This window comes from Nelumbo nucifera, chromosome 2, assembly GCF_055504915.1.
Source record: "Nelumbo nucifera cultivar China Antique chromosome 2, China Antique-T2T, whole genome shotgun sequence".
NCBI classification, from domain to species: Eukaryota; Viridiplantae; Streptophyta; class Magnoliopsida; order Proteales; family Nelumbonaceae; genus Nelumbo; species Nelumbo nucifera.
Window position 1 is genome coordinate 67,996,058 of NC_142650.1, and position 72,089 is coordinate 68,068,146.

General features: G+C 37.8%; 3 protein-coding genes and 1 non-coding gene across 6 annotated transcripts in view; 2 read left to right on the forward strand and 2 right to left on the reverse strand.

The window, feature by feature from the left end:
- Positions 1–4,467: 4,467 nt before the first annotated feature.
- Positions 4,468–4,539, reverse strand: TRNAW-CCA (transfer RNA tryptophan (anticodon CCA)). The gene has a single exon. It is a non-coding gene; the product is annotated as a tRNA-Trp (tRNA).
- A 20,920-nt stretch (positions 4,540–25,459) lies between these two features.
- Positions 25,460–27,256, reverse strand: LOC104601433 (RING-H2 finger protein ATL70-like). The gene has a single exon (XM_010264754.2). It carries the CDS (start codon positions 26,819–26,821, stop codon positions 26,312–26,314), a length of 510 nt encoding a protein of 169 aa, XP_010263056.1. The 5' UTR covers positions 26,822–27,256; the 3' UTR covers positions 25,460–26,311.
- Positions 27,257–43,502: 16,246 nt separating this feature from the next.
- LOC104601434 (uncharacterized) lies at positions 43,503–57,908 on the forward strand. Of its 2 annotated transcripts, none has more exons than XM_088899125.1 (4): positions 43,503–43,808; positions 44,227–44,328; positions 45,256–45,416; positions 57,649–57,908. In XM_088899125.1, exons 1-4 carry the CDS (start codon positions 43,715–43,717, stop codon positions 57,664–57,666), a joined length of 375 nt encoding a protein of 124 aa, XP_088755251.1. In that variant the 5' UTR covers positions 43,503–43,714; the 3' UTR covers positions 57,667–57,908. The 2 variants fall into 2 exon arrangements, with proteins under 2 accessions (XP_088755251.1, XP_010263057.1); XM_010264755.3 differs by having other exon boundaries at positions 43,505–43,808; positions 57,667–57,908.
- Positions 57,909–70,495: 12,587 nt separating this feature from the next.
- Positions 70,496–72,089, forward strand: part of LOC104601435 (uncharacterized) — a 4,391-nt gene continuing 2,797 nt past the window's right edge. The window contains exons 1-3 of one of the 2 annotated variants that reach the window (XM_088897090.1): positions 70,496–70,665; positions 70,755–70,798; positions 71,260–72,089. The exon at positions 71,260–72,089 is cut by the window's right edge and continues 2,797 nt beyond it. The gene's annotated coding sequence lies outside the window, so the exon portion shown is untranslated. The other variant, XM_088897092.1, reaches the window with a different exon arrangement.

A 72,089-nucleotide genomic window follows, 5' to 3' on the forward strand; every position in this document is an offset into this window, starting at 1 on the left:
TAAAACTTGAAATAAAACAATTTTGCATTTGTTGATCGGGATCCATTTGTTTTTAATACCTGCAATTTGTGTCTATGGTTTTAATACTTGCATTTTTATATGTATTTTAATACCTGTTGATGTTTCTTTTGTTGTTTTTGTTCTTTATTCGGTTAGTTTGGTGTGTAGTTTGTTTTTCTCTGTTAATTTCTCTTTAGTTCAATTCGTGTGTAGTGTTGCTGTGGTTGCTTTTGGTCCGCCTTGTATCTTGTTTTGCTTATCTGTTTTATTGAATCAGTTTTTCTACCCAAAAAAGAAAAAAAATAATAATTTGTCTACTGGCTACCGCCGGTCCGACACATGTTGCCAGGTCTCTCTGGTCTGTATTTTATGACACTTTTTTCCTTCTTGTTTTCAGTTTTTAGACTCAGATTGTTGCTCAGCAATCGGATGCTGAAAGCCATACTCATATTATTGCCACTTTTAGGGTTTGATTGTTCTACTATTTCCTATGAATATACTTCTTTTGCATTTTTCTTTCAATTGGATGATGTAAGATCCCTTTTAAAATTTAAACTTTCTTCCTCTTGAGAATTGAATCAAATTGGGTTTTAATCCAATAATTGGATTATTTAATCAAATGGAATTCGAACTAGATCCATCAGAATCAAATCGAATTCAGATATTTTTCTTAATGAATTGAAATCAGATATACCGTATCCCAATTCTATCCAAATTGGATTCGATCCATTTACACCCTCATCGTAAATGGTGGACCTGGCTGTGTTTGGTTGCAATGCAAATAAATTTGCACTGTTGAAAAATTATTGCAGTGCAAATGATCTGAGTGTAAATTCTGACCTATTTTTGTTTTAAGTTTTAGCTTATTTTATTTGATTGCAATTTAAATAAAGTAAATTTAGACATGAAATGGAATAAAGTAAAACCCAAAACAAAATTAGATGAAAATTTGCATTTTTCTCAGTTCATGAATACAAATACCGTTCACATTTTAAATTCTAAAGTCTGAATTTGACAAGTCTATTAAAAATTCTTGTTGTATAATCTATTAAATTCTAAATTGTGCTAAGACTAGACCATGCTTCACTCATACCAATAGGGATTTGCAAGTGATAATTTCATTATTTCATATGGAATCATAACCAATAAGGATTTGCTTCACTCATACCATGCTCTAAACTCTAAACCCCTAAACCCTTAAACCCTATACTTTAAACTCTGACATTTAGTTGGATGCATGTCCTCGAACTGGGTAGGAGCCAAAAATGTTTCTCTAAGGTGCAATTAGCTTGAATCCAACCCAAAAGATTTAGGTTGGGTTGGGTTAGAATTAGGGTTGAGGCACTGAGCAGGTCCGAAAAGAAAGATAATTTTAGCAAAATGAAGTCAGGGTTAAGGATTCAACAACTCAGCTTAGGTTAGGGTTAGCTTGAACTCAACCTAACCCAGTCCAGACTTGCACTCCTATTTCTTAATTATCATGGTATTTGTAACCATTGTGTTTCACATGCAAGCATACCATTTCACCAAGAATCTGAAAACACCATCTCTGCAACCAAACACAACCTTAATGTCATTTGATAAAACATTTTTTATTTTAAATTTTAAAGTTTATCTTTCACCTTCAGTTAATTGTATTGTTGCTAGTTCCTACTAGGCTAGAGCCAAGCTAGGTTTCTGAAACATACTTTATTTGGGCCACGTTGGGTTGTGGTTTTTGTAAAACGGGTTGGCAATGAACCAAACCCAATTTTTGGGATAGAGATGCTGAGACATCATGGAAATCTTATTAATATATTTACTCTATTTGTTTGAAGTGTAATTTTATTTGCATCAATACAAACGTATGAGACTGGTAATGAGAAAAATGCAAATTCTGGTTCACTTGGTATTTGTGCTTTGCTTTTGCTTTGTTTCATGTTTTGTTTCACTTCATCTACAATGCAAACAAACATAATAAGTCAAAATCTGAAAAAAAAAATCAAAATATGCAGCCAAAGCATTTGCACTTTCATACTTCTGCTCCAAAGCAAATGAAAATGCAAATTTGCAATGCAAACAGACCGAATCAAGTATTATTGAAATGTTTAAAGAATTGTAGTGAACTTTAACAAGTTTTGTTTTGAACTTGTCAGAAGAAAGGCTATAAGAGGCTGATTAAGAGGTTTCTGCAATCGATTTAGAGCTTCAACTATTAATGGAGTCAAGTGTGGCTCCATCAAAAGGAACACCAATGAATGGATATCATTGGTGTGCATTAGATGATTTGGAAGGTCCAGCTAGTATTATAGAAAGGATTGAATATTTAAGGCTCAGTTTGGAAAGGAGTACAAATTGAACTCCTTACTTCTTTATAGAAACTCAGAAGTTTCTATTCTTTACTTCCTTATTAGTGGAAAGTTTAATGGTGTAGCCCATGATTTGGCCCAACTAACTAGACACCAATCAAGCCCATTATCTTGGTTTACTTAACTCCTTACTTGTATTTGAGAGAAATAATCCGTTCAGATCTCTCCGTTTCTTTGATAATTTCTGGTGTATGAAACAAAATTTTGGCACCCACAAATGAGGGCCTGTCCTGTGTGATTGAGATTCGAATCCGGCGAACACTTTGGACTTGGATTTACAGTTTGACATGAATTCAATGGTTATAAAGTTCAAGGGAAGCGATTATAATTACCAAATTTTAAGGGAGATTTTAGCAACAATCTAAACCTTTAGAGGGTATGTTTCAACAATTTATTTTAAAATTTTTGGTATGTTACGCTTTCGGATATGCAACCAACAGGCTGTTCCCACAGCCGTTTTATTTTGTAGAGGTGTGGGAACAGTTTGGTGGTAGCAGATCCCGAGTAATGGATTTTTTTTGGGGTAAAATATAAAAATCTACTTTGTGGTTTCTGACCTTCATAAAAACTCTCCCTAAGGTTTTACTTTCATAAGAAATTCCCTTATAGTATTGAAAAACCTGCAGTTACTTCCCTTTTATTATTGTCTTGGATGAAAACGTTGGCCTAATGCATTAACTGTTTTCAAAAGCACCCATTTTATTCTTATGTTATCAATTAGAGGGAAATTTATTAAAATGCCCCCAAAAGAGCTTTAAGCAGATTGACAAGAATAACGTAATTTTATTCTAACTCAGTTTTTATTCTTTCCAAACTGAACCTCTATAAAAATGTTAGGTCTACTGAAATCTAGAAGGGCAAATCTAACATTTTGAATTATACTGAAAATGTCCTAAGAAGTTATAAGGGTAATTTCATAACTTTGAAGTCTTCATGAGTATGGATGTCAATTTTTCCCATCCCCGATGGGTACCCAACTTCTCTGACCCCATCAGGTCAGGGATGGAGATTAATAGGAATCCCCCCAACTTCTCTGACCCCATCAGGTCAGGGATGGAGATTAATAGGAATCCCCGACCAGAGTCGAGGTCAAACACTTGCTGTTTGATAAACTATTTTTTTTCTAAAAAAAATGTTTTCTTAGATCATGCCTAAAAATCAGGAAAGGTATGATATGAGAAAACACCATTTTTGGTATTTTCCTGTTTTTTCTACCATTCCTAGAAAAAGTATGCTGATGTGGCATTGAAAAACACCTATGTGGCTAAACATCAAATAGAAAACCTTAAAAAACAACGTGCTTGTGCATAGGGGTGTAAACGGATTGAATTCGAATAGGATCAAGCAATATCTGAATTCGATTTGATATTCGACGGATTTTGAAAATTATTATCCAAATTCAAATCCAATTAAATATTTGATTAAATTCGAATTCGATTAATGACTTATTTTAGGTAATTAATAAATATAAAATAAATATTTTATTTTTATAAAGTTTATAAATATATAAATTATTCATATAATTTAATTATTATATAATATATATAAATTATATTAGACGTTTAAATATTTTATATTATATATAAAAATTAAATAATCGGTTGAATTCGGATATTTATCGAATCAAATCAGGTCATATCCGAATTTGACCAATTAGATATTCGAATTATCCGAATCCGATTTGATTATGTCAAATCTCGAATTTGAAATCAAATTTTTGAATACCGTTCACACCCTACTTGTGCAGCAACGTCTATAAGAAACAACATCGATCCTAGACACCGCCTTAGAGTTTATGGGTGAGGTGAAACCTCAATAAAACCATGGTTTTCAAAATTGGACCAGACAGGTGACTAGTTCCATTTTTCTCCAAAACCAAAATTTTTCCAAAAAATTAACATTGATTTGATTAACAGACAGCTAACCGGGACAGTTGAATCGTTCAAACCGTTCAACGATTTTGACTGTTTTTTATTTTTTTTTTTTACAACGAACTGTTCGTTTGATTCGGACGGTCGGACCGTTTGACCCAGGAATCGGACCCCTGACCAGTTCAGTGTCCGATTTGATTTTAAAAACCTTGACCAAAACGAAAGGAAAAAAAACACAAACCCAGGATTGAACCCGACGTGAATCGAACACGCAACCTTCTGATCTGGAGTCAGACGCGCTACCATTGCGCCACGGATCCCTGACTTGACAATGAGGTCAATATATTATACCCGTTAAAAGCGGAGCTATAGGCCAAGAATATGTCTAACCAGAGATTTTTAATTAGTTTACAATGGATCCTCGTGGGGAACTTGTCCCGTCGTATTCCCAGAAAACGGTGCCACATCAGAAATTCATTTTCTAAGAAAATACCTATTGTTTGATAAATCATTTTTTTCTGAAAAATGTTTTGTTGGACCATGCCTTAAAAATCAAGAAAGGTAACACCCTTTTGGTATTTTCCTGTTTTTTCTACTAGTGCTAACAAAAATACGTTGATGTGGCATTGAAAAATGTTTACATGGCTAAACAGCAATGCTGCGTTTGGAAGGAGTGTAAATACCGGTTCAATGCATTATTGCATCTCGGTTCACAATTGCATGCGTTTGGAGGCATCGTAAAAAGACCCTTAAGATCGATGTAAAATTGCAAATATGTCAGGATTTACATCGATCTTGCAGTGAAAAACAACTTCAGTTTTTTGGAAGTAAAACTGTACGCCCTTCCTTCATCGAGGGAAATAGGCGAGGAGTTTACCTCATCCACCACTAGCACGATGCTGTCGACCGTCGTACTTGGGGCTTTTTTTCTCACTTCGTTGTTTGCAGTTTGCTGTTCGCAGTCGACCTCCGGTGGCGACGATTCTTCGCTGTTCGCGTCCACCACCACCAGTCGACCAACGAGGGAAATAGGTGAAAAACAGCTTCGCTGTTCGCAGTTCGCAGTTCGCAGTTCGCTCCCTCAGTCCCGCTTTTGTTTCCCACAGCAGCTTATAGCTAGAAGAAGACTACGCGTAACCTAACAAGGATTCTTCGTTTCTCGGGCTCGGGGCTTCGACCGTCGTGCACGTGCGCTCTCTCTCTCTCTCATTTTGAGTGGAGGAGAAGGGTTTCGGTTTTCTGGATTTGGAGTCTCGACCGCTCCCTGCCTCTCTTTCTCCTTCCTCTCCACGATAACAAAACCCATCTCCACTACTTCTGTCAGCATCCTTTTAGCGTAACAAAACCAAGCTCCCCGCCTCCTTTTCTGGATTTTTGAGAGACGTCACTAGCACTTTTGAATGTACGACAAGTGTTCCGACAGACTAGTATTTTTGAAGGAAACGGTAATTTTTTGTAAAATAAAAGAGATATTAATTTGTATCCTTATAAAATATCCAAACAATCACAAATTAATACCCTTGTTTTACGCCAATAATTGCCGAACAAAAAGAGGGTAAATTAAAGGTAAAATTCGATTCACAATTCCATGACATAAAGGAGAATTTGGCCCAACCTCATGACAGTGAAACACGTGGATGTGATTCAGCATAAGCGACAACTCGACGTAATCAGATTGGCACGTGGACATGACTCAACATGGATGACAACTCAGCATAAATCATCTCACTATAAAGTGAGCTGGGGTACGCAAAGTACCTCGAACTAAAGTCACTTCGGGCTAAGATTACCCTGGTACCGGATCGTGACCAGGATAATAGAACCAAGTTCGTTACAAATCAAGCCCGAACAAATAAATCACCTCGGTCCAAGGGCACTTTGGCATCCATGTCAGGGCGGACCTGAGGAGCACGAGCTCGATAAGCTCGTTACCAATTAGCTCGCTATCGAACAACCCGGTATCCTACAGGCAGCTCGCCTACCATTCAGACCTTCGCATGGCAACCTCGAGGAACACACCTCCGTACTCTGTATCCCACAGGACCGTACTTTATAACGGTAGCATTAGTTCACCAACTCACCATTCTGGTGGGAAAGGACAGTATTACCGTTTGGCGGCGTTTCATCCACCTAACACGCAACAAGTCCCATCACAGTAGGGATCCAGTGACCGTTTCACCAACCCACCTGGGCCACAATATATAAAGACTCCCCCCCCCCCCAGGGGCGAAGGTATGTTCTATTATTATTGTTGTGTGTGTAATCTTCACTTTCTAGCTCTCTCACCGTCATCATCTTCAAACTCTACTACCACTGTGTTCTAACTTAGCCATCGAAGTATCCTCGCCGGGTGAGCCACCCCGGGATCTCTGACTCATTTCTTTTAAGAACCTAGTTCTCATCGTTGCTGGTAGCCAGGTCATATCCAATAGGGAGCAGCCGGATTATGCTACATCAATTGGCGCCATCTGTGGGAAATTGTTACAAAAAGCCTTTTTATCTCTATTTCAAAAACCTAAAAACTCAAAACCAAACCCATGGCTTCTTCTAGCAACGCCGGACAACACAGAGAAGTAAACGTCTCCGGGGTGCAACCTCAGTTCCCAACTGTTTGTATAGGCCAGTTCACCATACTGCTCCCCGCGGGTGGGATCCTAGCACCTGCTGTACCTCAACCAATTGAGCCTGTGAATGCCCCACTTCCCCCTATAATGGGTGCAACCTCCGTTGAACCATCCATAGTTCCCCCTGGACTAGGACAAAACCAACTAAGCGACCTGGTATACTACGTACGGGCTATTCAAGCCCAAATGTAGCAGGTCCAGCAGTTCCAACAATACCAACAACAAGTTCTGCACCACATGTACCAGCAACAGTTCCCACCGCTACAGCAGAACCAACAACCTACTCCACCTCAGTGTCCAATCACCCCGAGCAAGCATCGCCGCCAAAGCAGCCATCCTGGTCGGGGAGAGATCTCTCAGGTCTCATCTCGCGGTAGGAGAGAAAGACAAGTCCCTCCCATTTCTCAACAAGTAAGCAGGTCAAGAGATACTCAGCCCACTAGAATCAGTCCACCTCGACCTTCACGACCTGAAGGCACTCTCGTAGGAAACCAGTTCAAGGTCTTAGCTGAGGACTCCAGGCAAGACATTTTAGTCCGTAGTAGCCGGCAGTCTGAATCATTTCTGACCAAAGCACCATCTGACAGTGCGGAGGTCAGCAGCACCGCTGCGGAACCAGTCGAGCAGCGGCAAAGGAGGCATGCTGGAGCACCCCGAGCGGTAAATCCCGGCCAGCTCGCACGATCTAGCTGACCTGAGCAGCCTAAAGATAAAATGGAGGTAAGCTCGGGAGTCACAAAAACCGCTCCCCTCCTCTCTGTATCTTCTCCACTATCCCCCAACCTCCTGGCCTCCCCGATGCCAACAAACTTCAAGGTCCCCCCCTGGACAAGTATGACGGGTCTTTCGACCCAAATGACCACGTAGACTCTTTTTCAATCCCAAATGCATCTTGCTGGGGCTGATGAAGCCTGCATGTGCGTTGCCTTCTCCACAACCTTCAAAGGGGTAGTCCGCACTTGGTATAGAAACATTGCACCCGGGATAGTTAAAAGTTGGGCGCAGCTCGCACAGTTGTTCACCTCGCACTTCATCACTAGTAAGAAGTGCCCGAAGTCACAATAAAACCTTCTCAGTATAGTCCGGAGGGAAGGAGAGTCGATCCAAAGCTATATCAAACGCTTCAACGACACTTGCCTACTAATCCCAGACATAGACCTGGGCGTGAGACTCGCGACAGCAAAAAAGGGAATCATTCAAAGAGAATTCAAGGGGCATGTGGTGGTGAACAAACCCAAAGACATCACAGAGTTTCTTAAGCTCGCCAATCAGTTCATCGGGACCGAGGAAGAGATGAACCAACGGATTGAAGCCCCAACAGAAAAGAGAAAGAGGGAGGACCACAACTCGAACAACGGTGGCGGCAAGAGAAAGAAAAGCAAGTCCCCCACCAAGGGAGGAAACAGGTCAGATTTTCATCCCCGAGCTCCCCTGGTTGAAAGAATGAGCTTCACACCCCTCAATGCGAAGCTAGGAGAAATTCTCATGGCAATCAAGGACACTTCCTTTGTGAAGTGGCCACCTCGGTTGAGAAGCGATCTGACCCTTAGAAATAAAAATGTATATTGTCATTTTCATAGAGACCACGGTCATAGCACCGAAAACTGTAAAAACCTCCGTGACGAGATTGAAGAGCTCATCCGTCGCGGGTACCTGAGAAACTTTGTGCAAAGAAATAATAAAGGCCAGATAGATCAGCGAGGGGAGCAAAAGAAAGATGCCCTCGAGTCTAGCAACAGGCCGAGTGAACAGAGGCAACTGCCTGAAGAAAGACCAATTTGCGGGATAATCAATACGATCACCGGCGGGTCAGTTGTTGTGGGTTGTTCCACAACAGCAAGAAAAACTTCAGTCCGCGAACTAGAACGCGAAGAGCAGAACCCTCCAAAGAGGCTGCGACCTTAGGACACTATATTCTTCACCGAGGACAACGCGCGCGGGATTCAGTACCCCCACGACGATGCGCTGGTCACAAGAATGAAGATCAACGACTTCGAAGTCAGGCGCATCCTGGTAGATTCGGGGAGTTCGGCCAATATTCTGTTCAAAGGCACCTTCAACAAACTACAGCTTCGGGAAAGTGACCTCCAGCCTGCAAGTACTCCTCTAGTGGGCTTCAGCGGAGAAGAAGTCAGGCCCCTCGGGTGAATTTCTTTACCCGTGGAGGTCGGTACATGGCCCAACATTGCGAGGTTTGAGCATACCTTCCTACTAGTCGTGACGCCTTCCCCATACAATGCCATTGTGGGACGGCCCGTCACTCATGCGCTTCACGCGGTGGTATCTACTTACTACCTGGCCATGAAGTTCCCCATGGACTTCGGGGTGGGAGTAGCTCGGGGCGACCAGCTCGAGTCCCGGAAGTGTTACGTTGCCGCTCTCAAAGGGAAAGCCAAGCTGGCAAACGACCTCAAATTAGAGCGACCTGTGGAGTATTTCGAGGAGCGAGCTATGCCAACCGAAGGAACGATCCACATCCCGACCTCGGTGGAAGATCCTGCCAGGACTCTCCAGATTGGAGCCATAATCGAAGAGCCTCTCCGCTCTCAACTAGTAAATTTTTTACTTAAAAATTTAGATGTGTTTGCATGGTCTGCGGCAGAAATGCCCAGTATAGATGCTAAGGTTATAACTCACAGGTTGAACACTGATCCTTTAGTCAGGGCAGTTAGACAGAAAAAACGCAACCTAGCCCCGGAGCGCTGGAGGATAGTCAATGAGGAGGTCGGGAAACTCCTTGCAGCCGATTTCATCAAGGAGGTCCACTACCCGAGCTGGGTGGCTAACCCCGTTCTAGTAAAAAAGGCAAACGGTAAATGGCGCATGTGTGTCGATTACACCGACCTGAATCGAGCTTGCCCGAAGGATTGTTTCCCTCTCCCTAAGATCAATTGTATAGTGGACGCAACCTCCGGGCACAAGTTGCTGAGTTTTCTAGACGCATACTCGGGCTATAACCAGATCAAGATGGACCCCGCCGACGAGGAAAAAACAACATTCATAACCGAGCTAGGACTGTACTGTTACAAAGTTATGCCCTTCGGGCTAAAAAATGCCGGGGCAACCTTTGAAAGACTTGTCAACAAACTTTTTGAGCCGTTGATTGGCGATAAGGTTGAATACTATGTAGACGACATGGTCGTTAAAACCCAATTCTCAGACTATTTAATAAGTGACTTGCAATGTATTTTTTAAATCCTACGCAAATATAGTACGAAGTTGAACCCTAGTAAGTATGTCTTTGGTGTCACCTCGGGCAAATTCCTGGGTTACATGGTTAACCGGCGGGGCATCAAAGCAAACCCCGAAAAAATCAAGGCTATCTTAGAAATGAAGCCACCTCGCAAGTTGAAATAGGTTCAAAGGCTGAATGGCCACATGGTTGCCTTAAACCGCTTCATGTCCAAGTCGGCAGATCGCTGCCTGCCCTTTTTTAAGGCAATCAAGAAAATTAAAGACTTCGAATGGACTAAAGAGTGACAGCTTGCCTTCGACGAGCTAAAGAAGTACCTAGTTAGTATCCCGGTTCTGACCCGACCCGAGGAGGTCAATGTTTTAAAGTTGTACCTCTCTGCGAGTGATGAGGTGGTCGGTACTGATAAAAGAAGTAGATCGGGTCCAATGACCTATCTATTATGTGAGTAAAGTTTTCCAAGATGCAGAAACTAGGTACCCAGAGATTGAGAAGTTGGCGTACGCACTAGTCACGACAGTTCGGAAGCTTCGCCCATATTTCCAAGCCCACACTATCGTAGTCCTCACAAACAAACCTCTGAGGCAAGTCTTACTCAAGCCCGAGGTATCTGGCTGACTGGCGAAGTGGGCCATCGAACTTAGTGAATACGACCTCTAGTACAAGCCTCGGACGGCGATTAAGGCCCAAGCCTTAGCCGACTTTGTAGGAGAATGTACCTTCACCACCGCAGCCCCTGAACTGACGGAGCTCGAACACAAAGAGGTGGCTTCAACCAGTACGGCACTGGTCCCAGTTAAAGCAAGGCCAACTTGGGACGAGGAGCCCTGGATCCTCCATGTATACGGCTCATCCAGTCAACAAGGAAGCGGAGCCGGCGCTGTTCTGCACAGACCAAGAGGGGTGAAACTGGAGTATGCACTTCGGTTCGAGTTCGCGGCATCTAATAACGAAGCAGAGTATGAAGCACTACTAGTCGGGCTCACATTGGCGAGGGAGGTACAAGCGAAGCACATCATCATCTGCAGTGATTCCCAGCTCGTGGTCAACCAGGTCACCGGCGATTACAAAGCTCACGACCCCACCATGGATGCTTATTTAGCCAAGGTCAGAGAAGCTTTACAAAGCTTCCAGTCATACATCATCAAGTAGATTCCAAGATCCGAGAACGCTGAGGCCGATGCCCTGTCCTGGTTAGCCAACACGAGCAGCAACACCATGAGGACCATGCACATAGAGAACCTGCCTCGGCCCAGCATTCTCGTGGGGGCAGAAGAGATCGCTCCCGTTGCACAAACAGAGCTGAGCTGGATTGACCCACTCGTGAGCTACCTACTTCACAGAACCCGACCTACAGATCACAACGTAGCCAGAAGGGTAGAACGACAGGCAGCCAAATACGTCATGATAGACAGACGATTGTACCGAAGATCCTACACGCTCCCCTACTTGCGCTGTTTGCGACCTTCAAAAGCTGAGCTCGTCCTCCACGACACCCATGAAGGCCTATGTGGCGGACACTTGGGGGGTAGGGCTCTCGCCCAGAAAGTGCTACGGCAAGGATACTACTAGCCCACGATGAAGGCGGATGCATTCGAGCTCGTCAAGAAATGCGGCAAATGTCAGAGGCATGTCAACATCCATCACCAACCTGCTGCCGATCTGAAGTACCTCACCAGCCCATGGCCCTTCGCATAGTGGGGAATCGACATCCTTGGACCATTCCCGCCAGCGGTAGGACAGAGGAAATTCTTAGTAGTAGCAGTGGATTACTTTACAAATTGGGTAGAAGCGGAACCCCTAGCAACAATCACAACTCGAACCGTGCAGAACTTCTTTTGGAAGAACATAGTATGCTGCTTCGAACTGCCTTTAGTGCTCATTTCTGACAATGGTAAGCAGTTCGAATATATCAAGTTCCAGAACTGGTGTGCTGAGATGGGGATACAACAAAACTTCACTTCGGTAGCACACCCCCAGGCGAACGGGCAGACAGAAGTCACGAACATAGCCATACTCCGCGGACTGAAAGCTCGTTTATGCTGAGCTAAGGGGCTATGGATAGAAGAGCTGCCCAACGTACTATGGGCTTACCGAACTGCCGTCAAGACCGCTACAGGAGAAACCCCCTTCAACCTCACCTATGGCGTGGAAGCGGTAATCCCAGCCGAGATCGAGGTACCTACATTACGCCTGGAAGCCTACGACAGCGAAGGAAACAGTGACGAGCTCCGCACCAACCTCGACCTGATAGAAGAAGTACGGGATCTCTTGTACATCTGGACCGCAACCTACTAGCAAAGAGTAGCCCGGTATTATAAGCCCAAGTCAGGAAGCGACACTTCCGTGTAGGGGACCTGGTTCTCCGGAAAGTTATGGTACCTGAGCCTGGCGTAGGTAAGCTCGGACCAAACTGGGAAGGTCCCTACCGAGTAAAGCAGATACTCGGGGAAGGTACGTACGAGCTCAAAACTCTAGAAGAAAAGCAAGTACCTCGGGCATGGAACATCAGCAATCTAAGGCGATACTACCTCTAATTATGAACTAAAAAGGCACCAGCCTCAGAAACAAGTAAGGAAGCTCTAACTCTTAGATTGTGATTTCTAGCTCGCAGTCTACTATGAGAGTACTAACTTAGCCATTGGAGTGACCTCACCAGGTTAGCCACCCCAAGTCCTTTGACATTTAGTTCGTTACAGGTCTCCAAGGAGCAACTAAGTTCAGGAGCGGACTACGGGTCCCTCCAAAAGCCTAAGGGCCACAAGAAGACCCAGTTGCCACTTCAGCGTGGGCGAAGTTCAGAAGCGGACTATGGGTCCCTCCCAAAGCCTAAGGGCCACAAGAAGACCCAGTTGCCACTTCGGCGTGGGCAAAGTTCAGGAGCAGACTACGGGTTTCTCCCAAAGCCTAAGGGCCATAAGAAGACCCAGTTTCCACTTCAGCGTGGGCGAAGTTCAGGAGCGGACTACGGGTCCCTCCCAAAGCCTAAGGAACACAAGAAGACCCAGTTGCCACTTTGGTGTGGGCGAAGTTCAGTAGCAAACTACGGGTCCCTCCCAAAGCCTAAGGGCCAAAAAATGCCGAACTGACAAGGACCTAGGCATTGCTTAAGACCTCGTTACCTCGCTAGCAAAAGCAAGCTACTTCTAACACCCAAGGTAAAGACAGCTCAGGTATAAACCCTACGAGGTTTATTCCACCCCGGTTACCCTTACTCGTCACCGAGCTTGGTAACTCAATAGTTCGGGGTAACCTACCCAGTCTGGAGTAACACAATTTATACTTTCGGTTATCCTTACTCATTGCCAGATCGGTAGCTCGACAGTTCGGGTAACCTATACATTAAATTGCCCAGCTCAGAGCTCACTCACACTTAGAATTATTTTACACTCAGGACTACTCAAAAAACTGTATATTTCATTAGTAAAAAAGTTCATGAATTTTACTAAAACCCTAGCGCAACGGCCCGGGAGAGTACATCCACAGTTCAAAAAAGAAAAAGAAAGAACAAGAAGCCATCACACAGAAGGGTCCACCACTTCGACCTCGGTGTCACTCTCCTCCCCTAAGGAGTCGGGCTCCTCATCCGCTGCCTTGTCCACCCCGGAGTCTAAGCCTGTCATCGTAATCTCACCAAGGTCGAGATCGGGGAACTTCTACCGAATCAGGTACCGACACAGCTTGAACCCAAAGCGATAGGAGCTCGAGCCGTATTCGACCTGCAGGGCCTCGAACTCCAGGGACTCTTTGAAGCTCTTGACGGCCTTCTTCCTTTCATCTGCTATGGCGGTTTCGAAGATTTCGGTGCGCTCCCTGACCACGGCCTCGAGGTTCGTGACCTCTCGCTGAAGCCATTCCTTCTCGTCTGTCAGTGCGGAGATCTGCCCTTCTTGGGACAAGATCACATGCTTCTAGGCCTCAGCCCCCTTCTTGGCTCTAAGTATCTCGCCCCGAGTCAAGTTCAGCTCGTAGTGGAGCTTCTGCACCTCCGCCTTGGCGTCACGAGCTTCCTTTATACGGGTCACCGTTTGACAGGCCATCGCGTGATCAGTAGTGTTAGCCTACCAAAAGAAAACTGAGGTCAATAAAAAAAAAGGGAGAGGAAGGAAGGAAGAAGAAAAGAGCAGTGTACTTACCACCATACACTAGCTGCCAACTAGTCCCAAAAGCCGGCCCGGAGACATCTCTGCCCATTTCGCGATCTCGTTAGGGAAGATGGCACCCTGACTCTTGCGCATGGCTTGAACATGGTCCATGATACTCTCTTTTACGCTCGGAAAATAACCCTCTAGTGCAGTATTCGCCTCCACGGGTGCGGACGAACTCTCTTGCTCTTGAGGACAAACTCCCTCGTGATGGACCTCGTTCGTAACCGCCTCGGGAGCAGCAGGTCGGACCTCTTCCGGGGGAGGCACAATGGAGACCGGCTCCACGATTAAGACTTCAGGAGAAGAACCGGTCTCCTAGCGCGGCCTCTTTGCGGCCCTCTTCCTCCCCTTCTAGGAGCTCCTCAAGAGACTTTCTGCATTGACCGGCATGGTAACTGCAAAAATGAAAAGCAAGATTAGCCATGAACTAATCATAATCTTAAGAAAGCAAAGACCCAAGGCGACCTACCAGGACTCAAACCGACTTGCATGAGCTTGTCTTCGGCAAGGCAGTATGCACAGAGGAAGCCGACCTCCGCCCAAGACTTGAGCATCTTCCTTGTCTTCAAGTCCAGTCTAACACCAGAATCCTGAATCGCTGGCCTCCAGTGGGTTGAGAAGGGCCACCCCTCGGGGTTACGAACCATGAAGTAATCCCATTTCCAGGACGAGATCCTATTGGGGACTTCGTGTAGTAGCTTATAGCCCGAGCGAGGAGACAGGTAATAGGTTCTCATATGCTCGAGAAGAGCACAAGAAGAGTTTTTCTTAATGGACAAAATAGAAGAAAAAATCTCGAGATCGAGGGGAAGACAGTACTTGTAAAAAAGTGAGATGGACGTTGCGGATGGAGTTCGGGTGTAACTGGTCTATGGCAATGTTGAAAGACTTCAGGACCTCTACAATTAAAGGGTGCAAGGGAAGACGAAGACCAGCCATGAGTTGCTCTTCGAAAATCACGATCCTGTTGTGATCATGCTCCCAAGGGAAGTTACCTGAGGGGAGACTGTAGGAAAACTCTCTCGGGAGGTTGTACTGGCGAACTAAGACCTGAAGCCGGTCCAAAGTCATTGTTGAAGGGCCAAATTTGTCCGACACCCGACCTTGATGAGAAGTAGATGCCAGACTACCCGAGGCCTCTCACGCCTTCCGGGGTGCCTATAGGCCACGGATTGCCTCTAAGCCCAGAGTAGCCTCGTCTTGGTTACCGACCTGGGCCGAGGTACCCTCCTCGGCCTCATCAAGAAGACTATCAAAACTAGAAGAAGACATGGAACTGAACAAAACTGAAAAGAAAAGTGAAAGGAGACTCACCAAGGAGAGACGACCAAATTAGAGGGAAGTGGCGAACTAGAAAACCCAAGCTAAAAAAGCTAAGTGCGACCTCAGATCGAAGTCTAGTAAGCTTGTGGCGAAGGAAATGAGTCTCGGGTCTCCCTATTTATAGCCACTGTATCGAAGAAGCAACGGTCGAGATCAAAGCAATCCGACGGCTTCTAAGAAAACCGGCTGTACGACCCTCGAGATCGAAAATGGTTTAGCGCATTTTTTGGCATCCGCGGAGCCCATAGATCGCTTGACATTCGCGCGTACAAATGATGCAAATTAAGGCATGAAGCAGAATAAAGTAAAACCCAAAACAAGATTAAACAGAAATTTGCATTTTTTTTTCATTTGCACTCCCTTGCATTTGTATTAGTGCAAATAAAATTGCATTGCAACCAAACACAGCTTAAGGCTCAATTTGGAAAGAGTACAAATACAAATATGTACATACAAATATGTACATACAAATACATACAAAATACAAAGTTTTTCACTCTACATATTTGCATTTGTACCCTTCCAAATTGTGCCTAAAATACTCTAACTGATAGGAATGTAGCAAACTAGATCATTTAATGTTTAGGATCTGTTTGTTTGCATTGTAAATCTGAACCAAATGCAAATTTTACACTTGGCTTTTTTTACATCCATTTGTTTTTATGTATTCACTATTACCTGATGCAAAATTTGCATTTTTTTGGTCATCACTTACACTTGTCGATAATGCTAATTTTGCATTTAAAAAACTAATGGAAAACTACTCCACCTTCCTCCTTTGGGATTCAATCATCATATAGTTGGGATAAGGCATGGATGACGATAATGATGATTCCCAAGGCTGTATTTGTTTGTGATTCATTCGTCACACTAAAGCAAACATATGGTGTGATTTGCACAATGAATGAAAGCAATTTGCAACTTGTCACCCTATTTGCATTTAAAATGGGTACAAAATTTCTTCCCAAAAATTGAATACAAACTTTGCACATTACTTCAAAATGGTCATAATTTTTTTGGGTTGATGCAAATACTATAAAGGACAAAAAAAGTTGTGCACTTTTTTGCTATTTTGTTCCCTCGTTTTCTTGCATTAAAAACAAACAACAGCAAGTTTGTAATGAGGTTTGTACCCATCACAACCAAATAGGATAAATACATATATGAGCAAAACTGAGTCAACTTTGCACTGTACTCTTTTGACCCCATTTTCATTCACATGGAGGCATATTGTTTTTGCACTCAAAACAAATGCAACTCAAACAAATAATCTTTCTCATTCCTCAATACTCTTTCATATAAGGTGACCACATCATTTCACGTGCCATTTTACCTCTAAAAACAAACAAGAAGAAGTCAAATACTAAACAAAAATTCATAAATGGAATAAAGAAAAAGGCCATTTGATTCAAGAATTGAGAAAATGTAACAAAACTCATTTTATAGATACTATTAAGAAGAAAAAAAATATTCTTCTAAAGCTAAATGAAGTTCAAAAACATTTTTTGGATGAAGTATGTAATTTTCCCATGATAAATTTGGAAGCAGCCTTATAGAAGCAACTAGAAAATATTCTAAATGGAGAAGAGATATTTTGGGATCAAAAAGCGAGAAATGATTGGATCAAATTTGGTAATAGAAATAATAAATTCTTCCACGCCATGATGACTATTAGAAGGAATAAAAATACAATTTTAAGCTCAATTTGGGAAGTGTACAAATACAAATATTGCATTCCACATATTTGTATTTGTGCTCTTTACAAACTGAGCCTTAGGAGTTAAAGATGATAATGGCAATTGGATCCGTGACTCGACAGGGGTATGAAATTTGTTTTGTGAGAAATTTAAGGAGAGATTCATGATTGAGGGGACAATTGGAATTGATGAGTTCATTAGTGATATTAAGCCATGTATTTTTGAGGATCAAAATAATTTTATCATTGGTAAGAGGCTCTTAGGTCCATTAAGGATTTTAAATACCTCACCCTAAAAATGTCTTATTTAAAAAATGGTCTGTTATTAGAGGATCAATTTGCAATGTTGTGAAAGTCTTCTTTCACTCTAGAAAAATGAATGAAACTCTAAATAAGACATTCATTACCTTGATTATGAAAACAAAAGAAATCATGATTCAATTAATAATTATAGACTAATTATCTTATGCAATGTGATCTCTAAAATCATCTCAAAAAATCTAATTAAGAAAATTAAACTCCTTTTGGATTCTATTATTTCTCTATTTCAAAGTGCTTTTATTCTTAATAGACAAATTATTGATAATATCTTTGTTGTGCAAGAGATGATTCACTTTTTGAAAAAGAAAAGAGTTTGCTTAGGGATTATGGCATGTAAAATTAACATAGGAAAAGCTTATGGTAAATTAGAATGAGATTTCATAGAAAGAGTTCTTCATAAGTTTGGATTCCACAAGAATTGGATTTAGTGGGTTATAGCATGCATTAAAATAGTTTCTTACAAAATTTTAATCAATGGTTCTCCATTGAGAACTATTCACTCTTCCAAGGGAATCAAATAGGGCAACCTGCTTTTCCCATATATTTTTGTTTTGTGTGTTGAAGCCCTCATTAAAAAACTTGATTGGGAAGTCCTTGCATTCTAATTCTAAAATGCACTATTGATTATTTGACTTTTAGTAAATCCGTTATCCTGACTTTTTTAAAAATTAAGGAAATTCTTAATAAATTTTCAAATGCTTCTAGAAAATGCCCTAACTTTGCTAAATCAACTCTTAAGTTCTCAAAGAACATTTCTCATAGGCTTTAGAAAATAATGTCCAAGATGGTGAGAATTTCTATTGAAACTAAATCCCAATTTTATCTTGGTGCTCCCCTCATTTCTATCGAGTTAGAAAAAAAAAAACTCTTAAAGAGCTTAAGGAAAAAAAATTAACAATAAGCTAGCTAGATGAAAAAAAAAAAAAAGACTATCTATGGCTGATAAAATTAGTCTATTAAATTCGATCACAAGTATGATACCTCAATTTATTATGAGATTTTTCAAGGTGTTTGTTGCCCAGATAGCCTAAGCTAGGAGGGGGTGAATTGGGTAATAGAAACTTTTTCTCCTTTTTGAATCCTTTTTAGAATGATAAATGTAAGAACAATGAAGTGAAGGCTATGTGTGTGTGTGTATTATGAAAATGCAATGGATATTAGTGAAATCAAATAAACAAGAACAAACAAGTAAAAATTGCAAGAAAGTAAAGTGCATAAGGATTTTTATAGAGGTTTGGCCAACCCCAACTTATGCCCTCTCCTCAAGCAACCTCCTAAAAATTCCACTAACCATCCATTTGGCTTCTTAGTTGTCAATCAAACCTTTACGACCTGGTGCTATCCTAACATGTAATGGTGTTCCCTTTTCTGAACACCTTAAACATAACAAATTTAACAATCAAAGCATAATATACAAGTAAGCCGATCAATGAGCTGATAATAGCAAATACAAAATAAACTAAAATCAAAGTAAGAGAATGCATGACACTAACGAGATCAAACATAATAAGATATTCAAAATTCTCAATGAGGAACAAATAAGCCAAGATGGCTATTTAGTTTTCTCACTCTAATTGATTTAGCTCAGAGATCTATTATTTGTAAAAGACTCTTGCTCACAATAATGTTCTCTCTTTAGTAGATTTTCACAAATCAAGTTCTTATTTTTCTTTGACGAAAAAACCACTAATTTATAGTGGTGAGAACATTTGACCGTTAGATATCCATTGGGGAGGATTTAATCTATTCTTTGTAATGTTTAGATCAAGTAGATCCATTGGTGAGGATTTAATATATTCTTTATGATGTTTAGATTAAGTACCCAATGAGTAGAAGGCATATCATAAGAGTAAATAGCCATTATGCAATCCAACAACCAAAATTTTCTGTATGTAGTCGATTGTTTCAAATTGGTAGTCAACTAGCACTCATAAGAAAGTATTTTTTTCTCCAGTAGTCAACCACTCCATTCTAGTAGTTGACTATCAAGTTACATCAACTCTTAATTTCTTGTAGTTGACTCATGAATAGTGTTTTTACAAACACTGGCCTTAGTTGTCATGGTTAATTAACTCATAATTTTCTTTAGTCTACTACTCATTGTTCATAATCTTAAAAACTTAAATATTTCCATTCCAGTGGTCCAAAACTTGTTTCTTTAGGCTTCCAAACTAAGATTAATGAATTTTTAAGTCCAATAACACCTTAGAACCAAACCTAGTGCTAACAGTTGGTCTCTAAGGTTTTATTCCACTTAGATTGGTCAAGCTCAAGCTTATAGTGTTCATCATCTCATGCTTATGATTTACAATAAGTCCTAAATATGACACAACATATACCACTTGGACTTGGATGCTTCTTTCTCTTTAGCTTCTAGTAGCAGACCTCATCTTCTTTGGAGAGAAACAAAAAAGTTTAACAACTACCTAACTCTTCATTCATGCTTTGCTTCTTCAGAGTGTTTGTTAAACTATTTTACCTTAATGAAATCAGATGTAAACTTGACATTAGTCATTAGTACTCTTAATAAATTTGTTACAATCAAAACACATAGGGCCAACATTCTCTCCCTTTTTGATGATGATAAATCATTAATGAAAAAATAATAACAACTAAAGAGTATAATGATAATTCCTCCTGTCAATATGCTACCACAAATTGTTGATGCATAACAAACATATAAATATTAAAAAAGATATAATGAATTAAACACAATCATTAATAATAGTTCCTCCTGGGCAAAATAAGCATTTAATCACAATAACTAAAACTCCCCCTAAAGCATGTAAGGGGATAACCATTCATAATCAATCATAAATCTTCTTCCCTTTATTAAGGAGACATCATTCCATAACTCCCCCCCCCCCCCCCCCCCCCCCCCCAATTTGATGACTCAAATTTCATTTTTCAAACCAAGCACCAAATTCTCCCCCTTTTGGCATAAATAAAAAGAAAAGGGAATAGGGAAAACAAGTAAATATAAATAGTAGATAGCCATGCTATCATCAAAACACATTGACCAAAACTTATAGAAGCATAAATGTATAGATCAACCACTAAGCATAAAACTATATAGATCATTGAACCTTATAAATATGCCATCAAAATGTAGATAATATAGAGTTAATCTCATAAACTAAAGAGGAAATACTTCAAACATTGAGTTTAGAAAGGAAGAGTGATATTAAGTTACAGACTTGTGACTTAAGGTTAAAAAAGCTCTAGGCATAGCCCTTTTAGAGTGGAGGTCTGGAGCAGTATTGGTCCATGAAGTTGTCAATTGTGCCTATCAAATCTTTCATCCTTCCTTCTAAGGCTTTTAACTTACCATCGACTTGTGAAAATCGAGCATCTAAGACAAGGACTCTACTCTTGCATTTAAGAAGCTATTGGAGATTGAGTCAAAGTAGTGGCAAAATAACTAAGTCATGCCAAAGGATGATGGGACACTGGGTGAGAAGTTTCAGCTTCTACCATAGGAGTGTCTCCATGTTCTTCCTCGTGGTGATGGTCTTCTTCTTCTAGATTCTCTTGTTCTTCTTCCATATCTACTAGAGCTTCTTGGTATTCCATATTCCTTTAGTGAAAATTTTGGTTTCCTTTTTTATCCTAACCCTACACCTCTTGAAACTACTTTTGTCACGTGCCTCTCATGATAACATAGGGACTTTAAAGTCTTTAAATTTGGGCCTATATGATTTATCCAATTTGTCATCCTTAAATACTTCTTATAGGACATCCACATAACTAGCACCCTTAAGATTAGACCATTGGTCCTTTCTATACAAGGAAGGTCGTGCAGAATTTGTTAGTAGGATTTTACGTAATCTGATTGTAGACAATTTTATATCTATTCCCTTAACATAGGAGGTGAAATCACTTCCAGATGGATAAAAGGTGAAGGTTGAGTAGAATTTTCTAACCAACCCTAGATAGACATCTTGGTGAATACTGACAAAGTTTTCTCACCCTAAGGCATTCAATGGAATTTGGATATTAAACCCTATTAAAGCCAATACCTCTAGGTCAGTTGTTCTACCTTTTATGATTATCTTCTCAACAATGAAAAAAATGTACTTTACTTCATCTTCCTTGTATCAAAAGTTTAGGTTAACTCATTCTTGTGCATGTCTTGTTATAGCATTTGATGTCCTAGATCTTTTTTTCTACTACTAGATGAGGCCATTTATCAGAATTTGTTTTGAGTGATGGAAGAATGGACTGTGATCATGCAAGAGGGTTTCTAGTTATTGTAGAGTGAGAGAAACTTTCAGAAGTCAGGTTAAAGAATGACTTGACATTCTTATTACCTTGCAAAGCAGCAGATTACTAACCTCAAGTAGCTAACTACTTTACCTAGCACACTACCTCGGTTTAAGATAGTCGACTATAGTTTTTCGATAGACAACTACTTGAGATAGTAATTGCTAGTAGTCAACTATACCAATCTCAAATAGCCAATTGCTTTCAATAGGCAATGTTCAAGTAGTTTTGTTTTCACTTTTCTAAGCTCAAATCAAAGCATAAGGACTCAACAATTTTACCATCATTGGTTCAATTTGAATATTGGACCAATGTATTTCAAACCTCAATGTTGTTGCCCATTTTATCTTGGGTCCATTATGGTTAGTTCTATCCTTTAGAGCCCATCTAACACTTGGATCCTTAGGATTTCTTCTAAAATAGCAATAATAACTTGAATAACCTGATTTGCATTAATAAGTACAAGGAGGCTTTACTTTATAATTTGAGACTTTTATAAATTTCCTTTTATGTGATTTACTATTATGAAAATAGGCATAACCAATTAGATTCATATCATTCTTTTTCCTTTGATCTCCCTACAAATTGTTAGGGCCTTTAGCACTACTATTAACCTTAACAATTTAATAGAGCCTTTTGTCCTTTCATTTTTCCTTTCTTATTTCCTTATTGTCATTTGTTAAGTAGAGAGTGAGGAAGTGAAAGTATTAATTTGACTCTTTAAATTTCTAGCTTGAATAGTACTTGTCTTAACTAATTTCTAGCTTTTATAAATTTCCTTTTATGTGATTTACTATTATGAAAATAGGCATAACCAATTAGATTCATATCATTCTTTTTCCTTTGATCTCCCTACAAATTGTTAGGGCCTTTAGCACTACTATTAACCTTAACAATTTAATAGAGCCTTTTGTCCTTTCATTTTTCCTTTCTTATTTCCTTATTGTCATTTGTTAAGTAGAGAGTGAGGAAGTGAAAGTATTAATTTGACTCTTTAAATTTCTAGCTTGAATAGTACTTGTCTTAACTATTTTCTTAAGCTCTTTATTTTTCAAAATTTGCCTCTTAATTGCTTTATATAATTCTTCTAATATATCTAAAAGTTCCTCTTTAGTAAATCTAGAACCAAAAAGGATAGCATCTTGGCTTACCTCATCTCCCTCCTCTTCTTTCACTATTAGGAACACGTTGGCTTGTTCATCATCTGAGATTCTCCTCCATTAGAGCTCATATCATCCTATGTAGCCCTCAATGCCTCTCTTCTTCCTTCCTTCAAACATTTTTCTTAGTTCAGAGTATTCTGATCTATTGTGCCATTCCTTCTTGCATTTAAAGTAAATAGGTTCTTCGGGAGCTTTTTTTTCTTTTTTTTGTAGTGCCTATTTTGCTCTTTAGGCTGTTTTTGGTTGCAATGCAAATAAATTTGCACTGATGCAAAACTATGGCAGTGCAAATGGCTTGAGTGTAATTTCTAACCTATTTTTATTCCAAATTTTAGCTTTTTTTTGTTTAATTGCAATAAAAATGAAATAAATTAAGACATGAAGTAGAATAAGTTGAAATCAAAAACAAAATTAAATGTGAATTTGCATTTTCTTCATTTGCACTCCCATGCATTTATACTAGTGCAAAAAAAATTGCATTACAACCAAACACAACCTTAGGAATTTCAGGAGTCTTCTTCCCCATCGAGCCACCCCTGTCTTGTGTAGCTCTTGCCTCTTCTTGTGCTTACCAAAAAAGAAGAGCCTTAGGGTTGGTGCAACCTATACTACCATGTTCTACAACTTATGTCTTAATAAATTCGATTCTACCAAGGTAGTTCTCTTCTAACAACAATAGTCCTTTCCCTATTTGCTCACTTCAATGGTAGATATCTGTGTGTGTGTGTTGTGTTTCTCTCTTATACAAATAGCCCTTTCTATTACTTCAGCTTTCCTCTTCTATAATTGAAGGTGATTCTTTTGATTCACCAAGGCAGCATCAAACCATCCTAGCTAATTGCAGGAGTTCACTTATTCACCTTCCCTCTTGCTTAGTTAGATATGTCCCTACATATGCAAATAACGCTTCTCATTTTGTTGCTAAGAATGCATTTTTCATTGCATCAACAATGGATGAGACCGATTTTGCCAAAACACTACTCAGAAAAGTTTATGATTTGAGTTGAATGCATTTTCTACAAGATTTTCTCAAAAAAAGAAGGGAAAATCATAGGGAGGTACCCTAAACTTTGGAGGTAGTGACAATTAAGGGCCTCACCATTTATTTGCAACAATGCAATTCCTTGTACTTCCAAAAATCAACACTCAAGTCCAACCGTTAGCATTTCATTAGTTATTTGGAGCACGTGATGTCATGTGTACCTTGAAACATTTAAAAATCTCAAAACTACCCTTTGCATATTTCATGAGATTGTGAATCAACCATATCCATTTCTATTATTTTGCAATTTTATTATCTCAGCTACTCAAATAGTGAAAGGGCATTTTGGTAAATTTAACATTCATCAGAACCTCCATTATGGATTATGGATTTGGACTTTGAGTGTTGATTTTTGAAATTCCAGGGTACCTTAATTTGTTGCAAGTGAAATCCCTTAATTAGTGTCATCACCCCTAAAGTGTAGGGTGTAAAAAACAAAAAACTTGAGATATGAGATAGGCTCTAGATAAGGTCAGCCCAATATGAACCAGTCAAACGTGACCATGTATCATAGGTGATGCAGTTCACTTCATAAGTTATGAATGATGTTGAACTTTGCTTGAACCTAACACCTACTAGATTTGTGTTTTTCTTTGTTTGAGTTGTTTAGTGGTTAGAAGTGATGTATAGATAGTTTTAGACCTCTAGTTGTGGGTAGTTGTAACTGTTCTGTGGTTGGTAGAAGTGGGGGTCACCATGTGTAGGTGATGATGTTCTAACGTCTTGGGTTGTTATACTTGAGTCAGCTAGAAATTGTTTGCATTTAAACTAGTTAGCAATGAAAGAATAAATATCTTGGTTCAACCAAGGGATTTGCCAAAGTTATGGGAAGAACTTTGATCCCTTTTGTTTGTTCTATTTGTTCAAAAATCCAAGTTGATAGAATTCGAAAAATGTCTTTTTTTTTATTTTATTTTGTGTAACCTAGAACACCAAAACAGAAATAAAAAAAAATTGAAAAAAAAAGAAATTCGTGTAATCAAGTGCATGGTATTCAAAACCTGGCCGGACCAGACGGTTGGACTGAACCGGTTCCGTTTTATTCCAGAACTGTTATTTTTCCAAAAACCATTGATTTGGTCAGCAAACTGCTGACCCGGGTGGTCAAACCGTTGGTACTGTCCAATGATTTTGGTGGTTTTTATTTTTTTAATTTTTAAATTTTTTTGTCAGAACATATCGTCCGTTTAATTTGAATGGTTGGACCATTCAACCCAGAAACCGAACCCCTGACCGATTCGTTATCTGATTCAATTTTAAAAACCTTGATCAAGTGTAAGCAAATCATCAATTTTACCACAAAGCAAGACCTCAACGCTCAAGCCTTGTTTCTTTAAGATGCCCTAACTTATTGTTTTCCTGGTATATTGAGGGCTTGCTCCTTCAGACAAGTGGCATTTATTTTTCTTAAGTGGGTTATTGTTTAAAAATAAATTTAACTTGATTTAATCTTGAATAACAGATCTATGTATCAAAAATGTCAAATTAAAAAAAAAAAGAAAACACTAAATTTACAATGTCAAACAAAATTTATCAGAATACTGGCCCCGTAACAGGTGGTCATTTTCTAGTTACCTAACTATCAAAAGAAGGGGGAAATGGATGCTTCTGAAAATCTGGAGATGATAAAGAAGTATGAAAATCGATCTAATAATAAAACATACTGCCTTCAGATAAGAGATTCTCCATTACAATCTCTGAATTGCATGTAAATGTCAACGCCTCCAGCTGGAACAACATTTCATGACTTCCCCAGTTGATTGCATATTCCAATTATTATGTCCACAAACTTTGTACTGGACCTACTGCTCGTTTGATAGTTGAGATTTCGATGTGGAATCCAACCTGTTAAGCATAAGTTCCAGTGGAGTCAGAAACTTACAGTATTTGCTCTCCATGGGATGAAACTTCGACCTTCTCTCTCCATTGAAACTTCTTGATTAGAGTCAGAAACTCTTTCAGCCCCTCCTCTTAGATCACCTTTCTGAGTACTTGGTTGGGTGTAATCTTGTTTCCATCTTTCAGAACTCAGCATCAGTTCTGTTAATTAGCCAGTGACTCTCACCGAAGCTGCGCTAATCACCCTTTTCTAATTAAATTGATCTCGAACTGTATGGTTGCCTCAATCTTCTACTGAAGTGCTGGTTCTACGTTCTACAGGATCTCAGATTCTTAAATGAAACCCATCAGAATCGATTGTACTTGACAGTATAACAGATACAGAACTTAAATGAATGTTGTAAAGGAGAAAGAACCAAAGAAAAAGAAAACAAAGGAGGTGTCAATACGGATCGTCCCATGAATTGGTTTTGCGCTATCTTATTCCCGCCTGCTTGCCAACGGGACAACTTCGGCCAACGGAGTTGAGAGCGGAGTAGGAATCGGCGATGTTCGACAGACGGGACATGTAGGACGCAGGCGTAGCCATGGGTCGACGCAGTTGAGATGAAAGAGGTGGCCGCAACCGGGTAGCAGCCGAAGCACGTCGGTGTTCTTGTAGTCGGCCAAGCAGATGGAACAGCAGGAGGCAGTAGAATCGTTGCTGCGAAGCTTGGCTTGGGAGTAGAGGAGCTTGGGGTAGCTCAGGAGGGTGGCCGCGTCGACCCCTTCTTCGATGGTGACGGTGTGTTGGCCGGAGCGTTGGGCCGAGCGTCGCTGAGGTTGGTCGGAGGAGGGCATCTGATCATTGTGGGTGCAGAAGTAGGAGGCAAGGGTGATGGTGGTGATGGCTAGGAGGATACCAACAGAAATCCCGATGCCATAGCCGAACGCACCGATGTTTTTGGCGCCTAGGAGGCCATTGTTAGGGGAAGGGTCTGTGCTGTTCATCTCTTAATTGGTGGAATTCAAATTAATAAGGACGGGTGCAGAAGTTCTCAATGGTGAGAGTGGGATCGGAATAAAGAATTTTGCTCTGCCATGGCCAAGTCGAGGGTGATGTTTGGGTGGTCAAAGTTTTGTTATGTCGATTTTGAGAAAGAGAGTGGGAGACGGAGTGAGAGAGAGGCGGTGGAAGGGGAGAGAGAAAGACAGACTGATGAGGGTTGGTTTTGTTTGGGTGTCTGAATTCTGAAAGGTTTAGTCCAAACTTCCCTTGTTTTTATCAGGAGGCTTTGAAGTCAACATCTTTCTTTCTCTCCGAGAGAGTTGGTGTTGTTTTCGTGTCTCAAAGGTTTTGTGCCAAATTTTCTTTATTTTTATTTTTTTATTGAAGAGGCTTTCCTAGTCAACATCTCTCTCTATGGACCACCATGATCACGTACTAACCGCACCAAGGGCTAACGATGTGCTCTCTAGTTCCATGTGATTTTTTTTGTTTTTTTTTGCAGTGTTTGTAGTGGATTAGTGCATCGTGACATTTTGTTGTTGTAATTTTTATTGCTTTTTATACTTTGTAGGCCTTGGGAGCAAGGTTCAAAGAATCTGAAATGCCAATGTATCGAATAAGCAATTTTGAGAAACGTCTTGGATACACAATGGAGAAAAATTAAGATATGCATAGATATACTTGAAAACACTATAAATATTTTAATATAACACAAAAATACACCAATAACATTAAATATAAGACCTCAATGAAGTATATATACATTAAGTTAATATATTTTAATGGTTTTATGAAGAAATATATTATAGTTAATTATAATTTTATTAAAAATCTTATGCTTAACTATAATTTATACATTATAATTTTTAAGTTTTAATGTTTTATGGGATGGGAAAAACCCAACTCTCCTATCCAACCATAAAACATGCATTGGCACAACTTCTAAGTGAAAATATAATCAATAATTATTTATTATTTATTTCCACAAATTTTAGAAAATAAATAAAAAATTATATAATATATTCAAAAAATAGTTATTAAAGAAGAAATTTCAATTGATTTGTGGATATGATAGATAATCTAATATATTCAATCATTGTGATCAAATGAAAAAAATATATAATTAATTATTTATTTATTTTTTAATTCTAAAAATAAAAAATAATTATTACATAAGAAATTTTAATTGGTCTGTGGATATGATAGATCATCCATAGAATTATAATATATTCAATTGTTGTGATTAAATGATAAAATATAATTAATTATTATTTATTTTTTAATTTTAAAAATATAAAAAATCAAAAAAAAAATACTAAAGAAGAAATTTGAATTGCTCTATGGATATGATAGATGAATCCATAGATCTAAAATCATATTTAGTCTTTATAGGCAGAGAAAATTTATATTTTCAAATTTTTTATTTATTTGTATTTTCCCCAAATATCTTCATGAAATTTCCATAAATTTATTAATAATACAAAAACAATTATGATTTTGAATGTAAGAAATGTAGATCAACATAAATGTAAACACTCAAGAAAAAAAGAAATCACAAGATATTATAAAAATTTGAAAAAACTTACCCATTTTTGCCATATTTTTTCAAAATTTGAAAAAATTTCAAAAAAAAAATAACGATTCACACTTGTTTCTTACAAATTTTTGTAGACCTATCACTCTAGGAATGAGGTTTGGAGTTTTAGAGTCATTTGGGGGTGAAAGAAGGCTTATTTCAGGGAAAAAAACCTTGCTTTCCCCCTTTATTTTTTTTTTAATTTTTGGTTGTACATTTTTCGTCAATATGCTATCAATACGCCCCAATACGCCCCCAATATGCCTCCGATATGGGTCCAATACACATGAAAAAAAAGATGATACATCTAATTTTCATGCATATCCTGTATCTATTTTTCAAAATACGATACAAGATGGGGTATATGCCCCGTATCGAGTGTATCATATCAAAAATTTTAAAACTTGCTTGAGAGTTTGGGGCCATTGTTTGAAAAGTAATGAAAGTTTTTGTTTTGAACCAAGCTCTTGTGGCTATAAATCTTGCATGCCTAGTTGTTTTCTTGGTTTCTTTATTGTTGTGATCGAATGATAACCGAGGTTTCTTGTTTGAGACTATCACAACTGCACGTGGTCAAAGACTGAATAGGCCTGACCAAGCAAACTTGCTGAAGTGGCCCATCTAGGGCTTTTGCAAGTTAATCAAGGTTGATGGCCAAGATGGCCTAATTCTTTAATGCCACTGTGTTGGTTTGCAAAGTTGATTTGTACGAGGTCCTTGCTCTTCGAGCAATTCAATTCCTTAGTTGAACCTTTTAATTAGCCCTTCTACGTGAGTTAGGTTTATACTAACTTTCATTAAGACTTAGAGGAAGATATTTGGAATGAAAGCCAACTTTCATTAAGACTTAGACCGGAAGGTACAAATAATATTCCAATACTACTCAATCTTCTGAGGTGAGTTCAACTTTATTCAAATTGACACTTCTTACTTCATTCTTTCAAGATGCCATCTCTGATGCTTGTGGTTGGCTGGTTGTTGGGCTTGGATGCTCATCTCTTAGTTTTGTCTTTCTTGTGTCATTTATAGGAGATGTGATAACTGAAGTGTCTTTGTTAAATAATCGGAGACCCCACCAATTGAGGCACCATCAGTTACATTGGGCATCCAATTTGAAGAACTTACACTGCATCAGGCCTAGGCTTCTGGGCTGAGCCCATTCTAATTTTAACAAAATCCCAACCAAACCTTCAGTTTGGAGCTCAAAAGATTTGCATATTCCTTATCCACCTACTATTCTAGGAAAAAAAATCAGTCCTAAAACCCTATACTTTAATTAGGCCAACCTTTATAGTTATAAATAATGGATAGGTATTATCAAGAGCAAAACTACAATATTCATAGCATGGTTTTTGAACCGCAGTTGATTCAGACAGTCGGACCATTTTACTCCAAATCCTGTCCCTAGTTAAAAATTGTTGAATTGGTCAATAATTCATTGACTCAGACAGTCGAACTATCGACCTGTCGACCTATTCAACGATTTTTTTGCCATTTTCTATTTTTAATTTTTATTGTCGGAACGATCCATTCATTCGAACCGGACAATCAAACCATCGACCCAAAAGCCAGTGGCCAGAACTATTCTGTTTCTAGGTCGTTTTTTAAAACCATGATTTATAGGGTTATGAGAGATATGGACTGTGGGATTAAATGTGATGTTATAAGTCTCAAAATCATAGTTTCCTAATAGATATCCTTTAACAATTAATTAACCAAGTCAAATTTGTTTCCTAACTAAAATTAGTAAGAAACTCAACACAAAGACTTTCAGGATATTAAATTGCTATGGTTCTGATTCTTCTAATAGATACTACAAATCAAACCCAATTTAATCTCCTAAACCAAATAAAAATTGCAACTTAAATATAGAAGGCTTTATATATAAATACCATTAGAAAACCTATTTGTTTATGTTTTAAGAAAAAGGGAAGAATCACGGAATTATTGAATCAACATCGGTGCAATATTATCCTACTTATTTCTTGATCATCTATCTAAATCAAAGTAATCAGTATTATAATATATAATGCTGCTCCCTCATCATCTTTTGTCAATGAGAAGGACTTGTGGGTGTCTATTAATTTTCTAATAGCTACCCCCCACCTGATTGATTTATCTTATTGGGTTAGGCTGAGGGTTGATGACTTGATACAACTCTTGATTAGGATAGTCTGCTTGCTTTGTTATCACTAAGTCTTCTTAAATTAATTTATTTTGTTAGCATTCATTAATTAATTATAAATGCAATTCATTCTGAGTAGATTATAAAGGTTACTCGTTACCAAACAACCTATCAAACAGATGATTTATTTGGAAATTTGATTAGGGCTAAAAACACAGTTGAGTTAGACAATAAGTCAGTAACCTGGTCGGTTGAATCATTTGATCAGTTAAAGGGTTTTATTTTTTTGCACTTCCAGGTCACAGATTAGATATTGATTCTCTTTTTTCTGTTTTTTATATTTTTTATTTTTTTCATCGTTAATAAAAATAAAAATAACTTTTATCTATTACAATTAATTTTATTTAATATAATGAATCTACAATATTGTAAATATATTTAATTTTTGTACTATTTTTAAGTTCAACTATCATGCATTCACTAATATTGACTGAATGTTAAATCTATATCTCAATCAGTCACATTAAAATTTGTTTACTTTTCACCGGTTTACATTTTACAAAGTGTACTTTCATGTATAACAAGGTGTACCAGCAGGGTTGGGGGATTCAGGAAGGGGATGGACTATCCCCCATTGTGTAGCCACATGAAGCAAAATAAAATATAAAAATTATACTTACCAATAGATTTAACCAATCACATCCTTTCGTGCACAGTGCAGTAGTTGCACCATAGATCCATTTAATTATGATATCAACAATTGGCCTATTTGATTTGGACAGTTGAACCGTTGATCTACCGCCTAGACAAAGAAATTGTTCCATTTCGAGGTCGGATTTAGAAACACTGGCTTGACAATAGTTTGGGTCTAAGTTAGGGTTTATATTTAGGCTTGGACCTTAACTTAACGAATCCATCTAATTTGACGCCCTACCTATAACACACACACACAGATTTAAGAGTGATCTTATTGAGAGAGAGTAAATATGAGCTTTATGAGAAAAAATAAAGACCCATGATAGTTCTTATATTGACTTGTTATATTTTTAATAATTTAATTTAAAATAATTAATCACATATGTGAGAAATGAGAGGAAGAGGAGATCTAGTGTGAGGTTAGAGATAAGATGACACTTAGCCTCCCTTCTTTCCTCTTTCTAATATAGATATGGAAAGTCAATGTTTGTAACATTACTGCTATCCTTATAAATCCCTTATTTCCTATTAAACATCTTTGAAACTCTTTCGACCCTCCTCAATAAAACATGGGTATAAGTTAGATAGGTTGGGTAGGGTTAAATGCCAACCCTATAGATGCAAGTCGGGCAGGCTAGGCCAAACTTATGATCAACCCAAGCCCAACCCTAAGACTTGTGTCAAATGCCCAAGCCCAAACCGAGCCCAAGATCAAGTCCGGTCTGCTCAACCCAAGCCTAGCCCATTGTAATTTAATACACTCAGGTTGAGCTCAGCCCCGGGACAGACTTGGGTTGGTCAATGAACCTACTCTAAAATTACACATATATGTATGCATTTATGCATATATGTATGTATATATGTATTTATATATGTAATACAGGTCTATATATGTATGTATGAATATTTATAGTCAGGCCAAACTCAGTTTGGGACAAGGTCAGGCAGGTCTCAAGCCGAGTTCAGGCTACCTAAGGGCTAAGTCTAGGCCCATCCTGAAAAATAAGAAGCCCCAAGTCTTGTGCTCGAGCCAAGCCCGACCTTTGCAAAATTTCAAGCTAGGTCTATCCATGCTCAAGTTGGGCCTACACAAGTTTCACCCTTAGCCAACCCTTAGCGATGCAACTCAGGTTGGCCTAAGTTAACATTTTACATTGATTTGCGCTTCGGCATCAGTCCAGGCCCATAGAAATTTTAACAAAAATTCAACCTAAGCCCATTCAACCTACACCACTACCAACCCTAGACAAACCTTGAACATAAATCCTTGCCTAGAATCAAACTGAGGTCAAAACCTAAATTTGCCAATCCAAAGCTTATCAAATTTTTATTCAACCCCATGCATTTGCATGAGTTTTCTTGCTAGATTATATCTATACTAGCAAGTAAACCCATCCAATGCATGGGGTTAAGTAGAAATTTGGTTAGTTTTGGATTTAAGGTAGGGGTGATCACTTTCATCCCGAATTGGGTCAGGGCTTGCATTAAGCCCACAAATTCAAGGACAAGCCCAAGCTAAAAATTTAAGGTCTGGTCTGACTCACTCTTATTTGTATATATATTATTTATACATATGCATATATGTTATTTTTTTTCAAAAGATGCATAGATGTCATTTTATGTTATATTTTACAAGTATTATAATATGACACCTATAATACATATTTATAATATTTTATATTATATAATGTACAAAATAATTTTTTTGGCAATGTATAAACTAAATTTTGTACACATATTATATGGCATATAATATAAAATATTATATATTTAATATTTTACACATAAACGCTATAATCTCAGAAGCAAACTCGATCGGGCCTTAGCCCAACCTATAGCCCTGATCATATAGGTGCAAACCTTGGCCCAACCCAGCCCATGATCACTCCTATTTTAGGGCTACAAGTTGAGCTGCCAAAGTTGAAGATTCCAACTACATCAGCCTTGGGTTGGAGTTCAAGCCGATGAAAGTTTATCAAACTCCCAACCCAACCTTACCCTAGTTGCACCCATATTTGAGTTTTGTTTTTTGATATTGCTTTAGGTTCTAGCTAGCTGGGGTTGGTCTTGGTTTGGCCTTAACCTAACCCAATCCACCAATTGTGTACCCTTACTTTATAGAGAACCAAAAGGTGCTAAGAGAGTCAAAGAGAGAATTAAGAGGAAATTCAAGATTTAATGGGGGAGGGAAGATACAAACATTGACAGTTGGGAGAGAGAAAAAGAGAGAGTAATAATGGATTTTATCAAAACCAATTAAGAATTAAGAGGGGTTTTATTTGAGTAATGATAGATTTTATTAGGGACATTTAGGCTCTTTTGGGAAGAGTATAAATACAAATATGTAGAGTGCATTTTGGTCCATGCAAATACAAAGTTGATTTAGTTTTGCACTGATAAATTTACTTTTTTGCCAGATATTTTTTTGTTGTAATAGGTGCAAACACAAATCCTGGATTTGAATCTACCTTTTTTGCATTGACCAACTGTTAGTGCAAAGTCTACATCCACTTTTTGGATACAAACTTTGCTATCATTTTGGATGCAAACATGTCTTGAAACTTGTGAAATCTTTCACTTTCAATACATAAATTCATTCTTACTAAATACCAGCAAAACTGAACCAAAGTGCATATATGCACTGAACTGGCATTTGCACCCTTCCCAAACAGAGCCTTAAAACCTAGGAGGGTTTTAACTTTGACTTCTTATATTTTTTTATTATTTAATTTAAAATAACTAACTACATGTATGAACAATGCATAGGCTTAAAAAAAGTTAGGTTTTGGTTGGCAAATTTATGTTTTTGGTGCTAATTTAGGTTTAGACTAAGCTCCATATTTAGGGTTGCTCATGGATTGGCTCTTGACCTAACTCAATATTGACAGCTGAGAGAGAGATTTAAGAATATGATCCCATTGAAAAAAGAAATGATGGATGCTATTAGAGACAATTAAGACTCAAGAGGATTTTATTTTGACTTTTTTTATATTTTTATATTTAATTTAAAAATAAATAACCACATATATAAGAAATGAGAGGAGAATGAAGTCCCTTGGAGGAAAAAGGGTAGGTGAGGGGTTCTCTCAGCCACAAACTCACAAGCTCTTATTCCTTTCATTTTTCACACATATGATTATCTATTTTTAATTAACATTACCCTTTAGTATCACACTTTCATAAAGCCATTCTTAACCCTCTCTCCCTCAAATAATCAATAGTTGTAACATCTCCCCTCCTCCATTAAAAGCTCTTCTTTTCTCTTAAATCTCTATTGACTGCTTTTTCACTCTCTTAATAAAGCAGGGATATAAATTGGATGGGTTTGAGCCAATCCAATCCTAAATATGGACCCCAACCCAAATCCAAACTGATTTTAAAACTTAAAACCCAAACTTGCCACTCCAAACCTAACCAATTTAGGTTTTCTTGCTAGTGACCTGGCATTCTTGCCAATTTAGACTATATTTTTGAAGTGATCTATATTATTTGGGAAGTAATTGGGCAAACCATTTGTTGGTTATAATATAAGCCAATACATGGGAATATTTTCATCTACTTATTTGATCTATATTAGGGCTGTCAACAAATCGGGTCTGGTTTGGGATAGGACGTACCAGTCCTGAACAGATTATTAATCAGGATGATTAGGTCTGATGCAACTATACTGACATTTTATGTTAATAACCATGGTTTTCAAAATTGGACCAGACCAGACGGTCGGATCGGAAAAACCGGGAACCGGTCAGGTGACCGGTTCTGTTTTCCCCAAAACCGTTGATTTTGGTCAGCGAACTGTTGAACCGGGTGATTAATCATTCGAATCGTTCGAATGGTTTTGACTGTTTTTTTATTTATTTTTTGTCAGAACGGACTGAGCATTCAGTTCGAACAGTCGGACCATTCGACCCAGTAACTGGACCCCTGACTGGTTCGGTCATCGGGTCGGTTTTAAAAACCATGTTAATAACAACTTAAAAGTTAAAACTTCATTTTTGATAATATGACCTTCATAAAAATCGCAATACAATAGTAAGAAAAAAATATCTTATATATTATCTATCAAATTTATCCTTTTGAACATAAAACATAATAAAAATTATAAGAAAATTGAAAAACCGACCCAATTTTTATTCATGAATCATGACAAAATCACATAACCAGAACCCATATAATTCGTTCTGTCAGTTCCATTTGTTCCAAGCCGATCCATTGACAGTCCTAACTAATCAGCCCCTTTATTAAATTATCCCCTTTATTTGCCATTCTTCTATTTCTCTAGGCTCAGTTTGGAAAGAATATAAATGCAAATATATACAATAAAAATATAAACAAAATAATACAAAATATAAGGTTTTGCACTCATATTTGCATTTGTCTTCCAAACTGAGCCCAAAGATCAATTAATTCTGTATATCCATCCAACTGTCGATCGAGTATAAGTATTGATTACTCTAGAAACTTTTGTCATCTATTACCATATACGTAACAACTAACAATTAAATCTTTTCGTATATTGTATTATACAATTTGCCCTCAAGGAAAATAGGATAATATTTTATTATTTGCAATGTTTCATCTTCCTTAATTCTGAAACCCAATCTTTTGCTAATAACCTCTTCTAGCAAATTAATAACGATGAATTGATGTATAAAATTTTTAAGAGATAAATATATATATATATGAGGGTGCAATATTTTTTAAGCCACCCTCCAGGTGAAATAATTGATAATTGATTTGATATTAATTTAGAAATTTGTTTAATGTGTTGATTATAGATTTAAAAAAGAAAAAAAAAAAAAAACTGTGTCGGCTGGATGCTGGAGGCCTACTATCTTTTCCTGGTGGTGGTTGGAAACTCCTTTGACCATTAGTTTGAGCCCCAAAATCTTGCAATCTGACAAAAGAAACATCTCTTGTTTTGTTTATCTTTTCATTATAAGTTCGAGAAGTATGAAAATTGCCTTGTGATTATGAACTGACATCCAATCTACTCTTTAGTCAAGTTGGGTAAGGGATTTTATATGTCCCATTTGGCAGAAGACAAGCACAATTTGACATTTGATAGTCATCACTTTCGAAAATCAGAGTTGAGATCCCTAGCTTTATAAGAAATTTAACGCCTTTCAAGCCTCTGTTTCAAACAGCAGAGCATAGAGGAAATCTTCATGGCTTACCATACTAGAATCTCCCCGACTCATCACACGTTATAAATAATATCCAAACAGCAGAGAATAAAGGGTGATCCAAATTCAATCCACTATCTAAATATGGATCCACTCCGATCCACTCCAATATAGTAGAAATTTCCATGGTTTTCAAAATTGGACCGGACTGGATGGTTGGACCAGAAAAACCAGGAACCAGTCACTTGACTGGCTTCATTTTTTCTTAAAATTGTTGATTTTGGTCAGTAAACCGCTGAACCAGCTGGTTAATTGTTCAAACAGTTTTGACCATTTTTTAATTTTTTTTAAACTGTTTTATTTTTTTTTTTGTCAGAACAAGCCAACTGTTCAGGTTGAACGGTCGGACCATTCGATCCAGTAACCAGACCCCTGACCAGTTCGATTTTAAAAACCATGGAAATTTCTATATATTTTCTATTAGTAAAATTGATTTGAACTTTGTATTTTTACTAAATTCATAAGTTTTACTTCATACAAGTAATCTTAAATTCTTTTTATTAATAATAATAAAATTATTTTTAATTTAATTTATTTATATTATTCAATATCCCATTGCAATCCGAATTCAATTCCATTCCGATATAAATATCAAGTTTTAATTTGAATACAAAAAAAAAATCAAATTTGGATATGCCCATATCCATATTATTCTATTTGAATAGATCTGATCCATTCGTAGTACCAACTTGTACCATACTATGCGTCTACATATCCTACCAATAAAATACGTTCCAACACCCTATCAGAATGATCTAACAATACAGATCTTATACATGACAGGTCCCACTTTTATGGTGGGTCACAGTCTCATGGTGAGATGTGCAGTCTATGATCATGTTGGTAGGACGTTGAAACATGTTTTGTTGACAGCAGATTGCATCTAGGACTGTAATTGGATCGGGTTTGGCAAAATCTGATCCCACTACTTTGAATTTGAATCCTAATGCACTCAAATTTTTTAATTTAGTGAAATATAAAATATACAAAAAATTTAAAAGATAATTACTTTTCAACATTTATATATAGTAAATTAGTGAAATATAACATACTAAATTTATTATATAAGGAAAATCTATGATACATGAAAGACATGGTACTAGAAGAACTTTGGCCAATCAAAATACCCACCTAAATTGTGATTAATACCACCTTATTGGTTGTCTCTTTTTTATTTTTATTTTTTTTAATTTCATTTCATTTTTGAAACAACCAATGAGATGCTCTCCTTCCCCATTAAAAATTACCTAAAATCTCTCTCTCTCTCTCTCTCTCTCTCTCTTCCACACACACACACGTTCCCAAGAACCTAATAATCTCCTCTCCAACTACCTCCTCACTTTCTCCTAAATTATCTCTAATTCCTATTTATCTCCTAAATTTTCTCTTATTTAGTAGAGAGTTTCTCATAAATTATCTCTAATTTCAATTTATCTTCCAAGTTATATCTAATACCAATTTATCTCCTAAATTATCTCTAATCTATTAAATAGTTTCTCTCCTAAATTATATTTAATTCCAAATTATCCTCTCCCCCACTTTTTCTCTATATCTATCTAAAGAAAGTTTGAATTAAAAACTTTAAGAATTATTTAAATATTCTAACAAAATTATACAGTAACTTTAAAACATTTATTAAAAACAAAAAAAATAATTCTAATATATTTAATAATATTCATATTTTTACAAAATTCATCACAAAATTATGTAATAACAACATAAATTATATAATAATAGTATAAATTATAATTTTATGGATTATTAAATTTAATAAATAATTAATATTTTAAAATTTAAATAACTAATTTCACTTATATTAATTAATAATTTGAGAAAATAACTTTTAGAAAAAATTAATATTTATTAGTAATAATTTTAAACTCTTAATATATATTTATTTAATTATATATACTAACATTAATATTTATTGCATTAAAATAATTATTTATTGTTTTTTATGATAAACATATTTTCAATAATTATATATAAATTTATTTTTGTTTTGTTACTTAAGAGAAAAGTTTCAATAATTATTAGAGATTGAACTACTGTTATTGAACTTTTTAAATCTAATTTATTGTAATTATTGTACTTATTGTATTTTTATTAGTAATTTATTGTATTTTCATTATCAATATATTTTCAATAATTTTGTAATTTTGGTACAAATTTTCAATAATTGTTGGTGATTAAACTATTGTTATTTATTAGAGATTAGAGTATTAATTTAGTTAAAATTAGGAGTATTCGTGGGTTGGTTTGGTTTGGTTGAAAGTTGCTTGGCCAACCAAATCAACCTGGTCAAGGTGGGGAATTGGTCACTCGAAACTGACCGACCATTTGTGAAGACAACCACTTGTGTTGTATTGATTTGGGTCGATTTTTTGTTTGGTCAGTCAGTTCAAACAATTTGAACTAAAAAAGTTAAATTTAACTCAACCAAAGCGAAATTGATCCAACCTGGTTAGGTTGGGAAATTATTGGACCAAAGCTGACCAGAAATAGAAAATCGACCAACTCGGATCAAGTTGATAAGGTTGGTCAGTTTCATTAGTTGGATGAACAACCTTAGCTTAAACTAATTATTATTATTTTTGTATTTTAAAAAATTTATTTATAGTAGTATATAAAATATAAAAAATTATTAATTATTTAAAAAGTTAAAAATATAAAACATACTTTTATGTGTTTCTATTGTTTTTCTTTCATTTAACAAATCCCATGCATCTCACGAGCCCCCCTAGTATTATAATATAATGGGAAAATTCTCGATTAGTACCCTATACTTTGGGCCTAGTGCCACTTTGTTCCCCAAACTTTGAAATGTGACAATTTAGTACCCGAACTTTCAAAATGTGCCAATCTAGTGCATGTCGCTAACCAGCCATTAAATGTCATGTGAAAGGCTACAAACTTTTTTTTTTTTTTACATTTTGATTTATTTAATTTTTCTCCTAAGAAAAACTAAAATACTTAACTTTCCTTTGAGAACAAATTGAAAAACTAAAAAAATCTAACAAAGAAATGAAAAAAATATTTACCAAGATACAAAATGAACAACAAATTGAAAAAAAAACATAGGAACTTTATTCCATTTAAAATATAAAAAATTACATTGTTGAAAAATAACAAATGATTTAAATAAAATTGAAAAAATCATCCCATCTCCTTGACTTTAATCATCTGCTTCATCAGGTGTAGTAGTGTCATGCCCTCCTTTGCCTTATAATTTATCCTCAACATTCAACAAATCTTTAAAGTAGATGTCTTTTTCTCATTTCTCATGGAAGAGCAAATGTTTGCCTAAGTGGCTAGTACCACCCTTGGTACTAAAGCTAAAATCAATCCTATATTTTTGGTAAACGACTCTTTTTCTTATGCCCCCAACCCCCTTTATTTTAAATATTTTGCAAATCAGGCTAGTGAACTTAATGTTGGGGAATTGGTTTCTAAAAGAGGAGCCAACCATTTTTTTAATTCTAAAAGATGAAAATTAATTTAATTGCACTTACTCGGATGACCAGATTACCAATTCAAAATCTCAACTTGATTTCAACAATTGAAGCTTCAAAGCCTCCTAAATCGCTAAGAGAATATGAGAATTTAGAAGATAATTACTAAATTAGTGTGATGAGAATGGTGGATGATATGGCTATTTATAAGAATTTAAAATAATTTAATTGCCCAAAATACCCTAAAAACTAGTCGTTTTTTAGTTGTTGGGAGGGGTAGTTTGGTTACTGTAAAGCCATTTATCACTTTACCCAAATGCCTCTAAAGTCCCAACTAGATGTTATATAGGATGTAGTTGCTGGAGGTGCATTATTGTCTTTTTCTTTGCCCCCCAAAGCCAAAATACATAAATACCCCCTTATAGGCTTATAGTGGTGATTGAGGGGGTATTTCTGTAAAAACCCCCTAAAAAGTTGAAACTAGCCGTTTGGAGGGGGTCCCCAAGGGCCCCAATGCCTAATTTCTCGAGCAGGCTACACTCGGCCCATTGCGGGCCCACGGGCCATGCCATGTTGCGTGTTGTGCCATGTGTTGGGCCATGACAGCATGACACAATCGTGTTGTATCGTCCGGCCCACAGACCTGAAACCCCCGACCTAGCATAGCCCGCACGATCGTGTTAGGACACGTGCCAAGCCGTGGGCAACACGACCCAATTTACGCCTCTAGGGAATGGTAATGATCCGGTTCCTACAAAAACCAAATGACTCCCCTCAAATCCCCAACTAACGAATGTGACAAGTGTTGAAACCCTAACGGGTTTAGTGTTGTTCACCATTGCTTTGGTTCAATCTTAATTCATGAGGAAGAAGATGATGAACATTGTTTTGGATCAACCTTAATTCCTAAAGAAGAAGATGATGGACAGTATTTTGAAGGGTAATTTTGATATTTTCAAAAAATTAAATTGCACATGTCATCTGACAACTGATTAACAGTAGGTACTGGATTGGCATGTTTTGAAAGTTCGGGCACTGAATTATCGCATTTTAAAGTTCAGGAACCAAAGTGGTACTAGGTCCAAAGTATAAGGTACTAATCAAGAATTTTCCCTTTAAATTTTTAATCAAATCTGAATCCAATGATGATATCCAATCAGACCTCGGATGTTCGAGTGTCTTTCTTATCGGCTCCTTATAATACCGATATTTTTTTGGCAACAAAAAGACAGTTTCCATTACTATTATAGTATAAACTGTACAAGCCTATGTTGCAGTGGATTATACCAAATAGTTTTCCCTTACAGGCTAGATATGCTAGGATGGTTCTCCCCTTGCAATGATTGGTCCACCGTTGGGGCATTGGAGGAGGAGTGCTCATCCTACACAACCTGAGTTATTATCAAAGGAACCATCCAAATGGAGTATAATAAACATGGTTGTCATTTAAGGTGAGTGTACAATTGGTACTGTTTTCGGAGGCTGTGTTTGATTGCAATGCAAATAAATTTGCATTAGTGCAAAACTATGACAATGCAAATGGTTTGATTGTAAATTCTGATTTATTTTTGTTTTAAATTTTACCTTATTTTGTTTGATTGAAATAAATTAAGACATGAAGTAGAATAAGGTAAAATCCAAAACAAAATTAAATTGTACTTTGCATTTTCTTCATTTGCATTCCCATGCATTTGTACTAGCTAGTACAAATAAAATTGCATTGCAACCAAACACAGCCGGAAGGGTTAAGGTAGGAGTGTATTTCCTGATCCAGTCGATTACCTCCATTGGAGTGCTTGTTTGGTTGTTGAAAACCAATTTTTTTCAAGAGCAACACATCCTTTGCCTAAATAATAGAGTTAGAGTGCCTTTTAATTGGTTAAGGTCAGAGTCATTTGGGTTTCTTGGGATGGGAATTCCTCCTGAAAGGTGGGTAACCAAGGGTCTGCGAAGAGTTGAGTGTCTTCACCATTGTTTATCTTCTTCAATTTAATAGGTTGGGGTTGAGCTCTTGTAAGGTTTTGTGAGCTTGTTTCCACCAGTAGGAGGTTGTACTATTTGGTTTGGCTTCAAATGGGCTTTTATTTGGGAAGTATTTCTGTCTCGCCATCCTGCTCCTCCAAAGCGCATTTGGAGAATAGATCAATCTCCACACTTGTTTCTCAAAAACTGCCTTATTCATAAGCTTGCTTTGTCTGAACCCTAGGCCGCTAACTAACTTTTGTTGACAGGCTTTGCTCCATTTTATAGCGTGTTTGGCGTTATTGTCTCCCACTTGCCACCAGAAGTTCCTCATTGTTTGGTTTAAAGGAAAATGTAGGAAAAGGAAGGGAAAGATAGGAAAACCTTTACAATCCATGTATAGATTTCCTTACCTTTTCCTGCTTTTTCCTTCAAACCAAACACAGCATAAGTGAATCTTTTTAGCAAGTACGACCGTTGGCATTGTGTAAATGGGGATGGCCTGCTTGAGAAAGAAGCTTGGCATTCCAAGATAGTACTTTTGCTATGATTCTGTCCAGCAAGTGTTGATGTGTAGCTATTTTATCAACTCAAACACCTACCTAAGCACCGAGGTATCTTGTACCTGGCAATGGTTTCTTAACTTTTAAGTGAATGGGTGATAAATCTTTGGCCATGTCTAGGTACATTTCTATTGAATATGATGAATGATTTACCATGATTTATTTTCTGTCCAGAAAGTTATTCCAATAGTGTAAGAATGGAGCTGAGAGTTCTCACTTGACCCATGACTGCCTTGTAGAAGATGATATGGTAATAGCATTTCTACATATTTTTGCTCCCTCAATGATCCCTTCTTGTTCTGCTGTTGTTAACAATTGAGTGAGCACTTCCATGCCTAATATGAAGAGGTATGGAGACAAAGGGTCAGTTTGCCTTAAACCTTTGTTCTACTGGAAGTGACCATGACAACATCCATTCAGTTTAACTGAGAATGTAAGGGTGGAGAGATGCACTGATTTGTGGATCCTTCAGGAACCTAGATTGGAAAGGAGAAATGAGTTTTCCTAGTATTGGTTGTAATCTTGTTACCATCCATTTGGAGATGATATTGTAAAGGACATTGCACAAACTTATAGGCTGGAAGTGTCCTGTCTTAGTTGGATTTTGGACTTTGGGAACAAAAACTATAGAGGTGTTATTCAGCTCTCTTTTGGTAGGTGCTCAATTTGGAAAGAAAAATGAAGAACCATTTGATGGATGTCTTGCCCCAATATTTCTGGTAGAAGATGGCCGTAAAACCATCTGGGCCTGGGGCTTTGTGAAGATGCATTTGATGAACAGAATTTGGGATTTCTTATAGTGGGTTCTTGTAAGAGTTGGATTCCTCCCACTTCTTGGATGGACTTGATCCAGAGATTTCTTGCCCCATGATGGACTTACAATCTTCATGCTCTATCCAAAAGAGCAAGAAATGGAATTGAGAGGCCCGGGATGTATTTATGTTTGGTTTGAAGGAAAATGTAGGAAAATCTTTATAAATCTTATATTGATTTTCCTACCTTTTTCCTTCAAACCAAACATAGCCTTATTGGAAAATGCTGAATTTTCGGGGCATTTTCGTAAATTTACTTGAAAAGAGATCAACAAAGCGAAAAAAGACAAACCAGATTTGATTTTGCTTGTTGTTCTGTACTTCAGTTATCTGTAATCTCGTGTTTCGTAAGTTGATTCCGTCTCAAGCTCCTCTCTTTTGCACCTAACGTTCCTCGTCAAATGATGGATTCTTTCTTTCGATCCTGAAGAAGGGATATCTCCGTATCGCTCTCTTCCGCCCCTCCTCCCAATTTCATTTCTGGCTTTCTGCTCCTCTGTGTTTCCTATAGATCGGTGGATTCATGGAGGCGGTTCAGTTCAAGTTGTTTCTGCCGCTATTTTTCGCGGCTTTTCTACTCTCTCCGTTGATTCATGCCACGGAAGTTAAGTACTGCGGTGAGTTCTTCCTGAATCTGGTATATCTTTCTTCAATTCAGTTTTGAAATTTGAGGCATATAGCGGTTTTCTGCTGGTTATTCAGTTTTGTCTACTTGGATGTTGAAAACCGGTTGATGTGAGAGTAAAAGAGGGGATTTGAATCTGTGATTCTAACAATCTGGGGGTTTTGAAAGAACTAGGCACTGGATGTAATGTTTGTTCGATGGCCGTTTTTGTTTCAGTCGTCCGGTAATCGAATTTGATGAAGAAACATTCGGGTTGCGTTCTTCTTTATGGCCAGCGATAGTCGGTTAATTCGAAGAAATTGTGCTTGCTTTGAGTTTGATTTTGACCTGGATTTAGTTGCCATGGGTTTTTGTTGTTGGCAGAATGGATAGGTAGCTGATGTCTTGTACGACTTTTAAAATGAATGCAGATAATAAAGGCAATTATGCTGTTAAAGTGAGCGGAGTCGAGATGTCGCCGGAGCCGGTGGTGAGAGGCAAGCCTGCGACCTTCAGCATCTCCGCCACCACAGGTGAAGTCTGAACTTATATGCTCGTTCTCCTGGACTTTTGTGGTGGTATCTTTTTCTCCTGGAACTATTATTCAGGCTCAATAATTGCTTTCTTCTTATAAGCTTCTTCTTTCATTGATATAAATACAAGTCGATAGCCTATTCTAATCAAATATTATCACACCTTTATTTTATTTGGTGTTGAATTGAGATTTTATGTATTTAATACACATTATTACAGTGGTTGTCAACCCTTCAAACTCGTTGGGATTGAAGGAGCAGCACACGTTGGCAAATAATGCGATGCAATTCGTTATAATAATGAGATATAACTTCCAGCCATGGTGGCTGTTGATGCATGTTAAGAGATTGTTTGCTAAGAAATCATGCGGTTTATGATTGCCGAGGCTGTAGACGGTTTATGATTCCGTCTACAAAATTTTATGTTTTCTTCCTTTGTAGCTTTAGGCTTGAAAAAAGTAGTTGTTTCTATCAGATAAGGATTTTTTTTTTTATGATACCATTTATTTTTCTAATATTATGACTCTGTTGGATTTTAATTTTGAGTCGTCATACAACAACTCGTGTTTCTTTTCTTCCTTATCCTGTATTGAGTGATTGATTGATAGATTGTATTTGACCGGAATAAAGTTCCCATCCTTTTCCTTAACAGGCTTTAGGACCACAAATGTTTTGGATAGACAATCAAAACAATCCCTATGCTTCTTAGTCTTTTCTTCTTGATATTTCTATTCATGGGAAAAGTTGATAGCGTTATCTTCCCTTAATATTTTTTAAAAAGGCTATGTCAAATTCCACACCTAACTCATTTCACAAGCAGGTTTTAAACCATCATTAATGAGCCAAAATAGCTCTATCATGTTCATCCTCCTTGAATGAAAACAAATTCACTATTGGAAATAAAATTACCTGTTCTTTTCCATGCAGATGAAGTAATCTTTGGAGGGAAACTTGTAATTGAGGTTTCATACTTTGGGGTACATATCCACACTGAGAGCCATGAACTCTGTGCAGAAACATCTTGCCCTATTATAGTGGGTGACTTTGTGCTCTCTCACACCCAAACATTACCAGGATATACTCCCCCGGTAAGTTATCCTCCTTGTGCAGTATTTTAATTTTACCCATCAATCCCTAGCCTCTCCATATCTTTACATTCTTGTTTGCTGGTTCATTTAAACTAAGGGGCTGTTTGATAACAGCTGAAAGGTCTAAACTGAAAAGCTTATTGCTTTGTCTTTTAGTGAATAAGTTTTTAAGGAGGTTGTGTGCTCCTTAATGGCTGAAGCTGAAATTGGCTAGAATATTGTGCCCTTGAATATTTTACTATTAATTATTTTATCCACTAAAAGACAAAGCAATAAGTCCTTCAGTTCAGCAACTTCAGCTGTTATCAAACAGCCCCCAAGTGCCACATTGAATCAACAACTTGTTGATGAAGACTTCTTATGCAGTTTTTCAATTTAAACTTGGCAATCCCTAACCTCTTCATTTCTGTGTTCTTATTTGGTAGTTTATTTAAACTAGGTATTCAATCATCAGCTAGTTGATACAGACATGGTTTAAAATGTCCATAAATTTCCCAATATTTCCATTTCCATGGGTAGTGTGACACACATTTTTACTGGAATAGACACACTGAACACTACCAAAACTATATGGAGTACAAGAGATAATATTTTAACATAAGTTGGTGCAATTTTGTAGATATGTGGAGTAACAATGTTATTGACTGCCTAGTGTACATGATTACCACTTTGAGCCTGCTCAATATTCATTTCGAACATGGACTTAAATATTAGTTCCTATTTGTGTAATAGATTATTTGGTTGATTTATTAGAATAATTTGCATTTTCTATGAGTTCAAATTTTGCTCAAACTCATTCTATTATGTAGTTTTGAATCTTAAGGTTTATAAGACATTGTATTATTTTTCCTAGAACCTTAGTTTCTTAGCTTTGTTTAATGATTTAGAACAAGATAATAATTTAAAATGGTGTGGTTGTACTTCTTTTATCATTTCATAAAACATCATTCTATATTTTTGCATATTTTACAATATTTCCAATGTCTGTAATTTTTACAATATTTCCATATGATATTTCTGACATGTTTTCTATATACATTTCCACCGACACCGACATTTTAAACCTTGGATACAGACTTCTTATGTAGTTTTTCATTTTCAACTATTAATCCCTAACCTCTTTATCACTAAATTCTTATTTGTTGGATAATTTAAACTTCAAACCAAGTTTTGTATTCAATCATTAACTGGTTGATACAGACTTCTAATGCATGAAATTGTCTGTACATTAATTTGCTAAAATAGTTAGGAAGTTAGAATCCCCATCTTAAATTCTTTGTTGTTTGTGCACAAAGAAGAATGTTAGGGTCTGAGAAGAAGGAAAATATGAAGATGAAGAAAAGTGAAAACAGATCATTTGAGTACACATTCAGTCGGCCCCATTTGTTTTATATTTATAATAGGACCATGATATTACATTTACACCCAATACAAGTAAATAAATAAGGGTAAATTACATAGATATGCCCTAAGGTTTGAGCTAAACAAATAAGTATACCCTGTGGTTTCCCCAATTACTTATGTATACCCAGTTAGAAAATCCCACTGTTAAGATTGATGGAATAATCTAAAGGACAAAAATGCCCTCCAATTTTTTTCTTCCTCATTTGAGGAGTTTTGAAGTCCAAAGAACCAGAGAAGTCCACTGATTTCACCCAATCTTTATGGTGCTATGTCATGCCTCATGGAAACCATGGAAAGTGCAAACACACCAAGCAACAACTCCAATCAAAAAGTTCTGGCGGAACCATGGCCTAGTCATTAAGAGTCATTGTGGAGGACTCTTCTGAAAACAATTGTGAATAAACCCTAGTTCATTCTAGGTCAAAGCAGAGAAGAAGGAAGAAGAATGAAAAGAGAAAGAAGGAGAAGAATGTTCGGCCAGACTAGAAGAGAGAACAGTGAAAGTCACACTCACCTAGCCAACCCACTTGACTTTTATTCATAAAACTTAAGTTACAAGAAAGACAACGTTGTCCCTCATAGAAGATGGGACACATAACTTAAACTCAGATACAATAGACATTTCACTTTCAATAAGATACACCAGAATGACCAAAATACCCCTGACTCGAGCATTCTAACACTCCCCCTCAAGCTGGAGAGTATATATCATATAGTCCCAGCTTGTTACAAATGTAATCTATTCTTCCCCGAGACAATCCTTTTGTGAAGAGATCTGCCCACTGATTTCCTGAGCTCACATGAGATGTAGTTATTACCCCACTTATCACTTTCTCTCTCACAAAGTGACAATCCACCTCAATATGTTTCGTTCTTTCATGGAAGACAGGATTGGATGAGATGTGAACAGCAGCTTGATTATCACAGTATAGTTTCATGGGTTTGTCAATTGAGAAACCCATCTCCTGTAGTAGGTTCTTCAGCCATACTAGTTCACATGTGGTATGGGCCATAGCCCTATATTCTGCTTTTGCACTACTTCTTGCCACCACTGTTTGCTTCTTGCTCTTCCATGTTACAAGATTGCCACCCAAGAAGGTACAATACCCTGTGGTTGACCTCCTGTCTGATATAGAGCCAGCCCAATCAGCATCTGTGTACCCTACTATCTCGAGAATTCCTCCCTTTTGGTATAACAAACCACGACCTGGAGCACCCTTTAGGTACCTAACAATTCTCAGAATAGCTTCCCAGTGAGGAACCCGGGGATGTTGCATAAACTGACTCACCACACTCACAGCAAATGATATATCTGGTCGGGTAATGGTCAGATAGTTCAACTTTCCCACCAACCTTCTGTATCTTCCAGGATCATCAAACTCTTCACCTGCATCCACACTTAACTTGGCATTGAGTTCCATAGGAGTCTCTACTGGTTTAGCACCTAACAACCCTGTTTCTTCAAGTAGATCAAGAACATATTTCCTCTGACATAGGTTGATCCCCTGTTTTGACCTCGCAACTTCTATTCCTAAGAAGTACTTTAGCTTTCCCAAATCTTTCGTATTGAAGTGATCCTGTAAGAATTTTTTCAGTCTGTCAATTCCATTGTTGTCACTTCTAGTTATGACAATATCATCCACATACACGACTAGCAAGATTTTTCCATCTTTTGAGTTATAGCTGAACACAAAATGATCAACCTGACACTGTTTCATCCCAAAGGCCTTCACCACTTCACTGAACCTGCTGAACCATGCACAAGGAGATTGTTTCAGTCCATAGATTGCCTTTTTGAGCCTGCACACCTTACTAGCCTCCCCTTGAGCAACAAACCCTGGTGGTTGCTCCATATACACATCCTCAACAAGATCACCATGTAGAAAGGAATTTTTTATGTCAAGTTGTAGGAGAGGCCAATCATACATAGTAGCAAATGAGATCAACACCCGAACTGAACCAATTTTAGTCACAGGAGAGAATGTCTCCATATAGTCCACACCATATAACTGAGAATAGCCCTTGGCCACCAACCGTGCTTTCAATCGTTCCACACTGCCATCAGGAAGATGCTTCACTGTATAGACCTATTTACACCCAACAGTGTGCTTACCAGGAGGAAGGGTGGTGAGTTCCCACGTGTGATTATGCTGTAGAGCAGAGAGTTCTTCCATGGCTTGCCTCCACCTTGGGGAGGCTTGGTTGAGACTTGAGAGATGGATGTGAAGAGTATGGTGAAGATTCCTTGAGATATCAAACATGTTGCCATGTTTATAATATCTGTTCTCTCTTCTTCTCCAGTTTCTTCAAGCTCTTTTGGGCAGGCACTTTCGGTTGGCCTCACAATTTTTGCTGAGCCACAGCCCTCCGCTGCTTCATCTCAGTATCCATAGGCCCAAGCATGGTGCAGTATTCCTGGACCCTACTGAAAACCTGTGACACTTCAATGCCAATGTCACCCAAGCCACCAAATTCCGGGCATTCTCTGTGCTCGTGCCCAATCCACCATGTTGGTCAAAATCTTTAAGTAGAGAAGTTACAAAATCTGCAGTGCTCATCCCTTCATTGCCATGTGACTTAAATAGTCATTACCAAAGTGCTAAAAATGTCAACCAAAGGGAGGTGGATCAGGCAGTTCAGTTTTTCAATCTGTTGATAGGCCAGTTATGTAACCCTCAGGAGGAGGTTCCAGAGTTTGGGGCTGGCATAAATCAGTCTTTTCAGTTCACTCCTTTTATAAAGGTCTGGTTGGTGGCAGCTGTTCCTCTTTCCCCTGTAAGGAGGTTTGAAAAAGCATGGCTCATTTAAAGGCTAAATTCTTTGTATGGTCAGCTGCCCCGGATAAATATCAAACTAAGATGAACCTGTCCAGGAGAGGTGTTGGCTCTAGATATCATTTTATGGTGCTAGCAACCGCCTAAAAGTTCCAACCACTGTTTTCTGCATTGCAACTTTACTAGCAGAGTACCAGCATTTCTCAGGCAGTATCCAACTATCCTCATCTCCATTGATGTCATTTGCAGTCTGTTAGTGGGTTGCTCAAGGGCTGGAGGGTTTGTGGGATGAGTAAGGGGCCAATATCTGCTGGGATGTGATCCCCTTGGTCTTCATCTTGGCTGTTTGACTTGAAAGGAATAGTAGGGTGTTTGACTCTGTTGAATAAGCTAGTGTTACTTTAGATTAGTGCCACAAGGGCACATATGTAATTTTACATTGTTTTATTATTTGAGTGGTTGCCCTAATATAAATTATCAAAAAGGCTGGCACTGCCAGCTGATGTTTTTCTCTCCAAAACCTTTTTTCTCTTTTCTCTCTTCTCTCTTCTCTCTTCTCCCTCCTCTTCTCATTATTCTGAGATCTTGTTGCGTGTTTACCAAGAAAATATGGTATCACAGCTGCAGATCAAGTCTTAGGAGCAGTGCAATCAGTCCTTTTCTTTCTCCAACTGCTTTCTTTGTCCATTGGTGATTGAATCAAAGAAAAAGGGACTTCTGGTTGACGCGAGGAGGCTTGCTGTGTGATTCTTCCTCTCCCTTCTTGATCGTGGCCCAGAAAACACCAAGAGGAGGGAAGCCGAATGCTGTGAAAGATTTTTTTTTTCTTTTCTCCTCAACTTTGTGGATCGAATTGATCCTTATGTACCCAAGTGAGTGAGCTATGTGGGTCTAATGACCTGTGGCTGTTGTAAGAGTGTTTCCTCTCAGCCTATGTGGATCGAGTGATCCTTCTTGTGCCCTGAAAGGTGGGCTGTTCAGGTCTGCGTGTTCTGTAACTGGCGTGACAGCAGTTTTTCTTTCCTTCAGTAGTCGTGTGAAAAATTGATGAATTATTGTTTGGAGGGACTGGTCAGACCTGATTTTTGATATGCTTTATAAATCTGAACTGCTTCAGTTGGGTTGTAATATGAGAACAAGTGATGTGTGATCAGATTTGATTATGTTGTGTGAGAACAAGAATTTTTTTGTGCCTAGGAACTGTGGCTGGACTAAGGTTTTAATTTTTTTTTGACCGAACTGTGAGTCTGAACTGAACTGAGAACTAGTTCTTTGACTGAATTGTGACTGAACTGAAATCAAGTACCATGTCTTCTAAGGATTCCAGTATGTCTGGTGTGACCTCTAGTCAGAGTGGAACGAGTGGAGGCTTTGACATGAGTTTTCCCATGGTTGTGATTCCCTTTGATGGTCTCAATTACCTAGAATGGTCAAGGGGAATCAAGCTCTACATAACTACAAGGGGAAAAGTGGGGTGTATCAATGGTAGAGTTAAAGAACCACGGTTTGGAGGTGTGGAACATGATAGGTGGGACCAGGAAAACAGCGTGGTGATGTCATGGCTGTTATTGTCCATGTTGCCACAAGTGAGAAAGACCTTCATGTGGACAAAAACAACTCATAAGATATGGGAATAGGCTAAATCTACATATTCAGAACAACGGCATTATGCCAAAATATATTAGTTGCAGGCTGCCTCCTTAACTTGTAAGCAAGGGGAGAGGAGTCACTCCACCTACTGTTCAGACCTAACCTCTATTTGAAAAGAACTAGATCATTATCAGAACATAAACTGGAAATGTGATGCAGATGCTAAAGCATACAAGTCTCTGGTTTCCCAGCAATGGGTGTTTGCCTTCTTCTTAGGGATGAATTCCACATATGAATCTATCAGAATTTAGATATTGGGGAGTAAAGATCTCCCGTCAGTGCAGGAAGTGTATGCTCTAGTACAGTCAGAAGAGAGCTGACGGAATGTGATGAATAATTATGAGGGGGAGCAAATTGCATTGTTAGCTAAAGGGAGTGTTGCTACGGGAGGTGGTAATTCCTTTAAGAAGAGTGACTCCTAGAAGAAAGTTGATGACAAGGATAAACTATGGTGCACACATTATAAAAAATCTAGACATACTTACGATACTTGTTGGGAACTTCATGGGAAGCCAAAGTGGGCCCAAGAGTTGAGTAAAAAATCATACCAGAATAAGAAGTCGGGACAACAAGGTCAAAAGAAGTTTAATGCAACAAACTTAGCATCTTAGGAACCTCAATCATCTACCACTATCATGAGCCCTTCCGCGACTGATCCCAGGGAAGATATCATTAATTCTTTCCGTGACCATTTGGAGTTGTATGGGAGGGCAATCCGCCAGATGGATTTTGCTTCTCCCCCTCAACTTCCTTTGCGTCTATATCAGGTAACGGTAATTCTGCTATTGCTTTCCATGTGTCCTCACATCCCTTAGACTCTCCTTGGATAATAGATTCTAGAGCCTCAAACCATATGACAACAAGTCCAATTGTTTTCAATCTTATCATCTATTATCTGGTCGGGACAAGGCGAGACTTGTTGATGGTTCTTTCTCCACCATAACTAGTCAAGGAACCATCTCCCTTCCTCTTGGACTCACCCTTTCTGATATTCTACATGTTCCAAAACTACCTATAAACTTGTTTTTCGTTAGTAGTATAACAAATTCGTTAAATTGCTCAGTAACCTTTTTCCCTTCCTTTTGATACAAGATTTTGCCTTGAGGAAGATGATCGGTAGAGGTCGTATGGTGGATGGTCTTTACATGCTGGACAATAAAGTTAGTCTTGCAGCTATTGAGTCTAAGAGTCTGTCTAGTAAGAGTCAAGTCCATTTATTGCATAGTCGTTTGGGTCATTTATCTTTTGAATCGTTGGAAGTTTTGTTACTAGATTTATTTAAGTCAGTGTTAGTGTCAGATTTCACATGTCAAACTTTTCAGTTGAGCAAACATTGTAGAAATCATTTTACTTCAAGGAATAATAAATCTGATTTTCCTTTCCATATTATTTATTTTGATGTCCAGGGCCCTGTTTCTTTAACATCTGAGTCTGGCTATAAGTATTTCATTACGCTTATTGATGACTACTCCAGATATACATGGGTATATTCTATGTGGTCCAGAGATGAAGCACCCAAAATCATTAAAGATTTCAAACACTTGATATTCACTCAATTTCAAACGGAGACCCAAATTTTCCAATCGGACAATTCCAAAGAGTACTTTCATAGTGATCTCATAGAGCTTTTTGCTTCATGTGGATCCATACATCGTAGCTCTTGTGCTAGACCCCCCCCCCCCCCAATAGAATGGTGTTGTTGAAAGAAAAAACTGCCACCTCCTTGAAGTTGCTCGTGGGTTACTCATACACATGAATGTTCCTAAATGTTTTTGGTTGGATGTTGTGTTGTGTGTTTTGCCTATCTTATCAACCGTATGCCATCTTGCTTGTTAGGGTACAAGGCCCCCCATCAGCTCCTATTTCCCAAGGATCCCCTCTTCTCTATTCCTATCTGTGTGTTTGGTTGTTGTTGTTTTGTCCAAAACCTATCTCCTACTTGTGGTCAAAAGGGTTATCAGTGTTGTGACCCTGTTTTCAGGAAATACTATGTGTCTACAGATGTGTCTTTCTTTGAGAGTGACCATTTTTTCTTTGTTTCTCCTCAAGAGGAGAGGAAGGGAGAGGAGAAACGAGTTCAGGTTCTTCCCCCTCTGCCTAACCCTCCTTCGTTCTGTGTTTTTTCTCGTCGTCACAAGGGCCAACTAAGTTCAAGAGCTATGGAGCAACTTGAAACTGTACCACAACATCATCAGATTCATCAAGGATAGATCCTATCGAACTAGGTACTCTCATTCTTATTGATGTTTCTGATCCTCTTGCTATTGATACTTCATCTGCTAATTACCTAGACATCTCTATTGCAAAAAAGGGAGTTAGGTCTTGTACCACCAAGTATCCTATTTTACATTTTGTTTTCTATGAGAACATCTCACCCTCTTTTCGTGCTTTCCTTTCTTCCATTGACAGTGTCCCTATCCCTCAAAATGTGGCAGAAGCTTTCTTTGTCCCTGAATGGACAAATGCAATGAAAGAAGAGATAAATGCCTTACATAAAAATGATATGTGGGAGTTAATGGATTTTCCTGAGGGTAAGGAACCAACAAGGTGCAAGTGGGTGTTCATAGTGAAGCATAAGGCTGATGGCATAGTAGAAAGGTACAAGGCCAGGTTGGTGGTAGACGGGTTTACCCAAGTATATGTAGTAGATTATGCAAAGACTTTTGCTTTAGTAGCTAAGATGAACTCCATTAGAGTTCTTTTCTCTCTTGTTGCAAATCTTGATTGGGATCTTCATCAGCTAGACATTAAAAATGCCTTCTTGAATGGTCTAAAACAATCACCAAGAGCTTGGTTCAACAAGTTTCATCTGACTATGTAGTAGATTGGTTACAAGCAGTGTCAGACTGACCATACACTATTTGTGAAAAGGGGGGAAGGAAAGATTGCAGCCTTGATGGTGTATGTTGATGGCATAGTGTTCACACATCCTAGATCTGTCACAGGATTTAAGAAAACTAGGGGTTAAGCCAGCTGACTCTCCCATTGATCCAAATCACAGACTGGGTGACTGTTGTGGTGAGGTTATCAAGGATGTAAAGCAATTCCAGAGACTTGTGGGAAGGCTCTTGTATTTGTCCATGACCCGGCTAGACATTGCTTATGTCGTAGGTGTTCTTAGTCAGATCAGGCATGCTCCTAAGACCACACACTTAGAGGCAGCCAAGAGAATCCTCAGATATCTAAAGAAGTTTCTAGGAGCTAGTTTGCTATTCCAGAAGAATGGGCATTTGAAGATTGAAGTGTATACAAATGCTGATTGGGCTGGATCAGTTGATGACAGAAAGTCCACTAGTGGGTATTGTTCTTTTGTGGGAGGAAACATAGTCAAATGGGGAAGCAAGAAACAAAGTGTGGTGGCTAGGTCTAGTGCTGAAGTTGAGTATAGAACAATGTCCCATGGAGTAGCTGAAGCCATGTAGATAAAGAATTTGTTGAGCGAACTGGGTTTTCTAGTTGATAGCCCCATGTCATTGCATTGTGATAACAAGGCTGCCATCAACATTGCAGCTAACCCAGTTCTTCATGATAGAACTAAACATATTGAGGTTGACAAACACTTTATCAAAGAGAAGATTGTTAATGGGGAAGTGTGCACCCCATATATTAGTTCTAAGGAGCAACTTGAAGATACATTTACAAAAGGCTTACATCACTCGCAGCATGATGACTTATGTGACGAGTTGGGCATGATTGATATCTATGTCCCAACTTGAGGGGGAGTGTTGAATAAGCTAGTCTTACTTTAGTTTAGTGCCGCAAGAGCACATATGTAATTTTACATTGTTTTATTATTTGAGTGATCGCCCTAATATAAATATCAAAAAGGCCGGTGCCGCCAACTGATGTTTTTCTCTCCAAAACCTTTTTTGTCTTTTCTCTCTTCTCTCTTCTCCCTCCTCTTCTCTCACTATTCTGAGACCCTGCTGTGTGTTTACCAAGAAAACAGACTCCAGGGACCATCCTTTGGAGCTTATTATTAATTCCTATTTTGACTGAATTGGAGTTTCATTGTAATAGTTATTTGAGGGAAATTCCAGCCTTTCCTTCTTGGCTGTGAACATTTTTTTGGTCCTCTTAGGCATCCTTGTGGATATATTGTACAGAATCTCATTGTACAGAAGGCTATAAATATTTTTTTATATGAATAAAATATTATACATTTAGTTCATGTAACCTAAGTGATAATCTTCTATTACCCAGAAGATGGACTTTGTGGGTTAGGCCCATGCAATAAGTTTAGGAAGGCTATAAGAGAAAGGGTGTGAAGAACAATAATCAATATTGTAAGTCTGTAGAAAAATGCATGAAATCTGACCAAGTACTGCAGCAGATGTGGAATCAGTGGGACTGAGTTCAGAATTTTCTTTGGTCATTTTCAAGGACGATGTTGCAGAAGAAACAGGGTGAAGACAATGAGGAAGAGACTAAGAAGCAAGAGATAGAATTTGAGGTGATTTTTAAGGAAGTCTGACAGGTATGGAAGAAGATTAATTTGGAAAAAGTAATTGAAGAGGAAGTTCAAGTAAAATGTTAGGACTTTTTTTCTTGGGAAGTGAGGATTTTACAAGAGCTTTTTTGGAGATGGAGAAAGGGAGCAAGCTATTGCTGATATATTGTTTATTGAGAGTGATGAAGCTATGTAAGAGGGCTAAATTTCAAATATTCTGGAGTTGGTGGTGTGTTTTTCTATTTGGTTTAAAGGGAGGGAATGGTGGGTTGGTTGAGTAGGATGTTGAATTTTTCTTGTGCCTGATATATGAGGCTTATATCTCAGTCTAGGGTGGTAAGATGTTAGGGGTTTGTTAGCTAGGAGAGTGTAGCTGATCTTGACTTGGTTGTTTCCCTCAAGGGTGATTCCTTATCACCTTCCTTTTTACTTTTTCAATGAAATTTAAACTTAACATGTATATATTAAACATTGCCTATCAAAGAAATATATATTAAAGCAAATAGTAGAAATTTTAAACTGAAAATAATTTACTTTTATCTTTACTTCTATCAACTTTCAAGTTCACTCCAAACTCCCATATCCTCCACTCTGTTTCCATTTTGTAGAACCCAAACTCAGGGCTAGGGAGACTGAAGAGATACTGTAGATACTGTTAATGAGAAAGAATCAATTACTAAGCAATTGAATGTTTATAACTACACAATAAGAATGCATGAGATGTGAACATGATGACAAAGAATCAGATGTAAAGATACTCATATAGGCGGTTTGCTATTTGGTGGTTGGATTGGAATGGAAGGGTGCCATTTTTTTCTTTTATATATAAATATATATTTTTAGCAGTACCAACTAGTAGTTTGGGTGTCAGTTGAGGGGCCATTGATTGGTACAAGGTTTAACTCTTGGAATGACAAGCATGAGAGTGCAGGTTCAAGTATGATAGTAGTCACTTCTTGGGGGAGAGGGACAGAGAACATTGTGTGTGTGTGTGTGTGTGTGTGAGAGAGAGAGAGAGAGAGAGAGAGAGAGAGAGAGAGAGAGAGAGAGAGATAGGTAGGGAGGGGAGGATCAGTATATTTGTGTCGAATTTGTTAATGATTCTCACTGAATCCAGAGATTGATTGTATTACACATATAATGTTGATACAATTATAATTTTGGTATGTACAATTGTCGAAGACAAAAATCATGAGAGATTAGGGAACAACTATTTTGGGCTAAAGCTGTAATTGTGGTGTATGTGTAAAACCACAAAGGGTGGCTGGGAAATTCCTATATCTATTGTACTGTTTCATACTAAATATTTATTTAAAGAAACTTCATGTTGCTAATTGAAAAAAAAAAACGCATTTGGATTATCAAAAAAAATCTTTCCGTGGTATAAAGAATATATGAGGATATGTTACAACAATTATAAATGGAAAGCTTAGTCACCAGCTGCCTTTGATTGATGGGATTCTTGTGATTGATGAGATCCCATTGATATGGCTAACACAATTGTGTTATTGATCAAAAAAAAATATGGCTAACACAATCAACCCGTAGAGTTTCTACATGGTATCCTTTGACTGGACCAATGGTTCTTATTTACCATCTTTGTAAGAATACCTTTTCAGGAATGCTGGTTGATGAACAGATAAATATTGGCCTATTCATTCAAATATTTGATCCAAGCTGTTCAGCATGAAGTTGCTGCTATCGTCAAAACTAAGAATGGATGTGCTTTCTTTCGTGTGGTTGTATATAGTAAAATTGAAGTTTTTTTATGGGGATTTTACCTTAAGCGTGTTCATAGAACAGTCTGACGCTCTGAGTGTACTAACCAATTTGGATAATTGTTCAGCTATGGTTTCTAATCATAAAGCTTTTCTTCGTTCTGATTTTATATTGTCTATTGCATTGCTATTTTTAAGATCTATGTGATCTTGTTGAGATGTTTCATGTGTTTTAGTCTTTGATGTCTCTCTAGGGCTCCTACACTCTCAAGATGAAGATGAATGACAAAAATGGACACCAGTTGACATGCATTGGCTTTGATTTCAGCATTAGCCTAGGAATTGTTGTGGTGGATAGTTAGGTAACTGGAAGACTGTTCTGTTCTGGATTGGCATGTAGAGAGAGAGATTGCATTATTCTGTTCTGTTTTGGATTGGCATGTAGATATCCGTTCTATTGAAACTTAAACTAATAAATACCACAAATTTCCTGTAACTTCTATGCTATCTACTTTGTGCCTTGCCTAGATTGACAGATATCTAATTATCAGCTGTATAAATGTTAATATTCAGAAAAATGAGTGGGTTCAGACTGGACTTGGTCTAAGCTAGCCACTTGATCCATTTGGACCGACTGCCATCCCTGTGCTTCAATGTCCAGTGCCAAAATCCCCAAACCTTGGTATTTTAATCCTGAATTCATACTTGGTTCACTCCAAATCATTGGACAAATTGGGATATACAGGCAGACCAGTTTTGTTCTGCTTAGAACCGACAATACATTATTTGGTTTTACATGAATTGGAATTGTAGAGTACCGTAAGCTCTATCAATTTCTGTCCACCCTATATTTGACTTGCTCTTTGTACTTGATGCATTCCTAACAAAAAGCTTTCCATGATCCATATCTGTCATGATTATCCAAAGTGAGCCACCGGGATTTGGACTTGGTTACACATTACAGGGATTAAGGCTCAGTTTGGAAGGAGTACAAATACAAATACAAGGATTTGCATTCTACATATTTGTATTTGTATTGAAAGGAGTACAAATACAAATGTGTAGAGTGCAATATGTTACATTTTGTATTATTTTGTATGTATTTGTATTATACAAAAGTGCAGTACTTCTTCCAAACTGAGCCTAGGGGTGTCGATAGAGCAGGGTGCACATGAAGTCCACTGACGGAACTTGGATTTGGCCTTCACAAAATTGTCTTTACACTCTTCTCACTGCCTTTTTGCAGTCATGCGTGGGGAACATATTCTTACTTGTATGTTTTTATTCATGGGGAGATATTCTCAATGCACAGCTGCAACGGGCTGTGGGGGGTCCTGTTGAGGACCAAATCCAAATTCCCACTGACCTTGGGCATCCAAAGTCTGCAGTTCCTTGGCACCAGAGGAGTGCTGGCTGACCATCTCAGATACTAGATCATTGGCACCTTGAATGCCAGAGGGATACAGGGATGCTGAGCGACCTAAGGCTCAGCTCGGAAAGAGTACAAATGCAAATGTGTAAATATATACAGTGCAAATATATACAAAATAATACAACATACAAAGTTTTGCACTCTACATATTTGTATTTGTACTCTTTTCAAATTGAGTTAATCAAATTTTATAAACATAAAATGATTTTTATTATATAAAATATAAGTATGTATTTAATATATAAACAATATATTGCAAATCAGGTGTGCATTGTTGGGCCCAGGCATAGCCTTAAAATTTCTCGGCCTGATCCAGGCTTATGTTAGGCCTAAACTTAGGCACAAGCCAAAAAATTATGAACCAGGCTGGCTAACCCAAACACGCCCCATATGAAGGATTTGATTTTTTTTTCTTTTTCAAAGATCCAGTCACAATCTCTCTCTCTCATGTGAGATGCACATCTATCTATACCATATAAAGGCAGATATATATTGGCCTTGGGTTCCATGCAGACCACAAAATTAAATCCAAATATGATATATCGTACATGCTTAATATTTGCCCACGTCTTCTTAGTTCTTACACTATTATATTGAAAATATAAAACATCTTTGCTTTTTCACAATTTTATTAAGACTCAGTTTGGAAGGAATACAAATATAAATATATATTGTACAAATACATACAAAATATAAGGTTTTATACTTTACATATCTGTATTTGTACTCCTTCCAAATGGAGCCTAAGGCTCAGTTTGAAAAGAGTACAAATAAAAACATGTGGAGTGCAAAAGCCCGTGTATTTTGTATTCTTTTATATGCATTTGCCCCATATATATACTCCTTCCAAAAGGCTTAATTTGGGAAGAGTATAAAACCTTGTATTTTATATTATTTTGTATGTATTTGTACTGTATATATATTTGTATTTATACTCTTTCCGAATTGAGCTTAAATACAAACCCTTGTATCAATTCAAAAATCATAATTAAATAAATTTAAAGGAGCAATTTTTCCTTTATGATGGACAAAAAGTACTAAAATGTACAAAAAGGTATGGTACCTAACAAATTAACAATCAATTATATGGTATCTTATTTCGATCAGGATTTGCTCCTCACAAAAGACCTCACACCAATCTCACAGCCCTATCTATCCCACCATGTATAGGGAACATCTTCCTATAAATAGCAATATATATATATATATATATGGAGGGATATCTTTCTTGATTTTTCTTTTGGATAAAGCCGATTACATATTCATGCATTTATTAAAACCCACAAAAAATCCAATCATCGTACTAACATGCTTTTATTTCTTTTGATGGCTAAGACATCTTAATTTTTTTTATTTAATAATTATTTTACAAAATAACAGTATATTAAAAAATAAAATGAAGTTGAGGTTGCTAAGAAGATTAGAAAGGAGGGGATAACAGTTGAAATGGCTTTGTCTTTGGCTGTTAATGGCTGAAGCTCAAGTTGGATGAATCACTATATTCTTAAAAAAAATTATTTACTTATTTTATCAACTAAAAGACAAAATTACATGTCTTTACTTCAATAAAAGTCGTGCTGAAAAATAACTTATTACTTTGTCTTTTAATAAACTAAATAATTAAATATTCTAAATTATAGCACGCTACCCAACTTTAGCTTCAGTCGTTAAGGAGCCCCTGGTTTAATTTCTTAAAATCTTATTCACCAAAAGACAAAACAATTCAGCCACTTTGGACGTTATCAAACGGCCCTCAAGAGGACCAGTGGCTGCAATGATCTTACTCTTAAAGAGACCCATGTCATTTCACGGGAACAGTCCATTTCAAAGTTAGAGGGCATAACCATATTTTAGGAGAGCTCCTCACACCAACCTCACCACGCCTCATAGCCACATTAGAAATGTCTCCCAGCGGAGACCTGTGCGTTAGACGAGATTTGTTAAATTAAAAAAATAATAATAAAAATATGTGAGAGTATACAATTATTTTATATAATAATTAATTATATTTTATATACTATTTTTAATAATTTATTTATAATATAAAAATAAAAATAATAATAATTAATTTTAGATAGTGTTGTTTATCAAACTTAGGGATGTTAATTTTTCCCATTTCCTAGATTCTCATGGGGATCTACCCCAAATGGGGCAAGGATGGGATGATTTTCCCCCTACGGGATGGATATGGGGAAATTTTCATCCCTATTGGTGGGGACGGGGAGAGCACTCTCTGCCTTGTGGGGACCTTGATCCCCATGGGATCTCGCTAATATATATGTATATATACGCATACATTTATATATGTGTATATACATCTATATGTTAATATTTTTAAAATATGGTTGAATATGTTTGAGTCTTTTCTAATAGAATAATAGTACTTATTTTTTAAATAAAATAAAAATAAAAATATAATGGTTGACATTATAAAGAATCACAGGGAGTGGGGATCCCCGTTGAGATGGGGATGGGGATAACTTTGCCCCGTTAGAGGTGATGGGAATGAGAACAGGGACGTGGATGGGGATCTTCGCAATGATGAGGATGGGGAGAGGCTCCTCGTCTCTATCCCACTCTGTTGTCATTTCTAATCAAACAAAAGAAACTGACCAACTCAATTTCTAGTATTTCCAATCAGCTTTTGTTCAACAATTTTCCAACCCAACTGAGTTGGATCAGTTTCGCTTTGGTCATTTGTAAACTGATTAAAATCGAACGACCTGACCATATCTATCTATCTATCTATCTATCTATCTATCTATCTATATATGTATATCTAGATATATAGATATATATGTATATCTCTATATACATTTTGAAACCATTTTGAAACCTTTTGCAAACATTTGTATGTATGTATATCTCTATATAAATATATTTTGCAAAACAAATTTCAACAGTTGAAATCGGCTACCGGCAGCTTTGGTTTCCATCAGAGAGTGTATCCCCGATCATTCACTTTGTCCGACAAAAGGGCTGATCCTGTCACTATGATCACCCACTCAGATGAATTCTCAGGCTGTCCCAACATACCTAAGTTTTGACCCCCTCTAAGGATCTCACTGATTGGCATATCAAAGACAGCCCAATCCAACACCTAGTGCAGTATCATAATCGAGTCTAGGGGTCAGGTGTAACATTCTAGTTTTGCCCATCTATCTCCAAGGTCCAGGGCAATACTGGAATTCTGGTCCGGTTCAGGGTTTCAAGAAAACCCTGGCAGGTGTAACCCACACTGCATGTACATCAACTCTCACCCTAGCAGCTGAGACAAGCTACCCCAACCAACTTGGCGGCACATTAGTGTCAGCCTTGGCAGGATAAATCTCCCCAGATCTATCCAATGGTTGTGAAGATTCTAAACTAACACGAGCCTCATATGTGTCCAGTTTAAGGGTTTACACAGAAACACACCATAATAACATGAATCAAATATGTACTTTATTCATTTACATTAAATGTCATAAGGTACATCATTCTATACCAGTGGCTTAGTCAATGGGTCTGCTACATTTTCCGCTGACGCTACCTTCTGAATTAGGACGTCCCCTCTTCCAACTATCTCCCGCAATACATGGTACTTCCTCTCGATGTGCTTCGACTTCGAGTGGGCTCGTGGCCCCTTAGCCTAAGCGATAGCTCCAGTATTGTCACACAATAGTGGAATGAGTGATGTGCTGGATGGAACTACTCCCAATTCATGAATGAACTTTTTCATCCATATGGCTTCTTTGGCAGCTTCACTTGCGGCAATGTATTCGACTTCGGTTGTGAAATCTGTCATAGACCCCTGTTTGCTGTTTTTTCAGCAAATAGCACATGATCCTATCGTGAAAACATACCCAAATGTAGACTTTCTATCATCTGGATCTGACTGGAAGTCAGCATCAGTATACCCTTGGATCTGTAGTGAACTACCATCGAATACCAGACAAAACTCTTTTGTCCTTCGAAGGTACTTAAGTATTTTTTCACAGAAGTCCAATGCTCCTACCCTGGGTTGGCCTGGAATCTGCTTATCACACTCACTGCCTGAGCGATGTCAGGACGAGTGCACAGCATGGCATACATGATGCTCCCTACAGCTGAGGCATAGGGACCGTCCTTCATGCCCTTAATCTCCTCGGATGTCTTGTAAGACATACCCTTGGAGAGAGTGACTCATATGTCTTGTAAGACATACCCTTGTATCTTTTGACTATCTTGTCAATATAAGCAGATTGGGATAATCCTATTATCCTCTTCGATCTATCCCTATAGAGTCGAAGACCTAGTATGTAGGAGGCTTCTCCAAGATCTTTCATGGAGAATTGTTGTGAAAGCCATACTTTCACCATAGTCAACATTCCTACATCATTTCCAATGAGTAGAATGTCATCTACATATAGAACCAGGAACGTAACCTTATCCCCACTAGATTTCCTATAAACACAGGGCTCATCCGGATTTTGCTCAAAGTCAAACCTTTTGATGGTAGAGTCAAACCGGATGTTCCAACTCCTAGAAGCTTGCTTAAGTCCATATATGAATTTATTTAATTTACATACCATGCTGCAGCTATGAAACCTTGTGGTTGCTGCATGTAAATATCTTCACTAAGATCTCCATTCAGGAATGTAGTTTTGACATCCATTTGTCAAATCTCATAATCATGGTATGCTGCTACATCTAGCAAGATCCTAATGGATTTAAGCATGGCCACCGGCGAAAAAGTTTCCTCATAATCAATTCCCTCTTTCTGAGTGTACCCTTTCGCCACAAGATGAGCCTTGTAGGTCTCAACCTTACCATCAGGGCCCTTCTTCCTCTTATATATCCATTTGCAACCAATTGCTTTTACCCTAGGGGGCGGATCTACTAGAGTCCATACTCCATTTGTCACCATTAAGTCCATCTCAACTCTCATGGCATCTACCCACTTCAAGGAATCTATGTCTAACATAGCTTTTGTATAAGTCATGGGATCCTCCTCACTGGTCGTATGCGAGGAATTTGTTATTTCTTTTGATAAAGAACATAGAGACCATTCTCAAGTTCTCCGTATGCGAGGAATTTTTTATTTCTTTTGATAAAGAACATAGAGACCATTCTCAAGTTCTCCGTATGCGAGGAATTTGTTATTTCTTTTGATAGTAATCGTATTACTAAAAAGAACAAAATATCCATTCGCACACAATTTTGAAACAGAAATCAAATTCCTTCTCAAATTCTGTACATAAAGACAATCTTTTAATACAATAGTTCCTTCTCTGAAAATTAACTCTACAATTCCTATAGTTGTAGCTGCAACACTTGCAGAAGTCCCCAAATAAAGAGTTACTTCTCCGCCACTCAGTCTTCTGCTTATCCTGAACCCTTGCAGTGAGTTACACGCATGAGTTGAAGCCCCGGAGTCAATACACCAGGAAGCAGAAATTACCAACAAATTGGTTTCTATGACATAGGATTCGAAATTACCTTGTCTCTTGGATTCACTGAGAACATCTTCCAGTGGTCGGCCTACTTAAAGAAGTGACAATCATCTAATGTTCTATCTTTCTTCTACCTTTTGGACTTAGTAGCTTTCTTCTAAGACTTTCTCTTTGCCTTCCTTTTCTTGCCCGATTTGCCAGTTTCAACAAGCATGGCAATGGGCTCATCCTTTCTAATCAATTCTTCGGCCCTCTGCAACATATTGCTGAGTTCCTGCAAGCTGACGTTCAGCTTGTTCATGTTGTAGTTCATGATGAATGGATTAAAGAATGGAGGAAGAGAGTTGAGAATAGCATCAATCTGAGTTACCAGATCCAGCCCGGATCCAAGAGCCTCTAGTTCGTTGATATAGCCCATCATCCAGAGACAATGGTCGTGAACTTGTTGGCCCTTGGTCATTTGCGCGGTCATGAACTGTTTCAAGACCTTCTGCCGAGTAGAACGATTCTGCTCTTCGTACATTGTCCTAAGACTGTCCAATACGTCCTTAGCAAGTTCGATCTGATCGAACTGCCTCTGAATCGGATTGTCTAAGGAGGCAATGATATAGCAGCGGGCAAGGGAGTTTTTCTCCTCCCATTCTTGGTATTCTCTCCTTCGGGCCTCAGAAGCCCTATCTCCCGGACGATCCGGGGCAGGATTCTGGGCTACTTTGTCCAATTTCTCAGAGGTTAAGACCAACATAAGGTTCCTGTACCAGTCAGCATAGTTTGGGCCTTTCAACTTGTTGTCATCAAGTAGCTTTGCAAATGATCCGTTTGCCATTTTCTGATAAAAGAACAAACATCAGTCCACAACTTAATTTGATTCATGTTCATTTCATAGATATGGATTTTGATCTACGATCCATTTCCATTTATTCATCTCTGAGATTTCCCTCCTTTCTCAGTGACGGAGACTACGGGTTGTCTCTGGAAATGTGGGAAATCACATAGGGTGCATGAGGCCAACTGTTTCAGCTGCATAACCCCACCACCTTTCTATGAAGGATCATATCCACTCATCATATGAGTTTTCCCTTTGGCCTCTGTTAGACAAGGTTCAGAGCCATTTTCAGGTAAACCTTTCTATCTAGTGAGTGCTTACCCATCATATTCGTGAATGCCAAGGTACCGTGAGAGAGTTCCCATTTTCTGGTGAAGCCCCTCCCACATCGGTCTATGACGCCCCTATCATCTTATGAAACACTTACACAAGCCCAACAGCAAATGGATAGCCCATTTTCTAGTGCATTTCCTCATTACTGAAGGCTCCATCCTCGTGCTAATGATGGAAGGCCTTTAGAGAGTTCATCATATGAATCTCTCTATCACATACACTCATATTAGCTGGAGGGAACAGATAATTATGCCCTAGTTCTATCTTTATGCCAAACCAAAGTGGCTCCCACTAACTTTCATAAAGCCAGATTTTGGTGGGCCTAAATCGGCTAGGGTTCCGCACGAGACTTCATGATGAGGTGTGGGACCCACCACTGAGGGAGGTCATCCAATGACCAAAAGGGACACCATGGCAATGATGTGCATTCAGCCATGGTGTGCGCAAGAGCCACTGTCGATTGAGCATGGGCCAAGCACTTATGGCCCATGTACGTAGCACATCACACATCCACACATCTTATGTAGCGATAAATTGATCCAATCAATTAATTATCTGTAAAGCCCATTTGCAGCCCATTTTAAATCCATAATATTAACCATTAATATTATTCAGGTATATGGGCCGAACGGTTCAACCCATATAGCTTTATGTGTTAAGTGGGCTTTTAGCAGTTTTAACTATTTAAAACTGGGCCTTTACAGGTTGGCCCGAATTAACCATTTAATTAAATATCAATCCTTAGGCCCATTAGTGGGAAAATTAGGGCTGACTTTCAGCCTTGATTTAAACCCTAGATTCGGTCCAAACATTTTGAACCAATCTTGGTTCGAATGGGTCTAGGGTTTGATCTTTAATTAAATCTTTAATTCAAGAAAACAATCTGAAATTAATTACTGATAAAAGAAAATCAAGAATCAGTCAAACAGGGCGGTTCGCACAATCCATCCTGCAAAATAGAGGTTAGATCACAGAATGCAGTTTCACAAACTGCAAATCGCAGATAGCGATTCTCCCATCTGTGAAATCTTCTTCACTGCGAAATCTCCCTTTCTGCACCGCCATCTTCGATCCAAAATTTAAAAAAATAGAAATCCTATTTCTTTTAATAATTACATCAGATCGAATACCTATACATTGAGTCTAGAAAAAAAATTATTTACAGACCAAATGTAATAAATAAATCAAGAAATTGCAAATCTTGTAGGTTCCCTGCGCAAACCAAGATTTCGATCTCCTCTTGTACGAACAGCCCATAAATGAAGAAAATCATAAAGAACAATTCTAAATAATAATCAGATTTATATAAAATTAATTCCAGATTATTCGCCCATTAATTTTGGGAACAAATTTCCCAAAACCCATATCTGCACAAATCGGGTAGAACACCTTCTGCCCATTTGCGCAGGTTCAGATCTGAAACAAGATGGTTCAAGATTTGAACCTGGCTCTGATACCACTGATGGGATGAGAGATCCATCCCATGGGCGCCCAAAGATTGCGGAATAAGGGGCGAATTTCAAAAAATTTTCTCTCCCTTCAATTGGGAATCACATTCCCTATTTAGAAAATCATATTTTCAATGATCATTCCTGAACCTTAAACTGAATCAGATCTAAACCAAAAGGAGCAGGAGAGAATTATACCTGATACGGAGAAGTAGTATCTCCCAACGAAGGTGTTCACGCCCAAGGAAGGAACCAAAGACTGCTCCCACTGAAGATGGCGCAGTGTAGGTGGAGCAAAATCAGCAGTGTTCTTCTCCAAGAACTCTGTCATTCGCAAGGATCAGCAAGATGGTACGTGAGCACAGCTTCCTTTCAATCATTTCCCAAAGAACTGATGTCAAGATCCAATCTTGACTTCTCCCACAACTGGAGATCGAACTGGCAAACAGGGCAGCAAGAACAGGGAGGCGGCAAAAGGGTATTCGCAGGGAGCAAAATTCTCTTCCTGATTTTTAGTACTAGAGAAAATCTGTTGTCTGTGTGTATCTAAAAGCTGCTGCCCCCTTCTTCATCTGTAATCTTAAAGGGATCAGTTCCTAATCAGATTAGGAGTTGCTAATCCAAATCATATTTGGGTTAGAAGTCCCTTTAAGTGATAAGGGATAATCCCTATCTTATCTGCAGTTCAGATCAGCCATCTCCTAATCTAATTAGGAGGTTTCCAGATCTAAATCTCATTTAGATCTTGGACTCTCAAAGTGGATAGGGTCTAAGCCCAATCCTATCAGCTGATCCACTTCAGAATTCGCCCCTTTATTAACTAAATAAACAGCCCAGTTCGAAGTGGGCTTTAGGCCCATTAAGCTTATGTGCTCACTTAACCTTCCTAACTGTTGTCCAGTTGGGCTTCCTTGTATGGCGTGGGACCCAAGCATTGATCTACACATCAGCCACATGGGTTCGGCCCAGCCTTTGTTACAAGGCCTGGCCGAATACACTACTAAAGACAGTGCACCCCCTGAAACCCATCGAATGGGCTCTATGGGCCCAACACTTACCCTAAGTGGTCCCTGGGCCAAGCCACCTTGTAACACCCAAGGACTGTGGGCAGATGCAAGATTAGCCCATTAGGTATTATCCTCAATGGTCTTACACTCAACCTCTCAGCCCATAATGATCATACACTGCCCGACAAGAGAGGACCTCTCCCTCGGCTACAAGGAACAGTGTCGCACTCTCCACTTCTATGAATCCCAAGAATTAAAACCTTTTGCAAACATTTTAGAAACCATAATACTTTTGTATCTTATATAAAATATATTTTGCAAAACAAATCTCAACGGTTGAAATCGGCTGCCGGTAGTCTTGGTTTCCATCAGTGAGAGTGCATCCCCAATCATTACCTTTGTCCGACAAGGGGCTGATCCTGTCACTATGATCACCCACTCAGATGAATTCTCGGACTGTCCCAACATACCCAGGTTTTGACCCCCACTAAGGATCTCACTGATTGGCATATCAAAGACAGCCCAATCCGACACCTAGTGCAGTATCATAATCGAGTCTAGGGGTCGGGTGTAACTTTTCAGTTTTGCCCATCAATCTCCAAGGTCCAGGGCAATACTGGAAATCTGGTCCAGTTCAAAGATTCAAGTAATCCTACACTATATGTGCCTAGGGTCTCACCCTGGCAGCTGAGACAGGCCACCCCAACCGATTTGGTGGCACCACAGTGTCAGCCTTGTCAGGATAGGTCTCCCCAGACCGACCCACTGGCTGTGAACATTCTAAACTAACACGAGTCTCATTAAGTGTCCAGTTTAAGGGTATTACACAGAAACATACCAAAGGAACATGAATCAAATATGTATCTTTATTCATTTACAATAAACTCATAAAGTACATCATTCTGATTGAAACCTTTTGCAAACTCACATGGATCCCGGGAATTAAAACCTTTTGCAAACATTTTGAAACCACATATATATATATTGCAAAACAAATTTCAATGGTTGAAATCGGCTGCCGACAGCTTTGGTTTCCATCAGAGAGTGTATCCCCGATCATTTACTTTGTCCGACAAAAGGGCTGATCCTGTCACTATGATCACCCACTCAAATGAATTTCCGAACTGTCCCAAAATACTCAGGTTTTGACCCCCCCTCTAAGGATCTCACTGATTGGCATATCAAAGACAGCCCAATCTGACACCTAGTGTAATATCATAATCGAGTCTAGGGGTCAAGTGTAACATTCCAATTTTGCCCATCTATCTCCAAGGTCCAGGGCAATACTGGAATTCTAATCCGGTTCAGGGTTTCAAGAAAACCCACATTGCATGTACCTCAGGTCTCACCCTAGCAGCTGAGGCAAGCTACCCCAACCAACTTGGTGGCACATCAGTGTCGGCATTGGCAGGATAAATCTCCCCAGATCTATCCAACGGCTGTGAAGATTCTAAACTAACACGAGTCTCATATGTGTCCAGTTTAAGGGTATTACACAGAAATACACCATGATAACATGAATCAAATATGTATTTTATTCATTTACATTAAATGTCATAAGGTACATCATTCTGATTGGAGCTAAGGGCATACACTGTTTAACAAAAATTTGATAACATTTATCTAAAAAATAATAATAAATTGTCAATCAAATAAGAAGTGATTTTCCTTTGACACAATGCATACATGGTTATGAACTAGTAGCGTTTTTCCAAAAAAAATGGCAATAGTACGAAGCACCACCTCTAATAAGTAATTGTTACCAAAAGTCAATTTGTGATTTATGAATTACTTCCATAACTTTTGATGAGGGTTGATTTTTCCTAGGGGTGAGAAAAAAAAACGAACTGATCGACAGAAACTGAATAAAAAAACGGTTAATCAAATGAATTGATTCGGTTTTGGTTCAGTGTTTTTAAAAATAGAAGATATCGGTTCGGTTTTGATTAACCAATATATAAAAGCAGTGGTTAACCGAACCGACCGATATACATATATTTATATATATAATATATGATATGTTATTTATTATTTAAAATATAACATTTTATATATATATTATAAAAATTAAAAAAACTAATGAATCGAATCGACGATTAACCCAACTGATCAACCGATTAACCATTTGGTTTTGATTCAATTTTGATTACCGATTTTCAAAAAACCGATAGTACCAGTTCGGTTAAGGCCTACAAAACTATGAGCAGTCCTAATTTTCTCCTCCAATTATATTCTGCCATGTGATGACAGAAACGCGTTATGGCATCTTGGCAACACACTTGCTTGGACATGCTCCTCGATAGATCGGCTTATGCAGCCCAAGCAAACTCCATCCTCACTTGGCCTATCATTCTTCCAATTTGATTACACCACGCCCCCAACCTACTTGTTTGACCTGGGCAGCCCACAAATGCCTCCGACCTACTCTCTCTCCTCCGTTTGCATAGGATAGTCATCTCGAGATGTATACTAGTACGACACATACTTGGCAGCTATAAGCCCACTTACCCCCGTTTCACAAGAAAATAGATAAGGACACATGCGGTGTCGTACGGGACTATGGGTGCATCAACAGCCCGAACATGTCAGACACGTCTTAACCGAGACACCAACCTACTTGTTTGATCTGAAAGTTTAATCACGCATTTTAGAGCCATGAAAATGTCGAAAATATCCTTTATATTTTTTAGAATGACGTGCATACCCCTGGCGCCCCCCAAACCCAAGACGACAATCCTACCAGACGCAAAAACCCCCAAACCCACGAAACTCTCTGCTCTTGTGAAAGCAAAGGTATGGCGGTACAGGCGCCTGGAAGGTTCGTTTACAGTTTCGTTTCTTCTTTCTTCAGATTTCTTAACTAAAAACCTTTATTGTTTCAGGGTTACAGGCGCCTACCAGTTCGTTTCTTCTTTCTTCATCGAAGGTATCTTTATTTCGATTTTTGGAATTTTAGCACTTCTTTTCATGAGGGTTTGTTTCATTTAGGTTCGTTGTTATTGGGTCTAGTGATGATGATAACAAGGTTGGGTTTATTTCTGTGGATATTTATTTTTTTAAATTTACTTGAATGCCAAATCTTCTTGTTTTGCTATGCGATAATTGATTTCTTTTTTTTTTTTTTTTGATTCTGAATACTTGGGGAAGTATGAATTCGGTGAGATTTTGTTGTAGGGTTTTAAATTTCTTGAAAGAGCCTCCTTGTTTACGTGTTTTGATTATCAATTTTCTGGAATAGTCGTTTAGTTTGTTTCTCTTTTGACATTTGGGCAATGCAAAATGTTTTGGTGAATAAATTTTCCAATGAAGTAATTCCACCTTTACGTGTGGTGATGATTTTTCTGGACTTGGTCCTCTTGCCCTTTAATTTCAAGGTTTATGATGCAGGGACATTTGCCCAAATAATTTCAAGGTTTAATGGTGGAGAATAGAAGTAAAAGCAATGGTGATGACAAGTAATGACTGTGTCTATCTCAAATTAATATCCATTGACACAGTGGTTGCTATTTATAAAGGAAGACATGGAAATGAAGTATTAACTGCTAATTAATTTGCTTTAACATTGTAGAATTAATCCATATTTCTAATTCAATGGCGAGTGGATCTCTCTTTCTGTCTCTCTCTCTTTGGCCCCAACTTGTGCAGGGTCTAAATTATCTAATGGCACCAAAAGCCAATGTTTATTCCCTTATTAAACATTTTATTATTTTTTAATAGTTATTAATTATTTTTAGTAATTATTATAAATTATTATGTATTTACTTATTTTTTATTCATGATACTATTAATTATTAATTAGTAACCATTAGTTTTTATTGATTATTTAAATTTTAATCATTTTATTATTTTTTAATAGTTATTAATTATTTTTATTAATTTAATTATGTTGTTTATTAATTATTAATTATTTTTAGTAATTATTATCAATTATTTTTTAGTCGTGTTAGTTCAATATTATTAATTATTAATTAGTTACCACTAATTTTTATAATTTATTATTTTTTATAGTGATTAATTATTTTTATTAATTTAATTATATTTTTTATTAATTATTAATTATTTTTCGTAATTATTATTTATGTTATATGATTTTAATATTATTTTGAATTTGGTAAATTATTTTATATGAAATAGTACAAATTGAGCTCAAATTTACCAAATAGTCTATTTTAGGGATAAAATAGTAAAAACAAGGTATTTCAGATGTTAACGGTTTG

What these genes read in the sequence shown, in the direction of transcription:
- LOC104601433 (XM_010264754.2), bottom strand. Translation starts at nt 26,821, where the DNA reads ATGAACAGCACAGACCCTTCCCCTAACAATGGCCTCCTAGGCGCCAAA.
- LOC104601434 (XM_010264755.3), top strand. Translation starts at nt 43,715, where the DNA reads ATGGAGGCGGTTCAGTTCAAGTTGTTTCTGCCGCTATTTTTCGCGGCT. An exon ending in CACGGAAGTTAAGTACTGCG is followed by an intron (nt 43,809 to 44,226) that starts GTGAGTTCTTCC and finishes AAATGAATGCAG; the next exon opens with ATAATAAAGGCAATTATGCT. An exon ending in TACCAGGATATACTCCCCCG is followed by an intron (nt 45,417 to 57,666) that starts GTAAGTTATCCT and finishes ATGTCTCTCTAG; the next exon opens with GGCTCCTACACTCTCAAGAT.